The sequence below is a fragment of the Lactuca sativa genome, chromosome 5 (genome assembly GCF_002870075.4).
Source record: "Lactuca sativa cultivar Salinas chromosome 5, Lsat_Salinas_v11, whole genome shotgun sequence".
NCBI lineage: Eukaryota > Viridiplantae > Streptophyta > Magnoliopsida > Asterales > Asteraceae > Lactuca > Lactuca sativa.
Window position 1 is genome coordinate 32,270,780 of NC_056627.2, and position 72,089 is coordinate 32,342,868.

The 72,089-nt window shown below is 39.6% G+C and overlaps 2 protein-coding genes, 1 long non-coding RNA gene and 1 other non-coding gene across 4 annotated transcripts; 2 read left to right on the top strand and 2 right to left on the bottom strand.

Annotated features, from left to right (window-relative positions):
- The first annotated feature begins 9,459 nt into the window (after positions 1-9,459).
- Positions 9,460-9,566, top strand: LOC111904919 (small nucleolar RNA R71). The gene has a single exon (XR_002854675.1). It is a non-coding gene; the product is annotated as a small nucleolar RNA R71 (small nucleolar RNA).
- A 16,664-nt stretch (positions 9,567-26,230) lies between these two features.
- Positions 26,231-28,438, bottom strand: LOC111904830 (plant intracellular Ras-group-related LRR protein 1). The gene is made up of 3 exons (XM_023900545.2): positions 27,698-28,438; positions 27,212-27,378; positions 26,231-27,116 (listed from the first exon to the last, which is right to left on the bottom strand). Exons 1-3 carry the CDS (start codon positions 28,436-28,438, stop codon positions 26,474-26,476), a joined length of 1,551 nt encoding a protein of 516 aa, XP_023756313.1. The 3' UTR covers positions 26,231-26,473.
- On the top strand, positions 26,853-28,714 carry LOC111904839 (uncharacterized). The gene is made up of 2 exons (XR_002854651.3): positions 26,853-26,993; positions 27,218-28,714. It is a non-coding gene; the product is annotated as an uncharacterized LOC111904839 (long non-coding RNA).
- Positions 28,715-31,556: 2,842 nt separating this feature from the next.
- LOC111904821 (C2 and GRAM domain-containing protein At5g50170) lies at positions 31,557-37,184 on the bottom strand. Its single transcript, XM_023900538.3, has 9 exons — positions 36,623-37,184; positions 35,185-36,369; positions 34,926-35,108; positions 34,561-34,844; positions 33,163-33,279; positions 32,824-33,086; positions 32,536-32,737; positions 31,943-32,227; positions 31,557-31,806 (listed from the first exon to the last, which is right to left on the bottom strand). Exons 1-9 carry the CDS (start codon positions 36,978-36,980, stop codon positions 31,603-31,605), a joined length of 3,081 nt encoding a protein of 1,026 aa, XP_023756306.1. The 5' UTR covers positions 36,981-37,184; the 3' UTR covers positions 31,557-31,602.
- Positions 37,185-72,089: the final 34,905 nt, after the last annotated feature.

A 72,089-nucleotide genomic window follows, 5' to 3' on the forward strand; every position in this document is an offset into this window, starting at 1 on the left:
TGGCATAACTCTAAGGTATCCAATGAAGTTCTTCAACCATATGGCATCCTTTGATGCTTCACTCGCTGCAATGTACTCTGATTCACACGTTGAATCAGCTACGATCTCCTGCTTGGAACTTTTCCAAGTCACTGCTCCTCCATTTAGGGTAAAGACCCATCCCAACTGCGATTGGTAATTATCCCGATCCATCTGAAAACTGTCGTCACTATACCCTCGTACCCTTAAGTCATCACTCCCATCGAGGACTAGAAACCATTCCTTGGTCCTTCATAGGTACTTAAGAATATTCTTAACTGCAATCCAATGAGCTCTACTAGGGTTCCCTTGATATCTGCTAACCATGCTCAAAGTGAAGGCCACATCAGGGTGAGTACAAGTCATAGTGTACATGATAGAGCATACTGCGGAAGCGTACGATACTCGGCTCATATCAGCTATCTCTGCCTCTGTACTCGGGCTCTGAGTCTTACTCAACTTAGTATTGCTTTGTATTGACAACTCCCCTTTCTTAGAATTTTCCATACTAAAACGCTTTAGTACCTTCTCCAAGTATGTATCCTGGTTGAGTCCTATCAGTCTCTTTTCCCTATTTCTCACTATCCTTATTCCCAGAATATAAGCAGCCTCTCTGAGGTCCTTCATAGCGAAACATTTCCCAAGCCAGGACTTGACCTCCTGCAAGGTTGGGACGTCGTTTCCTATGAGCAGTATGTCATCGACATACAATACGAGGAAGCTCACTATACTCCCATTGGCTTTGACATATACACAAGATTCATCTTCGCTTCACAGAAAGCCAAACTCTTTAACTTTCTCGTCAAAACAAATATTCCATCTGCGAGACGCTTGTTTCAATCCATAAATGGATTTCTCAAGCTTGCACACTCTATTTGGATGCTTCGCATTGACAAAACCCTATGACTGATTCATGTAAACATCCTCAACCAACTTTCCATTAAGGAAAGCGGTTTTCATGTCCATCTGCCATATTCCATAATCATGAAGTGCAGCTATTGCGAGCATTACCCTAATAGACTTTATCTTCGCAACTAGTGAGAAGGTCTCATCATAGTCAACTCCGGGAGTTTGAGTAAAGCCCTTCGCAACCAATCGTGCTTTATAAGTATGCACTTTCCCATCCATGTCCGTCTTCTTCTTGAAGATCCACTTGCACCCGACTGTCTTACGACCCGGTACATTATCAACCAAATTCCAAACTTGGTTGTCGTACATGGATTGAATCTCACTGTCCATCGCCTCTTTCCATTTAGCAGACTCCGGGCATGCCATGGATTCCTTGTAGCTGCTAGGTTCGTCCAAATTCATTAGTGTTTCATCACTAATAAACGTATCCCCTTCACTAGTAATATGAAAACCATAAAACTGGGGTTTAACACTAACCCTACTAGAACATCTAAGAGGTAAGGACTCATCAACGGGCTCAACAGGAGTTTCCTCCTCGGTTTGAGTGCCAATGTTAGAGGTTATTTCATCTCTTTGCTCTTGAATCTCTTCAAGATCAATTTGCCTCCCACTGTCCTCTTGGCTTATCAATTCCCTTTCTCGGAAAACTCCTCTTCTAGCAACGAAGCCAACATTGTTACTCGGTCAATGGAAAAGATAGCCAAAAGACTTCTGTAGATAGCCGATGAAATAACACTTCTCACTACGAGGTTCGAGCTTGTCGTGAGTCTCACATCTTACGAAAGCCTCGCAACCCCAAACCTTAATATGTGCCAACGAGGGAGCTTTCCCTGTCCACATCTCGTGAGGAACCTTCTTGGTGAGAACTAAGTTAAGGATATGGGCGGTAGTCTCTAAGGCATACCCCCAGAAAGCTATTGGTAATGAAGTCCGACTCATCATAGAATGAACCATGTCTAACAAGGTCCGATTACGTCTCTCAGCCACACCATTCAATTGTGGCATTCTCGGATGCGTCAATTGCAAAATAATTTCGCATTCTTTCAGATAGTCGTGGAATTCAAGACTTAGGTACTCTCCTCCTCAGTCTCACCAAAGCATCTTGATTTTCCTGCTTAGATGATTCTCCACTTCATTCTTAAACTCTTTGAACTTTTCAAAGGTTTCCGACTTTTTCTTGATTAAGTAGATATATCCATATCTGCTATAATCATCCGTAAAAGTCACGTAGAAGCGGCAAGCATCCCTTGTGGTGGATCTAAAGGGCCCACACACATCGGTGTGTATGAGATCCAATAGACCCTCACCCCTTTCACAAGTGCCAGTAAATGGTTACTTGGTCATCTTCCCAAGTAAACAATATTCACACATGTCATCATCCCTAAGGTTGAATGACTCCAACACTCCATCCTTCTAGAGTTGGGCTATGCGTTTCTTGTTGACATGGTCAAGACGACAATGCCACAAGCATGCTTTGTCTAGGATAGTAGACGAATCAATATTCAAAACATCATTTCCTAAATTATCAACAACCATCACAGATTCATAGATCCCATTACAAAGTAATGCATTGAAATAAAAGACACCATTCAAATAAATAATAATAAAACCATTACTATTATCAAAAGAATATCTGAAACCTTGTCTAAACAATCCATGAAATGAAATAATGTTTCTTGCCATATCTGGCGAATAACACCAATTATCTAAATCTAATCCTAACCCATTACTCAGCACTAAAGAATAAACTCCAACTCTGTTCACAGGCGACAATCTTCTGTTTCCCATAATCAAGTTTATCTTCCCATGTTCCATCTCCCTACTTCTTCTTAGGCCCTGCAAATCAGAACAAATATGGTAACCACACCATGTATCAAGAAACCATGAAGTAGCAAATGATGAGTTGTTAGATTTAATAGAATACATACCTATGAAGGTAGGCTTAATCTTCCCATCCTTTATATCTTGCAGATACTCTGCTTCTTTGGGGTCAGAAGAGGGTTTGATCGAACCAGCTTTGGTTCCACTAGAAGAGGAACCATCTTGGGGCTTATCCTTATGATGGCTCTTACATGAAGCCTTCCTCTTCTTACCCTTTCCTTGGCCAATTGCCAACACGGGAGCAGCCACAACAGGGGATGGTGCAACATATTTGTCTTTGAGTTTGCTCTCAGCAGTCTTTGGAGCTTACTCAAGGAGACCTCTTCCTTATTCATGTGGTAGGTCATTCTGAACTGGTTGGAGCATGAAGGCAAGGAGTGGAGGATTATGTCGATAGCCAAATCCTCATCAAACTTAACATTAAGTTTGAGAAGAGGATCAACATACCTCTGCATTTTCTGTAAATGAGAGGTTAGGGATTCTCCACTCCCCATCTTAGCGGTGATCATGTTAGTAATGATCTCATAGGGGTCTTGCCTCGCGCTTTAGTGGTACCTGTCCAACAAATCCTGATGCATTTCATACGGATACATGTCCTCATAGGACTTTTGGAGATTGAGGTTCATGGTGGCCCGCATGATGCAATGAACTTTCGTAGCATCACGCTTGTGGGCCTCAAAGGCGGCCAACTCTTCAGGAGTAGCAACATCTGGGATGATCTTTTCAAGCTTTTCATCGAGGGCATATTCTTTGTCCTTGTAGCGAGTGATCATGAGAATATAGCACTTCCTCTCGTTGAAATTTGACCCATCAAATGTCACCTTTTGACATAGGTTCATCAGCGAGAATGACCCAGAAGCGTTGTTGTTGTTGTTAGCAGACATCTGATGAGAAATTAGGGCTAGGACCCAACAACATTATTTACAACTTAGAAAGGGATGTCATACTCTAAAAGTAAATAATTTGAAGGTAAGTGAATGACAATTCACTAATTCTCACCATGAAAAACGAAAAAGAGATTTAAGTTTTAAATGTATTTGAAAACTCCTAGATCTTTGAGATTCATTGAACTTTTCAATGGCATGTTTAAATCTCGATATGCACTTCAAATTTGCGACTAGGATGCCAAGGATCGCAAACAAGTTGTGAATAACCATGTGAATCAACATGGTGCACTCAAGGTCTCTATCACCTAATCAATGTGCCGGTTAACCATGCACGCTCCATTGATCTATGAAAAACATCGAACCACCCTTTGCCACCAATGTCAATCCCAAATTAGTGTGCCGGTTAACCACGCACGCTCCACTAACGTTTAACAAGGGTACAAAGTGTAATTCCATGGGCTAACATCATTTTCACATTTTGCCCTAAAGTAACTAAAATTGGGAATTTGTAAAAACATGTTAGTTACTTTGCAATATTCATTATACTTATAATGAGGTATTAAGTGCCCTATCCTATCCGTTCGGCTAATGACCCCCCACCAATCAAGCAAGCGGTGGGTGTGAGTGTACAATAAAATTCGGATTTTATCTTCAAAAAACGATTTGAAATTATCATATAAACAAACTATTATTCAAGAGATTTGAAATTATCTATTGTTTTGGAAGGGATAATCATTCAAATAAAATAAAATTCAGACTTTATCTTCAAAAAACGATTTAGGCATTAATCTCATGACAAAACAGCAACAAAATCCCGAAATATCCTCTGCCTGATGCACATACTCACCGAGTCAGTCCTGGACTCGCCGAGTTGCGCCAACTCGCCGAGTCCAGATACTGACTCGCCGAGTTGAGTCGGGCATAGGCAAGGAAAAACGATTTTCAACAATTAAACAGTTAAATCATCACACACAACAGAAACCAATCAAGGACTTGCAAACCCTAATGCACCTATAGGCAGTGTACCTAGTCAGATTATAGTATAGCTTGGGTAAGTCGGATGTCGATCACAAGGAACGATATTTAATTAATAAAATAATTACTAAAAGCGAAACTAAAAAAACAACTAAAGGTGGGGGTTTTATATGATTTTACAAGTTCAGAAAAACTTAAACACTCAACTTAAAATGATTATAATCAATATACTAAAACACTTTCGTTTAGTTTCGAATACACCTTTTTCCTATGGTTAGTTCTTATTTATGGATTAATGACATTGGTTACCAATTTATGGTAATTAGCAATTCAAGTCCAAATTTACTAATATTTTCACCAATTCATGAACTACCTTGTATGGTCATACATAAGAAAAACACAAAATTAGTTATTCGTTATAGAGGGGCTATGTAAGATTTATCTAAGCAAACACATCTATGGTCACAATTATGTTCTCCAACACTACTAAATTTGTTACTTTTATTACTTATCTAAGATTTGATTGATCCTAGCTCTAGTAATTTAATGGTCACTAAATCACTAGGTAATCAAGTTCATGTAATTTAATGGTCACTAAGATACACTACACTTGAAATTAAGCAACAAAGTTACAAACTTTAACATGCTAGGTAATGATAATCAAAAACATGTCCATAAAGTAAGAAAGTAACTCATAGTTTTAGGTTTCATCTAACTAAACGAAAGAAAAGGTTTTAGCCCATAATTATAGCTGGAAAACACATAAACATAAGGGGAAATAGACTAATCATGATTAAACTAGGCAAACCGAATGTGTAGATGTGAATCCTTGCTCCAATCTCTTTATCCTTTGATCTCTAGTTGAATTCTGCCCTCAAAGGGGTCTTAGAAGGGTATTTTTTCGTTAATAGTCGCAGCCTTAAACCCTCTCCCTTTTGGAATCGACTTAATGTCCGAGATATATATAGTTACCAAAAAACTCGACACCATGTTGTGGTAATGGCACCACGTCGTTGTCCTCAAGCTTATCCCGTATTCTCCAAGCCAGCGGCAAGAATCGCGAAGATTCCATTCACCACGTCGTGGTGGTTGGAAATCTGACTTTTCTCAAAACACGGAAGTCGTCCGAAATTGTGTCTAGTTTTCAGATCATTTTGAATCACCTTAATCGGAGTTATGAGTTAGGAGTTACGTTCAAAATACTGACGAGGGGTCAAGCTATCCAGTAACATCCTTTATGTATCTTCTTCTTGATTAAGCTCACATTTTCCTACTTCTAGCTTCCATATTGCTTCCGAGCAGGTCTTTGACTCTACATAAAAATATTAAACATAATAAGTACCTTTTGTTCTATAATGAGAATAATAATAGTTAAAAGTATGAAGATATGATGTAAAATATATATGTAGATATGCACATATCAAAATACCCCACAGTTATCTTTTGTTTGTCCTCAAGCAAAACTAATTAATTTTAATTCAAACCTTCATCACCACCATAACATGGAACAATCCATTTTAAACTCAACCATTATACCAAGTCCTCAATGCGCATATTTGTGTATAAGTCTCCTAATAACTTCCCAATCCTAAATACTCACAATCCTTATGAACCTTCACCCCTTAGCTTATACGACACTCATTTTTGCAACCATCCGAATCAATCCTCAGAAATCTTTCTTAACCTCAAGGTATTTTTGGTTAAGCTACCCAAGCATACATAATCTATAAATTACAACTTTTGATACCATAATGGAGCTCTTGGAATTCTTCACTTCTTTGAATAATTGATCTTTGATTTCTTTGAATTCACCACCTTTTGTTTGATTTTTGGTATCTTCAAAATTTTGAATTTCTTCAGAATTTTTCATACTTTGATAGCTCCTTAATTCTTCAACTTTTTGGTAATTTCTCTCTCTTTTTTTAATAATATCTCACTTTTTTCACTCAAATCCTACATGCTTAAGCAAGGGAGCTTAACTTCAACCCTTATTGGTTAAAGGTATTAGTCTAAGTGCAATGACTACATAAGCTCTCCTGGATAGATTTCAGGTACAAGCTACAAAACATATTATGCCATATAAACTACCAGATTATCTTTTTCATATCTCATGACTTTTCACTAGGAATGAGAAACCACAAATATACTATAACATATGTTGGCTCAGTTAAACATTTGAGCTCTCATCAGATCATCCCACTCAACACTAGCAACTTAAGTTTAAATGAATACTAGATTCGATTTTTAGATTATTATTTCAAATCTATTATAAAATTTGTAAATTTTCTAGCAATTTACTTTCTCATCCCCCTACCCCACACTTATTACATACAATGTCCTCATTGTATGCATAAAATAATTTAAAAGCAGTAAAAGGGAGAAAAAGGAACAGACTCCCCTGGGATAGAATATGCATCTCGAATCAAGTGAAGGATCCCTTGCTTGCTCTAAAGTGTGGAAACAGAATTGGAAAGTAGAATGGCAGCCTCCTGATATGATGAAAAACTCCCCCACGACATAGGAAAGTGTCAACCATGTTGTGGCAGCCGGGAGATTACTTCAGCATGGCATAAAAATAAAATCCGATGGTGTGGGAACAGCTCATCCATACAATGGAATTCAATATAGAATTGGAAACGACACTCTTGAACACTTAGACTACTGAAGGTACGGGATCAAACTCGAAAAACAGACTTGAAAAGCACCACCTCGTGGCGGAATTCACCACCTTGTGGTGGATTAAATAGATTATTTTTCTGGTATTCTGACTACGACAACACGATGTGGTGGGGATTACGACGACGTGTTGGTCTTAAAAGTGCTATAATCGGTGCTAGAATGAGCTGATTTCTGGAATATATATGGCACCAACGAATGTACGAAGCTGTTAGGCATGACTCCTCACTTATTGACGCAAACAAACACCCGAAAAATTGCTCAAATCTCGCTTCTCTCGTCGTTTTCTAATCTTTCTATATAAAGAACCTTCTTTTGTCAATAATACCCTCACTCGGACTCTAAATATAATACCTGGAAAGCTTATTCTTGTGAATGCAAATATGCCGGATCGAATGAAATTAAAGAACTATTCTTGAAAAGAATGTGTTGAACCACTGCCACGATGTGTTGATGATGTCCCCATCGTGTTGTCTTCTTTTTAGTAAATATGCTTCAAAATGCTTTTCTCTTCATTATGTGGGAACCCCACACTTATTCAAAAACTTGTTCTTCAATTACGATCTTCAAAAATCGCACGGCTTCTTCAAATTAAGCTCCTTCACTGCTTCACTTTCGTTCAATACTACAAAATAAGATCAAGAACTATAGAAACACATCATCATTCGGTTAAGGTAAGATAAAACTAAAACAAAAAAATAAAATTAAAACTAAATCAAAAAGAAAATACAAACTCTAAAAACATCGGGTTGCCTCCTGAGTAGCACTTCTTTTTTGAAGAATCGTGAGCCGGACTCCTTCCCACTTTATGTTGTTTCAGGTGGAAGTGTAAACCTCCCCGTTCTCCATCATTTTGAGCATTGTTCATTTGTAGGCATCCCATCTGTAGAATTCCTTTCTTGAGATTTCTTGCATAGTTGGGTTGACATTTTCTTTGTGCTTTCTCTTGGGTTCTTTCCTCACTCCCGCGTCTTTAGATTTTGTCTTGTCTCTTTCCGGGTTTTTCTTATCAAAATTGGACTCATCGTTCTCTTCTTCTTTTTCTTCAATCGGCTCTGTTACTGGATTTGGTGGTCTTGTAAAAGAAAACACCTCAAAAATCATAGGCATTGAAACTGGAGGTTTTGAATAATTCACTTCTTTTACCAATTGTTCTTCGGGTAAAGGCTCCTCCCATTCCTCCCACTCTTCTTCCTTCACGCATTCAAATTCATCATGCTTAAGGAACTTCGTGTTTTTTTGTTTCACCAAATTTGCATTGGCACAAGTTGGGAAAGGGAGAGATGATCGATACGGCTCAACAATTGAGGAATCATAATTTTCTTTTATCGCCCATGACGTGGCACTATTGCCTCCACGTCGTGGCGACTGAGAAGCGTCATGATACTCTTCTTCTTCTTTACTTTTTACTTCGAGTGACTGATTAGATTCCTCTTCAAGGTCCTTCATATGCACCAGTTCATCATCTTCTTCTGTATCAACGGTCACAACTTGAGCCATAGGGATTGACTCGACTTTACTTGAAGGTAGATCCGATAGCTTTTCTTGTACAAGTTTTGTTAATTGCCCAACTTGTGTGTGGATGCTCAAAATAGATGCTTGTTGAACATTAAGTGTTGCATCAGTTGTATCATGTCTTTTTTCACTAGCTTCCATGAATTTGAATAACATTGACTCGAGAGCATCTATCTTCTTGGATTGGACTTGCTCAATTTGATAAAGATCATGCTTAAGTTCTTGAATTTCTTTCACATCTCGTTCTCTATTGTACTCCGCATCACAATCCCTTGTAGAATGAGGTCCTCCACAATCTCTGCATCTATCATGTACCATATTAATGGATCTATCCACCTTTGTGAGCCTATTTTCCATGGCATCGAGCTTTACCATTACTGTTGTTAGGACTTCATAAGCTCCATCTCCATTCGCTCTTCTTCTCATGATATCCTCTCCCCTTAGGTTGTGATACTCCCTTGAATGCTTGGCGAATTCTTCAATTAAAGCTTTGTTAGTAGTCAGATCCTTCTTTGTCATGGGCCCTTGATAGTCTAGTAGTTGGCGAGTACACACATTGACTCCATCATAAAATATCGAAATTTCTTGATGCACATTGAAGTCATGTTGAGGGAAATGTCGTAACAATCTCTTGTAACATTCCCAAGCTTCATATAGCGACTCCCCTTCTAATTGTTAAAATTTTTGGATATTTCTCTTAAGCTTTGCCACTTTTGAAGGAGGGGTAAAATGGTTGATGAACTTGGTCTTAAAATCAGCCCATGTCGTGATTGCTCCAAAGGGAAGTGATTGTAACCATTCTTTTGCTTCACCCTTCAATGTGACCGGTAAAATTCAAAGCATCACCGCATCTTTACTCACGTTATGTGCATGAAAATAATGTGAAATCTCCACCACCTCTTCTATATGCTCATAAGCGTCCTCATGCTCCTCCCATAAAAAGGTAGATCTTTTAGCATATTAAGAATGTGCTCCGGAATTTCAAACTTTGTCGTGGTTAGGATTTTTGGTGGATCAAGACCCCATCTGTTTTCATTCCTCATATGTCGCTTGTACTCTTCCATTGTCATGGTCGTGATCTCCCCCATATTTCCTACTAAAAAACTAAAAAAAACGCGTAAAACGAACAAAAAAATAACTAAACTAAAAATATAATGTAAGGAAACCATGACGTGGCCAAGATGCCCACGACGTGGTGACAAATCAAAAAGAAAAAAAATGCAGAAAAATAACTTGTTGCGGTTTTTACCCTACAAAAAGGATCGATTAATCTAAAGCAATTAAATTAACAACTAAAATAGTCGTTCCCTGGCAACGACGCCAAAAACTTGATGTGCACAAAATATACCTATCAACTTTTAAATTTATAACCTAAAAAACTTATACTAACTATGCACATATAGGCAGTGTACCTAGTCAGATTATAGTATAGCTTGGTAAGTCGGGTGTCGATCACAGGGAACGATATTTAATTAATAAAATAATTACTAAAAGTTAAACTAAAAAAACATCTAAAAGTGGGGGTTTTATCTAATTTTACAAGTTCAGAAAAACTTAAACACTCAACTAAAAATGATTATAATCAATATACTAAAACACTTTCGTTTAGTTTCGAATACACATTTTTCCTATGGTTAGTTCTTATTTATGGATTAATGAAGTTGGTTACCAAGTTATTGAAATTAGCAATTCAAGTTCAAATTTACTAATATTTTCACCAATTAATGAACTACCTTGTATGGTAATACACAAGCAAAACACAAAATTAGTTATTCGTTATAGAGGGCTATGTAAGATTTATCTAAGCAAACACAACTATGGTCATAATTATGTTCTCCAACACTGCTAAATTTGTTATTTTTATTACTTACTTAAGATTTAATCGATCCTAGCTCTAGTAATTTTATGGTCACTAAATCACTAGGTAATCAAGTTCATGTAATTTAATGGTCACTAAGCTACACTACACTTGAAATTAAGCAACAATGTTACAAACTTTAACATGCTAGGTAATGATAATAAAAAACATGTATAAACCAAGTTCTTATAATCCATAAAGTAAGAAACTAACTCATAGTTTTAGGTTTCATCTAACTAAACGAAAGCAAAGGTTTTTAGCCCATAATTACAACTGGAAAACACATAAACATAAGGGAAAATAGACTAATCATGATTAAACTAGGCAAACCGAATATCATATAATCATCAAGGCCCAAACTATGGCCCATCTACGACCCAGTTTTCCAAATTGGGCCCAAACCCTCATATGGGCCTTACCCTAAATCCCCTTAAATTATTCTAGTCCATTTGCTTGTTCTTGGATGGCCCATTAATAACCTAATTACCAAAGCCCAAAAGAAAGGCCCGAGTGAGATTAGGATTTTCACATGAAATGATGATTAGGGTTAAGTGTTTCTTACTTAACCCATTAGGAACTTAATCCATTAAGTCCAATATGCCTTAGGTTAATTTTCCAATGATTATTAATTAATATTTTAACCCTACTAAATAATTCCTGTGCGTGTCCTGATCAATCCCTAAAATTAGGGGTTTAATCCATTAGGGTTTTCCAAACCCTAATTAGGGTTTCGTACCCAATAATAGCCCATTAGTCAATTGGTTGGGCTTTTAGGTCACTTTGGGCCTCATTGGGCCCATTAGGGTTTTATTAGGTCAATTAGGGTTCTCTTGGGCCCATTATGGCCTCATTGAGCGCACTAGGGTTTCATGCATCGCAAACAAATCAAACACAACAAGGAAAGGAACACTGCCACCTGACACGGCGGCCGGTGGCCGCCGGATGCGGCTGCCACCACCTATTCCAATTTCTAATTACAGCTTACAACGTAAAAATCCAAAAATAAACATACACTAGGCTAAACTAAACACACACACACACACATACTGTAACACTCGTGTTTCTAGCCTAGGCATTTATATTGAGTTGATAGTCTAGGTTAACCTTTGTAACTCATTTTGAAGAAATGAAAAGGAGTTATGTGAATATTATGTGAATTATGTGTTTTATGCTTAATTATTAGGGCTTAATTAATTAAGAATAAAAATAAGCGTCAAAATTAAAGTGTGAGATAAGCCCGATATCTTTACATAAAGTTTTAGTGGTCGAAACAAGGATTTCGGGGATATAAAGAATACCAAAATCCGAGTTATAACGAAAAAGTTATGACCTGTCGAAGTTTCGCGACAAAACCGGCACGGTGCTGAATGTCGTAAAAAGTGAGTTTTTGATAAACTACTTTTTAGCCTTATTAATCTAAACGAAAGTTGTAGTATTCGTTAAACCGAGAAGTTCGATAAAAAGAACGCCCAAATCTGACTTCGTATGAGGAAGTTATGATTTTTCGAAGTTTCAGCGTAGCAGTAGACAGCTAAAAAACTCGAATTTTAGATCGAGCGATTTTTAGCCGATACAACCTAAACGAGAATTCAAGGTCTCGTCATTAGGAGCACAACGGTAAAAAGTCTGACGAAAACGGACGTCGGATGAAGAAGTTATGAATTTTTAACGGATTTCCTGTCCCGGTCTGTTAAAAATAATAATATAAAATTTAAAGTCAAAATTAGCCGACAAAGTCTAAACGGAAGTTCTAGATCTTAATTTTAGCTACGCGTGCATATAAAGAACGTCAAAAACGGAGCTCGTATGCGAAAGTTATGAATTTTAGAAGATTTTGGCACAAAATTCGAGAAATTTCGCATAAATAGGCTTCACCCGGAAGTGCCACGTGTCCTCGCTTCGCATGTGCCACGTATCCGGAACCTGCTGAGTCACCGAAGCCACCTGGCGAGGCGTGTCATTTCCTTCCGAGTCCGAGCTGCGGTCCAATCCGCTGACTACACGTAGAAGCCTCGGTGGCGAGCCTCGCATCCGACGCGTGTGTAGTGACTCATGAGTCCGAACCCTCGCAGGCGCCACGAACCCCCTACTTCGGACCCTAGACCTCGGTCCAATCACAAGCCGCCAGAGAGCCCTTCGCACGCGCAACCCTCATGCGAGCCTCCCCCTCTGCGAGCCTTCTCAGCCGTCGGATCAGAAGACTTCTGACCGTCCGATCAGAAGCTTCCCCCTATAAATAGGAGGGTGCGAGACCTCCCGGGTATTTTTGGAATTTTGCCATATTTAGCCCCTAAACCCATATTTTCTTCATATTAACATCCCGCAAAGCCCCGGTATCAATTGTAAAGCCCGGAATACCCCACGAAGTGCCCGAGAAGCCCGGAAAATTTATCTTTTCGGTTTCGAAGCCCGACTTTTACAAAGCCCGGTTTCTCAACAAAACTCCCGGTTTTATTAGAAACGATCGTTTTAGGAAACGAATTGCTGCCCGATTATCATCAAATCATGTGAGTGTATAGTCACTTTCATTTTACACATAGATATGAAGTATTTACCTTATAATACGTGCTATGTGTAAATATATTAATTATTTATTTGAGGTGATTGTTGTGTTGATGTTTTATACAAGTTTTAAACTGTATAAGTATTTTTATCTACAAATATGTTGGGTAGAACATGGGTAGATTGTGATGTGTGATAAAATAAAATTGATGAGAGGCCTCGATGTGTTTTGAGATCCAGTCATCTAGCGGAGTTTGGATGACGACCACGGACTTTCTAGACAGTCCAGTGGGAAACATTAGCAGGTCCGCAACCTGTAGGTGTTAATGAACTAAGAGTGTTCATTCGATATACTCCATCCCCCTCATGGTTGCCTTTAGGACATGTATGGCTGAGGAAACCCCTTAGCAGTTGTGTCCATCCCGATGATATTCTTTAGGCTAGGTCCCTTGTGACAAGTGTTTAGGGACATAAAGTGAGGATAACGGGAATGGGTAATCAGGGTTATTGTTGATTGATGAACTTAGTAAGTTTATTATTATTGTGGGTTGAAAACCCTATATGCTCACCAGGCTCCCAAGCCTGACCCACTCAGCTTTTTATGTTACAGGTAGTGGACCCCGAGCATAGTCGGAGGACAACGAGAGATTTTTGGATTATAGGCCAGTAGTTGTAAATAACTGTTGAAAGGCTTATAATGTCTTGTTTATGTTTTTGGATCTGTATCGGAACATGACATCCCGAGGTTTTGATATATATATATGGAAAACATATACCTTCTTAATGAAGGGTTTTGATAAACTTTTATCATATTTTGTTTGGGGACCAATTCCGCAACATCTTTTAAAAAGATTTCTCTGATTTTATTTTAAAAAGAATAAATTAAATCGGTCTTTTCTGGCCGACAAATTAGGGGATGTCACAGTTGGTATCAGAGCATTAGTTTAAGCGAACTAAGAAATTGTAGAATTTCTAAGACTTGAACTTAGAATGCTAAGTGATGATTGTGAGATGAGTGTCTACCATATTTTAGACACGAGCACTAGTTTATTTTAGGGAAGATGCCTAAAATGCCCTTATGTGCTAAATGCTATGTGTTTGCCATGTGTGCCATTATTTGTTCGGATCTATGGTCTGTTGCCGGCCGGATCTGGAAACCTTATGTGTGTAGGATTCTAAGCGTATGATTACGAGATTAGAACTAACACGTAAACGTTTCGGAGTGATAAGGGAATTGACATGTCTAACAAGGATAAAGACCTAAATTCGCCTTATTCGTTATATAGATTGTAATGGCCATAACTCGTAGTGGAGCTGCAAATGCAAACGGAAACCGGGATCAACAGCCTCAACCTCAAGTAGTTGAGCAAGTACCTATTGTAGGAGCTGCACCTGAGCCAATGACGATGGCTGGGGTACAAGCAATGATGCAAATGATGTTAGATCGCCAAATGGAGGAGACAAGGCGATTACTACAACAACATAGGGAAGAGACTATGATGCCTGTTGAACAGCCCGTATTGAATGAAGGGCAATCAGTAGGAGGGAACTACAGTGGGACTCTTGGTCAAGCCAACCCACCGATAGTTAGACAAAACAACCAGGATGGAGGAGTTGATGGACGCGGATGCAAATACAAAGATTTCATGGCATCCAAACCGCTGTGTCTATCTGGGAGTCCGACACCGGTGGAAGTCATGAATTGGATCTCCGAAATGGAGACGATGTTTGAAAGTTGCGAGTGCAGCAACAAACAAAAGACCGCACTTGCAATTCCTCTGTTAAAGCCTGGTGTGTTGAGCTGGTGGAAGTTACTAGCTGATTCGATGCCCAAGGGTGAAGCTAGTAAGATGTCTTGGGAAGAATTTGTGGTCCAACTGAAATTGCAGTACTGCTCTGAGCAGGATCTTCTGGAAATCAACAATGAGTTTCAGAATTTAAAGAAAGGAAAGATGAGCGTTACTGAATACGCTGCTAGTTTTATGGAAAAGATGAAGCTAGTTCCTCATCTAGTTCCAACTGAACTCTCTAAGGTCAACAAGTTTTCCCTCGGATTACTAGCAGACTTTGGTCCGATGGTTAAGCAAGCAACCACTTTGAAAGCCGCCATATGGGCTGCTAAGAATGTCGAGGTTCAGATCAAGGAGAAGGGTCTGGAGAGGGCAGAAGTTGGTGAAAAGAGAAAATTTGAAGGAACTCCGGGTTCCAACAAGAAAAGCAAATTTTCTAAGTCCAAGAAGTTTGGAGGAGGAGGAGGTGAAGTGAAATGGTGTGAGAAGTTCAAGAGAAAGCACTCTGGGAGATGTAGTGAGGAGGTGACTTGCTTCAAATGTGGAAAGACTGGACATTATGCCAACGTGTGTCCGTCCGACAAGAGGGTATGTTTTGAGTGCCATGAAGTAGGGCATGTTTTTAAAGACTGTCCAAAGATGAAGGATGCCGCAAAGCCCAATCTACCACCAAAGCCGAAGGCGAGAGCCTTTCAGATGACACTTGAAGCTGCAAAAGAAGAAGTCGATGTCGCTTCAGGTACCTTTCTCGTAAACGAATTGCCTGCCCAAATTTTGTTTGATTCTGGAGCCAATTACTCCTTTATATCGCATGAATTTGATAGAAAGCTAGCTTTGCCTGTAGATAGGCTAGTTAATGCCTTATTAGTCGAGATTGCTAGTGGCAAGTTTGTACCTGTTAGCCATCGTATGAAAAACATCCTCATTGACTTGGATGGGAATAAGTTCCAAGAGGAATTATTGCCTATCGAGTTAAATGGATTCGACATAGTTTTAGGAATGGATTGGCTTAGCGCCAATGATGCAGAAATACTATGTAGAAAGAAGATAGTAAAAGTAAACCCGCCAGGGAAAGAGTCGTTTATGGTGTACGGAGACAAATGCAGAATAAACTCTGGAATCATTTCCCTAATGAAAGCCAGAAAGTGTTTGACCAAGGGATGTACATCATATCTAGCGTTCGTGATCGATGCCAAGATAGAAAAGAAGGAGGTGCAGAATATTCCGGTGGTGTGCGATTATCCGGAAGTCTTTCCCGAAGATCTTCCCGGATTGCCCCCTGATCGACAAGTAGAAATTTGTATCGACTTGTTACCAGGAACGACGCCGATAGCGAAAGCACCTTATCGATTAGCGCCAACCGAAATGAAAGAACTTATGACACAACTTCAGGAGTTATTGGACAAAGGTTTCATTCGACCTAGTTCATCACCCTGGGGAGCCCCTGTGTTATTTGTAAAGAAGAAAGACGGAAGCATGAGAATGTGCATCGATTACAGAGAGCTGAACAAAGTGACGATAAAGAACAAGTACCCATTGCCAAGGATCGATGACTTGTTCGACCAGTTGCAGGGTTTGAGCTATTTCTCGAAGATCGATCTTAGGTCAGGATACCATCAACTAAAGGTGAGAGAGCAGGATATCGAAAAGACTGCTTTTAGAACGAGATATGGACACTATGAATTTTTAGTTATGTCGTTCGGACTAACCAATGCCCCAGCAGCTTTCATGGATTTGATGAATAGGGTTTGTAAACCATTCTTAGATAAATCCGTGATAGTATTCATAGATGATATCTTGATTTATTCGAAAAGCAAGCAGGAGCATGAAAAGCATCTGCGTGAAGTGCTAGAAGTCCTGAAAAAGGAGAAGCTGTATGCAAAGTTCTCCAAGTGTGAATTTTGGATTCAAGAAGTCCAATTTTTAGGTCATGTGGTTAACCAAGAAGGAATAATGGTTGACCCAGCAAAGATTGAAGCTGTAATGAAGTGGGAACAACCAAAAAGTCCTACGGAGATTCGAAGCTTTTTAGGATTAGCTGGATATTACCGAAGGTTTATCCAAGGCTTTTCTTCGATTGCTACTCCATTAACAGCTTTGACCCACAAAGGAGCCACTTATGCTTGGAATGAGAAGCATAAGGAAGCCTTTGAGAAGTTGAAGAAGAGATTGTATGAAGCACCGATTCTTTCATTTCCTGAAGGAGTTGATGAATTTGCAGTTTATAGCGATGCATCCGGAGTTGGGTTAGGTTGTGTTCTGACCCAAAGGGATAAAGTGATCGCGTATGCATCGAGGCAATTGAAGGAACATGAAAAGAACTACCCCACTCATGATTTGGAGTTGGCAGCGGTAGTATTTGCCTTGAAGATATGGAGGCATTATCTTTATGGCACCAAGTGTAAACTTTTCACTGATCATAAGAGTCTCCAATATCTCTTTAATCAGAAGGAATTGAATATGAGGCAACGACGCTGGCTAGAGTTACTCAAGGACTACGACTGTGAGATACTTTACCACCCTGGTAAAGCAAATGTTGTTGCCGATGCTCTCAATCGGAAGGTAAACCTTGAAAAGAAAAGGCCAAGAGCGTTGAGAATTGAAGTTGTCTCGACAATTGTGGAAAGTATAAAGAAAGCTCAAGAGGAAGCTTTAGAGAAAAATGACCGAAAGGAAGAACGTTTAGGAAAAACGTTAGTGTTCGGTACAAACAACCAAGGGTTGAAGGTATTTCAAGATAGAATTTGGGTACCTAAGACAGGCGGAATAAGAGATCTTCTGATGGAAGAAGCTCACAAGACCATGTACTCGATTCATCCCGGCAGTACGAAAATGTATAGGGATCTAAAACCCTATTATTGGTGGCCGACGATGAAGCTCGATGTTGCTAAGTATGTGGCCGAGTGTGTAACTTGTGCTAGGGTTAAGGCACAACATCAGAAACCGTATGGGAGTTTAGAACCTTTACCCGTACCCATGGGTAAATGGGAAGACATCACCATGGATTTTGTGACTAAACTGCCCAGAACAAGGAACGGTCACGACATGATTTGGGTGGTCGTTGATCGCTTCACTAAGAGTGCGCATTTCATAGCAGCCAAAGAGAAGTGGTCTATGGATAAACTTGCGAATTCTTATGTGAAGGAAATTGTGAGGCTTCACGGTGTTCCGTTAACGATTGTGTCCGATCGTGACAGCCGTTTTACCTCAAGGTTTTGGAGGAGTCTACAAGAGGAATTGGGTACCAAGTTGTGTTTGAGTACAGCTTACCATCCGCAAACCGATGGTCAGAGCGAGCGAATGATTCAAACATTGGAGGATATGCTGAGAGCATGTACCCTAGAATTCCAAGGTAACTGGGATGAACACTTACCTTTAGTAGAATTCTCCTATAATAATAGTTTCCACTCAAGCATTAAGATGGCACCTTATCACGCTTTGTATGGGGAGAAGTGTCGAACGCCATCATGTTGGCTGGAATCTGGGGAAAAGCAGTTTATAGGACCTGAAATAGTCCATGAGACTGCTAAAAAGTTGAAAGTGATAAGGGAAAGGATGTTAGCTGCTCAAGATCGACAAAAGAGTTATGCTGACAAGAAAAGACAACCGATATCCTTCGATGTTGGAGATTCGGTTTTACTTAAAGTCTCGCCGTGGAAGGGACTTATAAGATTTGGTAAGAGAGGGAAGTTGAGTCCAAGGTTTATTGGACCATTTAAAGTTCTTCAGAGAATCGGGAATCAAGCTTACAAGCTAGAGTTACCGGAAGAACTAGAGGGTATTCATAACACCTTTCATGTGTGTTATTTGAGAAAGTTCACAGGAGATGTGCCCAACATAATTCCGATTTCTGAGTTAAGGTTGGATGAAAACAAGAGGTTGATCGAAGAACATGAGGCAATCGTTGACCGTAAGACTATGAAGTTACGACGCAAGATGGTCGACTTAGTGCTTGTGCGCTGGAAACATACGAATGGACCAAATCTCACTTGGGAAACGGAGAGTGACATGATGAGTCGCTAACCGCAGTTGTTTGGTGATATGTGATTCCGGGGACGGAATCATCCTAAGGGGAGAGAATTGTAACACTCGTGTTTCTAGCCTAGGCATTTATATTGAGTTGATAGTCTAGGTTAACCTTTGTAACTCATTTTGAAGAAATGAAAAGGAGTTATGTGAATATTATGTGAATTATGTGTTTTATGCTTAATTATTAGGGCTTAATTAATTAAGAATAAAAATAAGCGTCAAAATTAAAGTGTGAGATAAGCCTGATATCTTTACATAAAGTTGTAGTGGTCGAAACAAGGATTTCGGGGATATAAAGAATACCAAAATCCGAGTTATAACGAAGAAGTTATGACCTGTCGAAGTTTCGCGACAAAACCGGCACGGTGCTGAATGTCGTAAAAAGTGAGTTTTTGATAAACTACTTTTTAGCCTTAGTAATCTAAACGAAAGTTGTAGTATTCGTTAAACCGAGAAGTTCGATAAAAAGAACGCCCAAATCTGACTTCGTATGAGGAAGTTATGATTTTTCGAAGTTTCAGCGTAGCAGTAGACAGCTAAAAAACTCGAATTTTAGATCGAGCGATTTTTAGCCGATACAACCTAAACGAGAATTGAAGGTCTCGTCATTAGGAGCACAACGGTAAAAAGTCTGACGAAAACGGACGTCGGATGAAGAAGTTATGAATTTTTAACGGATTTCCTGTCCCGGTCTGTTAAAAATAATAATATAAAATTTAACGTCAAAATTAGCCGACGAAGTCTAAACGGAAGTTCTAGATCTTAATTTTAGCTACGCGTGCATATAAAGAACGTCAAAAATGGAGCTCGTATGCGAAAGTTATGAATTTTAGAAGATTTTGGCACAAAATTCGAGAAATTTCGCATAAATAGGCTTCACCCGGAAGTGCCACGTGTCCTCGCTTCGCATGTGCCACGTATCCGGAACCTGCTGAGTCACCGAAGCCACCTGGCGAGGCGTGTCATTTCCTTCCGAGTCCGAGCTGCGGTCCAATCCGCTGACTACATGTAGAAGCCTCGGTGGCGAGCCTCGCATCCGACGCGTGTGTAGTGACTCATGAGTCCGAACCCTCGCAGGCGCCACGAACCCCCTACTTCGGACCCTAGACCTCGGTCCAATCACAAGCCGCCAGAGAGCCCTTCGCACGCACAACCCTCATGCGAGCCTCCCCCTCTGCGAGCCTTCTCAGCCGTCGGATCAGAAGACTTCTGACCGTCCGATCAGAAGCTTCCCCCTATAAATAGGAGGGTGCGAGACCTCCCGGGTATTTTTGGAATTTTGCCATATTTAGCCCCTAAACCCATATTTTCTTCATATTAACATCCCGCAAAGCCCCGGTATCAATTGTAAAGCCCGGAATACCCCACGAAGTGCCCGAGAAGCCCGGAAAATTTATCTTTTCGGTTTCGAAGCCCGACTTTTACAAAGTCCGGTTTCTCAATAAAACTCCCGGTTTTATTAGAAACGATCGTTTTAGGAAACGAATTGCTGCCCGATTATCATCAAATCATGTGAGTGTATAGTCACTTTCATTTTACACATAGATATGAAGTATTTACCTTATAATACGTGCTATGTGTAAATATATTAATTATTTATTTGAGGTGATTGTTGTGTTGATGTTTTATACAAGTTTTAAACTGTATAAGTATTTTTATCTACAAATATGTTCAGTAGAACATGGGTAGATTGTGATGTGTGATAAAATAAAATTGATGAGAGGCCTCGATGTGTTTTGAGATCCAGTCATCTAGCGGAGTTTGGATGACGACCACGGACTTTCTAGACAGTCCAGTGGGAAACATTAACAGGTCCGCAACCTGTAGGTGTTAATGAACTAAGAGTGTTCATTCGCTGTACTCCATCCCCCTCATGGTTGCCTTTAGGACATGTATGGCTGAGGAAACCCCTTAGCAGTAGTGTCCATCCCGATGATATTCTTTAGGCTAGGTCCCTTGTGACAAGTGTTTAGGGACATAAAGTGAGGATAACGGAAATGGGTAATCAGGATTATTGTTGATTGATGAACTTAGTAAGTTTATTATTATTGTGGGTTGAAAACCCTATATGCTCACCAGGCTCCCAAGCCTGACCCACTCAGCTTTTTATGTTACAGGTAGTGGACCCCGAGCATAGTCGGAGGACAACGAGAGATTTTTGGATTATAGGCCAGTAGTTGTAAATAACTGTTGAAAGGCTTATAATGTCTTGTTTATGTTTTTGGATCTGTATCGGAACATGACATCCCGAGGTTTTGATATATATATATGGAAAACATATACCTTCTTAATGAAGGGTTTTGATAAACTTTTATCATATTTTGTTTGGGGACCAATTCCGCAACATCTTTTAAAAAGATTTCTCTGATTTTATTTTAAAAAGAATAAATTAAATCGGTCTTTTCTGGCCGAGAAATTAGGGGATGTCACACATACAGACACGCATACAGCCACCACCACACGACGGCTGGTGGTGGCAGAACAGAAACGTGGTGATAACCACCATGGTTTGCAGCCATGGTGGTTTTTCCATGGTTTGCGGCCAAAAGGGCACAACCAACCTCGTGAAGCAACACCCAAAATGCATATAACAAGATCTGGCCACACAAACACACCCATCAGCAACCTGGAGGCGACAAGCGGTGGTAGATGGTGGCAGGAAAGCGGCAACAACAGCGTCATCTGCGACAGCCACCATGGCCGGCAGCCATGGTGGTTTTTCCTTGGATTTTTCTGGCCAGACGAACACATATACACGCCTCAGCTGACAAACTCGAACCCAACTGTTCTTCACGGTGGCTTGCAGCGGTAGCTAACGGGGAGAAGCGAAGGAGGTGGCGGCGTAGCAGCAGCGAACGACTGCAGCAAATTTATGGCGACATAATGGATACTACGGTGCTCGTACGGTCGTTTGTGACCCCGATAGCGGGGTGGTGGGTGGCAAGGACGGTGACCGACTCGTGGCGATGTAATGGTGGCTGAAGGAGCTCTCGCATGGTGGTGGCGGCTGGGGAAAAATGGGAGGTATAAGGTGGGTTGCGGTTGATGTAAAGGAATTAGGTTTAGGGCTACGAGGCAATGCAACAGTTTATACCACTCCCTTCAAAACTCTTATCCATATTGACAAAACCCGCCCCTCCTTCTCCTTTCCTTTCATATTAAACCCTAAAATTACAATTTAACCCCTGACTCCTTAAAATCCTTTCAACTTTGATCCAATATTTACCAAATAACCCCCATCTCTCATAATTCATGACAATTTAGGTACAATATTTTCCAAATACACCCTAACCTCTGAAATCCTTTTCAAACAAATCCCGAAATTACATTTTAACCCCCGAGACTCTAAATCATGACATTTGGCTTCCTGAAACCAACACCCCGTTAATTATTATTTGATTTTGTCTATAACAACATAAAATAATAATAATAAAATTACTTCTCGGGGCTCCGGGTTTATTATTTAATTATTATATTTTAAATGGGATGTTACAAATATCTTCATCACCATTTATGTCACTGTTCTTATTGACCAGGTAATAAGATTCTTATATCTTTTTTATTGGTAAACCATGAGACGATCTTCCTCTTTATTTCTAATCACGGATAATCATATTCTTATATCCTTTTTGGCAAAATTTTGGTATGCGATTTGGTAATGGTGTTAAGGGCGTTTTTTTATTTTAATCCATTTGATGTTGGTCAATTTAATTTTTAATTTCATTAGTGATGTTCTATAAGGCATGATGATTTAGGGTGTGCCCTAAAGGCGTTCGATGAAATGTGTTGGAGAAAAGTTAAATGGTAAAAGTTGCAGTATTACAAGTTCACAACTTTACATTTTATTGCTAAGTATTTGGGCCTATTCCATGTAACATTCATGTTTGTGGAATCAGTGTGAATGCATTTTATCTAATTTTTTGTATGAAGACAAAAATGCTATCATAGAACCTTTTATCATCTTATAGTTTATGTAAATCAAATTTAAAGTCAGTTATGATACAATGTTTTATGAGTTTGTGGTAAGGTTTTTTTAGACCATGGATTTTAGCCCTTCTTATTTTAGTTTTGTTAAAATTGGAACGGTTTTGTGTGTTTCAATTGGCAATCATCCTAATATATAATATGGTATAATAGCAAAAAGAAAAAATGAAATAAGTATTAAGGAATAAATTTTTCTTTTTAAATCGTCATATATGTAATTATGATTTACCTCATTTAATAAATTTATCATGCGGTGGCTACCTCCTGTTTTGAGTGATTTAATTTAAAAGTTTTCTTATTCAATATGCAAATGCGAAGTTGGTTAGTGTGTGCATAGGACCTCTTGGTTCTTCATTTACTGTAAGACCTGTGTACCCTTTCGGTTAAATGTTAAAAATTAGAACCTACTTTCATTTATTTGTCTATTATAACAAATAAATTTACATTGTTATTGTACTCTTGTTTCAGTTTATCACATCATCATTTGGGCACCCACAAAATGCAATGAATGTGTCTTCTCAGTTACAAATGTGTACACCTGTTGCCTCCATGGGAGGACAACATATGTTGACACCTGCAACCTGTGACTATTGCTTCTTAAAATTAGGTATATATTATATACAAATAAATATTTCTGTAACATTCGGAATTCCAGGTATCATATTTTTATTATTTATTTTTTTCAAGAAGAGGGACTCGACGAGTTGACGCCTAGACTCGTCGAGTAGGATCACGATTTGCTGACTGGATTTAATGAAGGGACTCGACGAGTCGGGGAGTCGACTCGACGAGTCCACGCTGTGGCCAGAAACCTTAAATCCTCGGGCCTGTGCCCTATTTAAAGGGTCTTATGGCCCTTATTTGCGACCACTTTCACCCTTGAGAGCACCAGAGAACCAGAGAGCATAGTGAGAGAGAGAGAGAGAGAGAGAGAGAGAGGAAGCCATTTTCATCATCCTTAGTGTAATTTTGCAAGAAAGAAGGAAGGAGGGCAAGCTAGACGGGTTAAGGAGCTCAGATCTGCTACCATTTTATCAGAAGAGGCTACTAGAGGTATAGATCTATGCTCAAATCTCGTGTTTATGGTGATCTACTTGAATCTAGGGTTTTCTTACTCCTTCTTTAGATTGGATTCGAAGCTTATGAGGTCCCAAGGTGGAATAACTCTTAGATCTGGATCTTAAGGGGTTCAGAAAGTCCCAACCATCCTGCTTTATGTTGTTCCATTGTAGATATAGACCTAGGTAGCCATTTTAGAAGCTATTTCACAAAAGGAAGCATTATGGACATTGCATGAGTGTAAAGATCAGACCTTTCGTTTCTTGAAATTATCTTTTGAGAATCTGGGCAAGGCGAAGACATGCTTGTACACATCGTCCAGTGGTCCTTATGTTTTGAGAGGTACTATGATTTTGACACTCTAATTTTTTGATATGATTGTGATAAACAATGTTTTTGTGTCTTATGTTTTATGGAAAAATTGTTTAATTTTTTTTTAAAACGGAAAAATTTTACTATGTTTTTGGGACGTTACACGATCGAAGTTTCACGTTTTGGTCTACATGGTCCCTAAACTTTTTTTAGGCTTTATGGAGGTATAACGTTGATGTCTACCTTCTTTTTTGGTTAATGCTACCTAATAGTATAACATGATTCATAAGCCATATAAACACTTTCAGCTGATGTGACTTCATTCATATCCAATTGAAAGTCAAAGAAATAATTTTGACCAAGTGTTTGAATGATTGACTAAATACAGATTAACCCACCATCAATATCATTTAATTGGATCAAAGCACCACTAATTCAAACAGTGAGGTTTGTTTGTTATCGACACTTTTAATTTGACGATGGTTGATGAATTCGTTATCAGAATTGTGAGAATTGAAGTTGGTGCATCTCAAAATAAATCGAATCAGTGAAATTTCATTCAATCTTAATGATGTAAAGTAATTGTAATGTACATATGCTCCTACTAATACCAAATACCTCTTGATGCTTTGTAAATGTTGTCAAGGAAGATTGATTGATTCTTTTGAATGGTCAAATGAAAAAGTCAAAATTGACATTCCAAGTTTATAAATTCATATTCTTTTTACTTGCCAGATCAATTCAAGTGTCGGTCAAAATTGTTAAGTAATGTTAGTTCGAAGTTGATAAAACATGTGAGATTTATATTTGATAAACATGTTAGATTCAGATGTGATAAAATACCTTCTTGTTTGGAAATTCTTTCGGGTGATGAATCGGAATGATTGGGAATAACTAGCAGAAGCCCCAAAAATCATGAATTTGGGGGAATAACTAGGAGAAGCCCCAAAAATCAAGATTTTAAGTGTACATAGGGAGATTGATATGATAAAACCGGATTTGATGCTCCGATTGTTTTAGTCACCAGATCAGTAGTTGATGCTCCGGACGGCAAACTTGTCGGAGGTGGAGATGTTGATAAGCATCGTACTGGGTCTTACACACCAGAGATCGAAGCCCAGAAAGTCGCAAGTTTGGTATTGTTGACCGATTAACCTGAAAGGGAATCAAACATTATTTAGGTTTTGACCACAATATGAAAGTTGGCAATTTGGTTGTGCATTCATGTCTTGATTGATGCTTTCGTCTCCATTTGTTGGAGCCTATACCCACCACAAACACAAAATACATACACTTGCCCCATCTGATGTATTTAGTTAATGGAGAAAAGAAAAGGGGAAGAGGAAGATGAGAAATTAACGTAGATGGAAGGAGAAGAGGGTGAAATGAAGTGTTGTCTATATGACATATTAATTTAGTAATATGACTGGGGGTAACCGGTTTACTCATTCATTTGGTCCAAAGTGACTATTTAGAATCGGCAAAATCAATCTTATACTCCCTTAAAGCAAGAAAAATAGTTTAAATACTAATTATATCAATTCCGAAAATATTGTAAGACTACAGTTCCATTTTCCTATATAACAAATATATATATATATATATATATATATATATATATATATATATATATATATATATATATATATATATATATATATATATATATATATATATATATATATATATATATATATATACCCAATTATTCAGCGTAATCTTATTCAAACACAAATCCAAACACCCAACGACAATAAAACCACCCTAAACATATGATCACAAACGTATAAATAGTTATCCTACTCAAATAGAACAAAAAAAAAAAACTTACAAAATTAAAATAATTCATTAACAAAAATAAAATTGAAAGAACTTATTGTGATGGAATCAAGTTCAGCACATTACATGCCAATCCAATTATTCTGCTAACCCAACAAAACAAGCCCAAAACGAGGCTACATGAACCCATTATTTGTAGTTTATTTTCTCGCCTTCAAAAAAACTTTATCCACGTATTAATTTTGACCCAAAATAAGAACCAAACCTGGATTATTTGATTAGCAAATAAACGACACTCATCATCGTGCCTCTTCAAGATAAGGATCTTCGCTATCTCCGGCTCCCAGATACAAAGAAACCGTCCCAGCAGCACCAACGACGGCACCTGTCAAATACGACTTACTACGAGACAACCAACTCGCCTGAGCCAACGCCTCCGCTTCCCGTCGATTCTTCTCCTCCTCCTCCACCAACACATCGAACCACCTCTGAGCCATGTACACCTTCACAGCTTGGATCCCCTTCTGCACGACTTCTTTCGGAGGAACCACCAGCGGATTCTGTTCGACGTTGAGTTTGATCAGCTTGTCAAGGCGGCCGAAGGTCAACGGAAGCTCCTGGAGTTGATTGTTGCTGACGTCGAGTTCTCTCAGACTGGTTAGATCGCCGATTGTGTCCGGGAGTTCTTGTAGGTCGCTGAAATTGCTTCCTAGGTTAAGTACCTCCAGATTTGATAACTTTCCGATGGAATCTGGGAGGCCTCGGAGCTCGTTGAAGTGGGCGTCGAGGTACCGAAGAGATTTCATGTCGCCGATAGAGGTAGGGAAGTTTCGTACCTTGTTAAGAGCGATTGCGAGCTTCTTTAGCTTTAAGAGTTCATACCCCATCTTTGTGGGTAGATATGTTAGCTTGTTGAAACTGCCATCAAATTCTTCCAGTGACCTAATTAGAACATGCAATGCAAGAGAGATTTTCGTTATCACTTGATTCTTCTTTCTGCTAAGAAAAAGAAAAAGAATTAAGCAGAAAATGTATACCTGCAGTGACAAATGCTATCTGGTAAGGAATCAAGTTTGTTGCTAGAGACATCAAGGATCTTCAACTTGTGCAAACAGCCGATGGAATCTGGTAGAGACGTCAAAATATTGGAAGAAACATTAAGCTCCTCAAGGTTCTCAAGTCCAGCAACGGAATCGGGAATCACCTGTTCCAATGCATCAAGGTTCATCAATGGCAGAAAGAAACAGCAGGATAAGGTTCATCGATTTGTTAGATTTCTCAAAATCAATACATGTGTTGCAGTTAGGGGAGGGCTAAATATTTAGAAATCTTGTTATCAAACCATAAGTTAAGAGAGTTATTGTGCAAATTCCAAAATTTTGGTCCTAGATTTCTGTTCTTCTACAGGCTGTGGTCATACATGGAATTAAGATCTGAAAATGATCGAATGAAGAAGATTAAATTAACCAATATATTTGGATAATAAGAATATCAGAGGATAAATATAATCATAGACGGCAAACCTCAAGCTGATTGGAGGATAGGTTAAGGTGAACCAATGTATGAATCTTTCCAAAGGCTTCAGGCAGAAACGGCAATCGTCTCTCTGATAAATCAATCCTTTGAGCACCGTTGGACAATGCATCTGTCAGAATTGCAACCACTTCCTCCGTCAACTCCTCGGCGACGGCGGAGCTCCCTTCATCACCACCCGGAAGCGGGTTGTTTCCCTCCTTAACCGACTCATAAATTTTCTCAAGTCTCTTCTCCGCCTCGCTCAACATTTTATCATACGATTCATGCATTTGATCCAGCGAGATCAGAGTTTTGTGCATCTGTCTCTCCCTCTCGATTGCCTTCTTCCGTTTGTCCTCCTCCGGGTCGACCTTATCTGATAAAGTGATCTCGTCGAGGTCGTTCGACAACGTCGAATCAATCTCTGCAAGCCTGGCCTTCGCCATGTCCACAGCTTCATGATCAGGACGCTCACCAAGGGTCTTGAGTAGCGATCGTGTCTGAGAAACATCGGCCACGGCTGCACGCATGGAAGTCAGGAGCCGAGGATCTGTTAGGTGAGGCATCCGTTCAGTGAGTTCGAAATATGGTGGCGGATTGAAGGACGAACGATCTGTCAATTTGGAAGTAAAATGAGGCATCGACGGCGGTTGTTCGATGTCTCCCTCCTGCATGTTAGATCGTTTCATGGTGGGCAGCCTGTTCATGACGTAGGAGAGAATTGGGAAATTTTTGGGGTTCGGATCCATTGGAGTACGTGTTGTTTCATGTGTGATGATCGATCAAATTGAAGCAGATTTTCAGAGATTGATGAATCTGAGCTTTAGATTCGGATGCATTTCTATCCACGGAGAGAGGGCGATCATCAACAAGACCGAACGAGAACCGCAACGGTATTCCAGTCATGTGATGCAAAATCTCGGACAAATTCTTGGAGGGCAATATTTTGTAAATTGTAATTATATATTAAATATAAAACAATTTTTATATATATTTTTAATTTTAATAATTATATTTTTAAATAATCACAGATCCAAGCACATCACGTTTATATAGTACTCTATTTCATTTTCATCACTCATTTTACGACCATTAACAAAATTCTCTTCTTTAAGTAGTTCTTATATGTCCCAATTGAATTATTTATATAATGTTAATGTTACAGAATTATATAACTGATTAATTATTGATGATTTAAAGCCAATCCACACTAACAAAAAAGCTAAAAAGGCAAAAACAGTTGATGTTTGTTTTTCCAAGAGTAACTCCAAAAAAGTACGACACATTTTTTAGAACATTTAACAACTCCAAACAATGAAACAAACATGTATCAAATTTAAATAAAAGTAAGGAAAAATCAAATACCTAGTTGTCAATCGGGTAAGACACTCACCTCTAAATATAGGAGGTACAGTGTTCAAGCCATGGGGTTCAACTATGAGTTGGTCAGGAGATGATATGTGACCACTTTAGTGTCTTGGCGATATGTGACCACTTTAGTGTCTTGGCATTTCGTCCAAATGATTGAGCCCTATCACCTTATCATTGCAAAAAGCAGAGAGTTGTAGTGGGGGCCACGAATCCATATTAAAAACTCATGAATCCTAAACACTAAACACTTAAATATTATTTAGAGCTCCAATGGTTTAGTTATGTTATAATTTAAATATATATATATATATATATATATATATATATATATATATATATATATATATATATATATATATATATATATATATATATATATCAATTTATCATTTCACTAATTTTAATTTCTAAATAAATGACATCTTCAATGATTAATATTTTTCAATAGTTGTTTTTTTACGAAAATTTAAATAATCTATTTGTTTCTAATCTAAAATATTCTATAAAACTCATATATTTAATTGGCTTGGTATTCTTTAAATATACATTATATCTAAAATGTTACAAAAAAAATATGAAAAAAATTACTAGGTCATATTTATAAAAATAAAAAAAAAACAAATAAAATTTTTAGACAATCGATATAAAATTTATATTTGAAAAATGAACTATATTAAATATTTAACATAAAAAGGGTGAGGGTTTGCTCTGTAAAGGAGCTCGAACCCGGGTTTCCACTATAAAAGGCGGAAGGGCTTCCACTTGGTATTTGTCGTTCCAAAAAAATTAAAGTAAATTACTAAAATCGTCCTTATGGTTTGGTTAAAATTTCATGTTTGGTCCCTAACTTTTATTTTACGCTCGGGTCGTCCCTATGGTTTGATTTTGTTGCGTTTTTGTCCCTTACATACATAAAATTAAGGACCAAACGTGCAATTTTGACCAAATAATAGGGACGAAAAACACAACGAAATCAAATCATATGGACGGTCCAAGTGCAAAGAAAAAGATAGAGACCAAACGTGAAATTTTGACAAAACCATAGGGACGATTTTAGTAATTTACTCAAAAAAATTAAGAATAAGGGATTATTTATATAAAAACATAAATGTATATAGATCATTCAATATATATTAAATGATAAAAAAAATAAATAGATAAACAATATGTTATAATCATGGTTCTAAAAAACGCACCATGACGCGCCTTAAGGCGTGTCATGGCGTGAGGCGTGGTGTAGCCATTACGAAAACGTTCAAGGGGGGTTTGTTAAGGTGTCGCCCAAATAATGTGTCAAAGCGCGCCTTATCGCGACATGGCACGAGTTTTTTTCAAGGCGTGGATTTTTTTTTTGTTTTTTTTTATCGGGATTAAAATAATTGAGTTTTTGTTAACTTTTTATATTAAATACTAATATAACACTTCTAAAAACTTGATATACTTGATAAAAATCAATAATTATATGATTTATCTCTTGTAATATATAGAAAACAGTCACGCCTCGAAAAACGTCATGACTCGCCAAGACTTGTCATAGCTTAACTTTTACCTTGACGCCAAGCCACGCCTCACGTTATTTAGAACAATGGTTGTAATTGTTTCAAGTAATTAATAAAGAAAAAGTTAATATAAAAAAGGTAAATATTAATTAGCAATAAAAGAAGCTTGCATAAGAAGATGCTCTTAGAGCATCTTCAATATACCTTAAAATTATTGTCACTTCATCATTCTATTAAATTTAATTTTTAATTAACTTGTTTAATCTTTTCTAATAGTTTTTTTTAATAAAAATTTAATTAATTTATTTATATCTATTTAAAATGTCTTAAAAACCCCTTATCTAAATAATTATTTTTTAAACACATCATATTTTAATTTATTATTAACATTACTCATTTCAAAAGTAATAACAACACATCCTTCAAAAAAATAAATACGAAAAAGTATTACATCGTAATCATAAAAAGGATTGAAAAAAGTATATAATTATAATGAAATATCATTAAATATTTAATACAAAGAATTAATTAATCATTAAATAAAAAGTATTTAAAGTTAAGATACATTCAAAGGCTAAAATGAAATATAAATGAAGTAAAAAAGATTAAATATACAAAACGTACAACTATATTGGCGGCTCAATGTGAAGTTAATTAAAAAAAAAAAAAAGATATACAGTATCACTATATACTCCAATAAAAAAAATAAAAAAAAAAAAGTAGTAAAATATAATATAAATTCTCTTTTTATAATGGTCTTAGTCCACTTAATGTATAGGCCCATTTTGTAGTTTACTTTTTTATGTATATCGGCCCATGGCCTCCATGATTGTACGATACCTATGTATTTGATTAACCGAGAGGATACACTAACGTAGGAAAACATAGAAATTGACAAAACACTTTTCACACTTTGTATCAATTTTTGATAAAATGATAAAAACTTAAGTTGTTTACATTAAACAATAAAAAAAATTACTGAAACACCTTTTATTTAAAAAAAAAAAAAAAAACATCATTTATGCATCTTTATAAAAACAACATTATAAACCAAAGCCATCAATTGCCAACAACATTTCTCTTTCAACCAATTCGAACATCTCAAGTACCCGATCACCAAACTTGACAATTATATTCCGAGTTATTCGCTCCTCAAATTTGCAACTTTTGAGCCACACAACCCCAACATAAACATCACATGTGCACCATCCCGGTCTACCATCCCTAACCTCGTACTTAACCTGAACCTGCATTTTCATATCCTTTATATAAATAATCTTTACACGCATATTTATTTACATTTAAAATACTTTTATACAATATATATAAACCAACAAAACATAAGTAATTACTAGGTAGGGTCTCGTGTTAATTGATACTTACATAAAAGTGGTCGCCAAATGGCACATCATGTAGAGACATCGCCTCGGCTACAATCCACCCTTTCCCATGATCAGTGGTAATGGGTGACTTTTGTTGCGTGCACGTGACATCACCTCCAAAACTCGACACCCTTCTATTGAACTTGTAGCATAAACGTCGCTCAAAAACATTGGAATCAGTGGTTACAGGTTCCCAATTCGTTGTATTGTAATTCAAACACGACAATTTTTCCATCACTTTGTGCTCCAAGTTTCCCCCTTTAAAAAACTCCATCACTGACTCCACCTATAAGTCAAAGTCAAAATCGGATAATGTATGTTTGTAAGCCTTATTTTATTACACCGGACTAAAAACAAGTGGCCATTTTGTGATAAAAAGTTGAAAATAAAAGGTAGTCATTTTGTGATATTACCTTCCCTTTTGGGTTGTTTTTGTGATTAGCCCAACAAATTAAATATCAATTTTTGTATGACGACACTAGTCTTAATCTTAGTCCTAGTCCTAGTCCAGTGTACATCAAACTCAGTATAACCTGTTCTGTCATGTCCTTTGTAATTTAACAAACAATGACTAAATGTTTTTAGAGTACTCACACTAAAAGGAAGTTCTTTTGAGTAAATCTTGGTCATTTTTTCATCTTCAACCACCAAATGGGAAGTAACATCTTCATATAAACACTTCTCGTCTTGTTCATGTTGTTCCCAACCAGTTTTCTCATGTCCATCTTGATCCTCAAAGGTATCCGCTTTCTGATCCGAATTCATAGATCTTGTTTTCCACAATGCCATAATTGTCCTGAATTTTACACATAATCACATCCAAATATTCATTCACACAACGCAAATTTCAAGAAAACATAATATTTCCATCACTATCTTTACCTGTTTGCAGAATGAAACGACACGAAAGAATGGAAGCAAAAATGGAGCCTGCCCTCTTCATCTTGAGACTTTGCACCATGTCTAGCATCTACACCTCGACCTTTATGCAGAACCATAACAAGTATTGGGCTCCCAACTGATGCCAATGATGGTGGAAGCACATGAATGTCTTCAACATCTTCCCAAAGGAATGAAAACCTTGTTTTGTGTCCGAATAAATTGGCATAAAACCCGATAATTCTTGAAGATACAAAGAGTCGACCCTGAAAAAAATGAGATTAGAAAAATTATAATAAGTAATGTGTTTGATTCAGTTTTTTTTGGTGGGTCCCGGTGTACCTGAAGGGGTAATTTTCTTTTCAGAGAGCATGAGAAATCACTAATAAGAAATTCCTCTGGTGGCAAGCTAAAAAGCTTCTGGAATGTCGAATTCCTATGAGGTGACTTCACGTTTATCTGTTAAGTAGTAAACATAATTAGTAGTGATGTGCATAAAATCAATACCGAACTATTTGGTTTTTCAATTTAGAAAAAACAGAAATTCGAGGTCAATTTAGTCATTTGCTTTGAGATAAACTCCTTTGCTATTATTTAGAGTAAATTACACGAATGGTCTCTACGGTTTGGGGTAATTTGTGCGCTTGGTCCCTAACTTATTTTTTTAAGTCAGAAGGTCCCTACTGTTTGTTTTTATTACACGCTTGGTCCCTGTCTTACCTAAAAATACTATTATTTAAATAGGGAAAAAATGTGGTGAATGCAAGGTAAGTTGAGTTGGGTGGGGTTGGGGCAAGGGCAGAGCTACCTATAGGCAAGGATAGGCCCAGGCCCACCCTCAAAAATCTCAAAAAATCTTTTTTTTTTTGCTTATATATATATATATATATATATATATATATATATATATATATATATATATATATATATATATATATATATATATATATATATATATACTAGTTTATAACATGTGGAAACCATAGTTATAAAATTAATTAAACTTTAATAGTGAGAAATTCAAAATTATTAATCAATTATTCTAAATAAATTATTAATTAAGAGATATTTTGTTAGTTATATAAAATTATAATCATTAATTTAAATAAATATATGAAATTATATCACTTTATAATTTGTATTAATTTTATTTTAATTTTTATTCTAGTGTTATTAAACTAATGTAATCAGAATGAGAAATTTAAAATTTAAAATTTAAAATTAATAGGTTGACAAGTGGCATGCATTAATTAGGAGGCCTAATAGGATAACACATGATAAAAAAAAGAATAAAATATACATTAATTAGGATGCCTAATAGGATGACACATGTCAAAAGAAGATTAAAACTATTCTTTTATTAGAATAGGGATATATATATATATATATATATATATATATATATATATATATATATATATATATATATATATATATATATATATATATATTCCAATTAATTTATAAGGACCTTCCTGAAAAAAATTTCTGGCTTCGCCCCTGGGTTGGGGGTGTGTTTATTTAAATAAATTAAAAAATCAATGGCAAAATAGTCTTTTTAGGTAAGACAAGGACCAAGCACGTAACAAAAACAAACAGGACCTTCTGAGTTGAAAAAATAAATTAGAGATCTAACGCATAAATTACCCTAAACCATAGGACCATTCGTGTAATTTACTCTACTATTTATTGCCAAAATGAATCATCAGGGGCGACAAATACTTGAAACTTAGAAAAAACCTTTTTCCCTGCTTCTTTCTCGACTTTGGTCAAATACTCCTTGATTGTTTCAACTCCATTATTATTATCCAAAAAAATCCTTAAATGCAACTTCGACTGAAAAGACTGAGCAAGTTTTCCCTCGAGTGGGACCCACATGTCCGCCAATTCTTCAGACGTATGTCTCAAGAATCTAATCTCCGCATGCCCAAGTGAAGTCGGTTGACCAAAAGGACCATCGAAGTCAAAAACTTCAACATCCAATAACGACGGGGGTTCTTCAGCAGCATCAAACTCGAGTATTTCTGCAAGAATTTTAGCAACTAATCGTCATCAATTTTCAAGAATCTTGATAAAACCAGTTAAAATTCTGACATCGAACAAACCATTCCATTGTGGATCGAGAGTTTGAAGCTTGACAGAACTTGTTCTTGTCTTCCCATTGCATGTCAACACTACAAAAGGATCCGAAAAACCCGAACAATCCAATGGAGCCAACTTGTTTCCCTCGATGAGTGCTACTGTAAGCACCCATCCTTCACCTTGAGCTTTGACGCCATGATCGTTTCCTGTCAACAATCAATTAGAGCATAAACATGTGCATAATCAATAAATTTTTGACGAGTGATAAAGTGAAAAGTTTACCTCTACTCAGTCTAGCTTGAACAAATCGGGAAACCATGATATAAACGCGCTCCAAGTTGAAGAAAATTACTCCACACGTAACAAATTCACCAAAACTATCAGGCAATTGAAGCCCATTAAACTCTAAACCTTGAATCCGATTCGGCTCACATAGTACAATATGCATAAAAGCATAAATAACCATGAAAACAGTAGAAAACACGGTGAAATTACAAAAATACCCCACCGCCAATTCCCAATCGGATTGGTGATCATTCCGCAAAGCCTCCAGCGTTTGATCTTTGTCTAATACAGTCAACTGATTCACGGGTTTGACTCTTTGACCAAGCAATCCTGCAAATTGGTCAAAACTCTCCTTCAATCCTTGCTTAGCACCACCTTCAATCATACCTTTCATCATTGTGCTTTGATGAAAAGTAATCCCCCAAGAAATTATAATCCTTGAGGTTTCATCTCCTTCGAGGTGGGGCCCTTGTGTTATTTTATACAGTAATTCAATTCGAAAGGTACTCCCGTATGGAACATCAGGTGTATTTACTTTTACAAGAACGCAAAATTCTTTCCCATTTGCTTTAATGTAATTTTGTTCTTCTGTAACTCTGTTAGCTTTGACCAATCTTGTTGCAGCTTTTGTGTAAGTAACTGTTCGGGTCAAAGACGACATTTTATCGGATTCCCATGTCCATGGGGACTCGTGAACATCTGTTGTACCCTGTGACGTTGCTAAATCTTTCCGGAATTGTGAATCGGGAGCAAAGAGTAGATGGTTTAGATCTTTTGGAGGTATGACGTATGTTTCATCGATTAGAACACCTCCATGTAGATTTTCAGGAGTTTCCCTTCCTTCGTCTGCTGATTCCATGGTTTCCATTGATTCTTCGAAGGTTGTAGTGAAGGTGGATTCTTCTGTTGACTCACCGTTGTCGGATGAAGTTGTGGGTAAATCTGATGAATCGTATTTAATGGAGGATTCGTCATGTTTACTGAAAAGCTTCTCGAATCGGCCTGCAATGGCTTTCATCATCTTTTTTGGTGATTTTGAGGTGTTGGATTCGTGTGTCGGGGTTTGTCTGCCATCGTGTTCGTCGCCACTGCCATTGGTGATGATCGGTTGTAAGGAGAATTGATGAACGTTTGATATGTCGTGGCCTCTCCCATGAAGTGAAAGTGCAAGAAGAATCTTCCCTGAAATTAATTTCAAAATTCAACACTTCGATTGTAGACGAAAAATGATTACTACATCGCATATAACAAATTAACAACATATAAAGATCATAAAATGATTTAAAGCTGGAAATCTAAGACACCCATCTTAATTTCAAAATTAAATTGTCGAAAGCTTGAGTCTTTAAGATAGAAGCTGAGTATCTCTATACATGGAGGATAGATTCTTAAGTCCTGATGTAGGAAAACAGAGAGATGAGTATAAAATACGAACCACATTCTTTCTTGATTGATTTACGGGATTTGTGAGTTTCAATAGAAAACCAAGTCGGTGGCAAATGATGACTCTCTTCAGCAGCAACGGACCACAAAGGGATCCGAACCCGACCCACCAAATCCCTAGAACCATTGTGAAAGAAACCAATAGATTCATCATCGCGATGATAAACAGATACAATGAGTTCATCATCGTCTAAAGAATGAACTCTGAATGCAAACTCTTCGTTCCAAATAGGGTTTTTTGTGTTCTTTAAAACCCTTGTTCTTGATTTGAATTTTCCAACTCTGAGTTTTACAAAAGAGTCTTGAACGACCCAATCCCTACCCTCTAATACGTACACGTAGAGCCTCATTGTGTGGCAGAAAGATTGAACTTTTTTTGGAAAATGAGATGGGTTTTGTTTGTATGAAATGGGTTTTTGATTTCTTGAAATAGGAATGAAGGATATTGACTGTGTAGTTGAGGTGGATGACGATGGAGGTGGAGGTGGAGATGGAGATGAAGACGGCCATTGAAAGGGGAAACGTGGAGCGAGGTAAGTAGCGACACGAGGGATGTCGAGTTTGAAGAAAGAGAAAAGAAGGAAGAGTATGGCGGTTATGTCAGGGTATCATTTGACTTGATTATCCGTTTTTTATGTCATTTTTTGCTTTTTACACTTTGTTGAACAAAACATTAGGAAAAAATAAGTAATAAAGAAAGTATTAGAATCATATAAAAACGGAGTTCAAACCCATAAAAATCCTCAAAAAATCGTAAATTTGTCTCATCAAATGTGTGTTCATATCAAATGTGTGTTCATGTGAAAGCTTGAAATTGAAGAGCTCAATACACTCTTTTGGAACCAAAAAAAGGATATCTAGAACAAAGAACCACTAGATTTTGGAATAAAAAGGGAAGATCTTGTTAGAAATATGGTTTAGTGGCACTTGAAAATCTGAGATTCGTTATAATCACTTTCAAATCGAAATATTTGGGTGGTACTCCCAAATCCTCAAATTGGATAAAGACTCAGAGAAAATCAGAAAGAAAGAAAGAGAAAATAAGATGGTGTAATTTCGTAAGTATCAGAAAAATGACTAAAATTGGTTATAAACATTCCTTGTCTGAAAAACTGTCAAAACTGTCATATAACAGTTTTTCTCAACAGCCAAAACTTTTATAAATCCGGGTTTTGTATATGGATTAATGCAAAGTCAAAACCGGGTCAAATATTCAAAATTTGGATTTTTTGATGCAAAGTCAAAACCGGGTCAAACCAGCTCGACCCCAGCCAGGGGCTCTGCCCCTTGGACCCCGCTCCCAGGGGCGCTGCCCCCGGACCCCCATTCGATCAGGGGTTTCGCCTCTAAATGACAGTATACTTTGATACTTGATCAAACTTAGGTCCCGTTTGTTTACCTCTTAATTGAAAAATTAAGAGGTAACCTCATAAAAATTCAGATTTGGAATGTTTGGTACCCTCTTATTTTTTACATCTGAAATTAATAATTGGCTCTTAAACTTTCAGATTTGGAGGCGCATCTGAAAAATAAAAAAGACCCATATGCCCTAGATGTGTTGCTCTTTCTTTCTTCTCAAAATCACGCCTCCCCTGATCCTTTCTTTCTCATCGATGCATAACAACGCCTCCACTCCATCTGCGTGTTCCCTCCCCGACATCACAGTCGCTGCCGTCTTCTCCGCCAAGAGCTTCGTCGTTGACAGCTCCGATAGTTGTGCCACAGCATCTCCGGCTCCACCTCCAACGATTCTGCAATGATTTATGCAGGTAAGATCACCCTTCCAATATTTTTCTTTTGAAATTGATGTTGAATCAATACATGTTCCGAAATATGATGTTTTTTGCAACTTTTGAAATCTGATTTTCTTCTCAAACAACCTCTAAAATCAGATTTCATAGAAAACTTGTGAAATCTGAAATTAAACGGTTGCGGTTGCTGAAATATGATGTTATGAAATCTTATGTTAATTGTTGAATATATGCTTTTCTTTAGCTATGAAATCTGATGCTATGAAATTTGTTGTTAAATGAAATGTCGGTGAAAATATGGTTTTCTTTTGCTTAAATGTTGTTGAAATATGCCTTTGTTTTGCTGAATTGTGTATTTTTTGCTGGATTGTTGCTGAAAATGTGTATTTTTTTTTGCTTAAATATGCATTTGTTTTGCCAAATTTTGCATTTGTTTAGCTGAATTGTTGTTGAAATGTGTATTTTTTGCTTAAATGTTGCTAAAATATGCAGTAGTTGGTTGAATTGGTAAAAGACATGAGAGAAAAGAAGGATATGATTAGTGGGAAGGTTGAAGGTGTAGAGAAAACTTTTCTATAGGCTCGTTTATGTGAAGTTACGGTTAATGGAGCTCAAAGGGCAACGATTTTGTAGAGAAAACTTTTCTTCAAATTAAATTTGTAGGATTTTATTTGGATTTTTAGTATTGATTTTGTGGATTTAAAAATATTTATGTTTGATTTGTATTTGTGTCTGATTTTGATTTATGCTCAATTTGAATTTTATGTGGTGTTTATATTTTTTTATAACTATAACAATTTATGAAATTGATTCGGTTATTTTGTAAACATGCGTTCGAATTCACTAAAAAATAAGACAGAAGGGTAAAATGCTCATTTTTATAATTTAGCACATCAATTCAGAGTTTCCAACCAAACAGCATGTTAAACATTCAGATCTTAAAATTTTAGACCCTCTTAGAAATTCAGATCTCTTAAAAATTCAGCTCTTAAAAATTCAGATATTGCCAAACAGTCCCTTAAACAAGTATGTACTCCACACCTTGCTTACTTGTTTAATATTTATCAACATCATTTTTAGTCACCAAAGTAATCTCGTTACACTTAAATAACATTGATGATAAAAAAATTACCAACATTAATACGATATTTTTTTAAGAACTGAAACATGGATCTGTAAGAAAAAAAATGAACAGGAACACGATTTCAAAATCGTTTTATGATTTGGTTTTGAAGATTCATCTTGTTTTGTGGGTTTGTGTTTTATTATTTCATCTTCATTCACGAAACTCTTCCTAATTGTTCTTCATCTTTCGGTATATTCTTCATCTAAAAACCCTAGAACTCGAAATGTTGTGTTCAATAAACCTAAAAACCAATTTTTAGTTGATGAAACCACCATAACATGATTAGAACATGATTTTCAGTTGATAAAACGATTTCCAGATGAACTCTATTCAAGGCTAAGAATATGGGGTTCAACACATGATAAACACAAATATACAAACAAGAGCAACAAATTAGAATCGGAAAACCCTAGGCTTTTTGTGTGTTCATCTTCGTCTTCATCAGCTTTAAGTTCATTTTTCATCTATGTTTGTGCGTTTAGCTTCATGTCCCACCTTCAATTAGAAATCTGTCTTCCATTTCCCGATTTTCCCTGCCATGATCCACGACTTCAGTGACAATAACTTCACAGGTTTAATCTCATTGCTTCCTATGATATCAAGAACATAGAAGAAGATTGATTATTCATTTCTAACAGGTGGAAACAAGCTCTCGATTTTCCATCCTATGTAAGGAACATCAAAAATGCAATTGGAGGTGGAACTAAAACCCCTCAAAACAGGTTTTACCTGCTATTTCAGTTGATAATGGTATGATTTAAAAAAAAATACAATTTAAGCGTTAAGGATGCACCAATAAAGGTTAAATGATCAAATATATACAAAGTGTATAGTTTGTTGCCCTTTCAAGTCGTTATCTCATGTGTAAAATTCACTTTTCTAGTTTTCTTGTGTTCAATATTTTAAGATTCACTTTTCTAGTTTTCTCGTAGGATGATTATTCCATATGATGAAAATTAAAATTTTACTTTGAATTGATTTAGATTTCATATTGAACCCTAAATTCTTATGGTTAATATGAATAATATCTAAGCTAAATATTATATGCGGACTTGTAAAAATAGATTTGTATTTTGAACTATTTAAATTTGACATTAAACTCTAAAGATAATTAACTAATATATATTAAATCTAAGGTGAATTTGGTATACTAGATCGTCTAAATATTTAACCAGGTGTTGATTTTGATTAAGCTAACATCCTACGAATAACAATGGTGAAGCCAGAAACAACGTCAAAATTCATCAAATCAGTCTCACTCATGGACCTTATGAAAGATTTAAGGGAAATGATTTATAACTCCAACGAAGTTTTCAAACCTTTCAAAAAAACCTCAATTATGTTTTGTCTGTTTAAGAAAACCCAACGAACTTAGCATTTGTCTAAAAAAGCTGTAACGCCCGTAGATCCGGGCTAGTCAATTTAGAGGTAATAGGGGTCGAAAACAACTTTCCAACAAAATATTATTTAGAATAAATAATATTAATCAAGTTCTATAATATGTCACAAGGTTTCCGTACATATAAAGAGCGTCGAAATCCGAGTTATAACGAAGAAGTTATGACCCGTCGAAGTTTCGCGACGGAACCGGCACGGCACCGGGAAGCGTAAATAGTGAATTTACGATAGAGCGAGATTTAGCCTTAGTGATCTAAGCGAAAGTCGTAGAATACGTTAAACCAAGAGCGTCCATAAAAAGAACGCCCAAATCTGACTTCGTATGAGGAAGTTATGAATTTTCTAAGATTTGGCTTAGCAGTGCACGGCCCGAAACTCGACTTTTACTTTGATCGGTTTTTGGCTTACGCGACCTAGATGAGAGTTGAAGATCTCATTAATAGGAACTCAACGGTAAAAAGATAGACGAAAACGGATTCCGTATGAAGGAGTTACGAATTCTTCACGGTCATTTAGCAGTCTAAACTCCTCCTACTGTTAAATTTGAGATCGGTCGATAATTATCCAATAAAGTCTAAATGAAAGTTGTAGATTTTGTTTTTACCTACGCGTGGATATAAATAACGTCGAAAACGGAGCTCGTATGCGAGAGTTATGATTTTTCTAAGTTTGAAGGCTGATACGCGATATGGGTGACGTGGCACCACCAGAATTGGACACGTGGCACCACCAGAAGGCCACCACATGCACCAACTCGACGAGTCTGAGTCATGACTCGGCGATTCCATCAGAATTTTGCACTATAAATAGAGGTGTCGGGCATTCCAACTTCCTCACACCTTCAAACCCTTCTTTCTCTCTCTAGAACTTCTCTCTAAGCCTCCCTAACCCCCAAAAAGCCTAGGGAACCTCCCTAGCACCCGAAGGAAGCCCAGAGACTCCCAGAATCCCGAGAAAAGAGCCTTTCAGCTCAGGAACGCTGCTCCAGCGAATCCCGGTTTTTGACAAAAACCCGTTGTAAGTGAGATACGCCTAACCTATATTTAGTATAGCTTATGTTTTATTTTAGTAATGTTATTAGGTCCTTAAAATAATGATTTGGGCTATTATTATGAGTTATATAAGTATCTTTTAACGCTTATATAACAGTAATAGTCAGACTATTAATTTGTCACGGTTATCGTTAGACTAAACCCTAGTGGTATTGATACTAGGTTTTATCAAAGGAAAAAAAATTGAGAGTATCGAAGCGATGTCCGAGTGCTGAGCCACCACCTTTCAAGTGAGTGCATAGTCCCTTTCATGAACATGATTTTAATACAAGTATTGATTGAAGTATTAATTATATGTTTATGTGCGAGTTAAATGATGTTGCTTGAAATATGTGTTAAAGAACATACCTGATTATATATGATAATTTAGGATAAAGAGTAGACCTAAATTAATTATCAGGAATATTGGGTAATATTTTCTTACGAGTACAAGTTTGTTATTGTAACATCCAAAATTTTCAAACAATTTTAAACTTTTAAAAACATCTCAAGTTCATCAAATATTACAGCTTTGTTTTCAAAACATTGATTATTAGAGTCTTTTCCTAGAAACATAATATAATAGGAAGAGTTGTACGATCACACCTTGGCCTTGCCGCGATCCCCTGAGGTACCTGAAACAACAAACTGAAACTGTAAGCCCGAAAGCTTAGTGAGTCACCCCAAAATACCGATACACATACAGTCCACATAACAATATCAACATTAGCATATCATGTTAATAAAATAAGAGCAACATACACTGGGTCCTCAGCTTTACAAGCTGGACTACCCCCGGGCCCTCAATACGAGTCTGGAATGCCTACCGGGCCCTCAGCTTGTATTTGGAATGCCATCGAGCCCTCAGTACGAGTCTGGAATGCCTACCGGGCCCTCATCTCGTATCTGGAATGCTCTCAAGTCCTTAGTATGAGTCTGGAATGCCTATCGGGCCCTCAGCTCATATATGGAATACTCTCGGGTTTGTTGGCTACCGCACGGAGCAGTACAACCTCAACCCACCCCACATAACATGTCGACATGTAACAGATAAATGCACATACAGGTAATCAATCAGTATCACAGGCAGTCCTACAAATCTACCCGACTAGCACATCAACTAACATACATCACTAACTCAAACTCAACATAACAATAACTACTAGGATATCAGATCCAATGGGCCAGCCTTGGTGCCTTAGACCCCTTAGTATAGTGAGGATAACTCACCTCGAAACGTCGACTCACAGAACTCAGCTCCAACCTTCGGGTTACTATCACGAATCCCACCACCTATATTTATCACGAATTGTATACATAAGTTTCTGAGCCTTCTAGAACTATCCTCAAAAGTCAACAGATCAACTTGGGTCAATGGTCAAAGTCAACAGTCAAGGTCAACAGTCCATGTTGACCTGACTCGCCGAGTTCCCTCGGCTACTCGCCGAGTTTCCTTGGCTTCCGGTGCACTCACCGAGTCATCGAGTGACTCGTCGAATTTCCCTCGTTTTTCGACTGAAATCTAAAGCTACTCTTCGGGTTTCCTAAGCGAAACTCGACGGGTACATACGTGCGCATAACTTCGGGGGAAATTCATCCGACTCGACGAGTTGTTCATCAACTCGCCGAGTTTGATGACAATCTTCATCGGACTCGCCGAGTTGTTCATCCAACTCGGTGAGTTCACGGCTTTCTTCATCAAACTCGACGAGTCATCCTTGTGACTCGCCGAGTCCATTTGGTCCTTTTTCCATACAGGCTTATTCTAAGCCATGCAGTGGTTCCAATTCATAGATCTAGGCTTTTATGGCATACTTATCACGTAAAGTCACAAACTTTATGTACATGCATTGCCTTTAAGGCTCCAAATGCCAAGTCTAAGCTCTTAATGGGGCTTCATTCCCAAGAAGGACCTCATACATGATAAATTCCGAGACTTTATGTTGCTAGAGCTTGGAGAGGGTTCAGATCTGAAGTTACAACTTCAAATCCAACTCATTGTTCAACTTATCAACCCTTAAGGTCCATAGAAAACCCTAGAACTTCATAAAAAGGAAAACTCACAGAAGAGATGGTGATTTAGGATACCTCTGGAAGATGACAACTGAAAATAGTGCTGATTTCCCCACTTTACTTGCTCCACCCTCCTCTTCCTTCAAGCTTTCTCCTTCAAAATCTTCAAATCAAGCTTCACACACTCACCAAAGTTCACACACTCGAATTAGGGACTCTCTAAGACTATAAAGAGGCCCAAGGGAGGCCAAGGCTCCTTTAAATAGGGACTCAAACACCGAAATTTAGGGTTTCACTTGCCAGCTCCTACTCGCCGACTCCAAATAGTGGACTCGCCGATTCAGTCACTTAAGTTGCGATCCAATCCCGCTGCTACTCGACGAGTAGGGCCAAAACCAAGAAACTATAATTGGACAATACCTGAGAACCGGGGCGTTACAACTCTCCCCCACTTGAACTAGACTCCGTCCTCGAAGTCCGCTGATATAAACAATGTCGGGTAGTGCTCGCGCATCTCCGCCTCCGGCTCCCATGTCCACTCGGATCCCCTCCGATGTTCCCACTATACCTTTACTAAAGGTATCTTCTTATTCCACAGAATCTTCGTATTTCTTTCCAAAATGGCCACAGGTCTTTCCATATAGTTCAGGCGCTCATCGATCTAAACATCATCCAATGATAACACAGCCTCTTGGTTCGTAATGCACTTTCGCAATTGCGATACGAGAAAAGTATTGTGGATCCGACTAAGCTCTTCCGGAAGCTCTAGTCTATAAGCCACCTTGCCAACCCTTGCAATGATCTTGAATGGACCAATGTATCAAGGGCCCAAATTTCCCCTTTTCCTGAAATGGATCACACCCTTCCAGGGCGAGACCTTCAGAAGTACCATGTTGCCTGTCTGAAATTCCAATTCAGATCGGCGTCTGTCGGCGTAACTTTTCTGTCGACTCTGAGCTGTTTGCAACCTCTGTCTGATCTGTTGAATCTTCTCGGTCATCTGCAAAACCACCTCCGTCCGGCCCATTACCCTGTGACCCACCTCGCCCCAACAAATCGGGGTGCGACATCTTCGCCCGTACAACAGCTCGAATGGCAGGGCACCAAGGCTAGAATGATAGTTGTTGTTGTAGGCGAACTCTGCAAGCGGTAGGTGAGAATCTCAACTCCCACCAAAGTTGATGGCACACGCCCTCAACATGTACTCGAGGGTCTGAATAGTCCGCTCGCTCTGGCCGTCTGTCTGAGGGTGGAATGTTATGCTGAAGTGCAACCGCGTGCCCAGTTCCTTGTGAGACTTCTTCCAGAAACACGAGGTAAACCTGACATCCTGATCCAAGACAATGGAAACGGGAATCCCATGGTGAGACACGATCTCGTGAACGTAGACCTCGGCCAACTTTTCTGTGACATCCCCAAAATCTCGGCCAGAAAAGACCGGTTTCATTTATGCTTTTTAAACATTTTCAGAGTAAATCCTTTTGATTTTAAAAGAGATGCGGAATTTGTTCCCAAAAACAAAACATGATAAAATAATTATCAAGCATTTCATCAAGAGATGCATTTTTCATTATATAACAATATTCGGGATGTCATGTTCCGATAAACATATCATAAAGCATAAACGATAACATTACAAGTCATTCAACAAATATATACATATACAGACTTGTAAACAAAACAAGTTGATGATTCATCCATCTTTATGCTCTTGCGCCACTTCCTGTAATACAGATAAACTGAGTGGGTCAGGCTTGGGAGCCTGGTGAGCATATAGGGTTTTCAACGCACAATAAATATTTATATTTAGTTCAACAACCAACAATAACCCGATTACCCATTCCCGTTATCCTCACTTTATGTCACACCCCCGAACCAGACGGCGGAAACGTCCGGGGGCTGTCGTGACTCAATTGAATACCATAACATTGAATATATATGAAACAAAACAACATTCGTCACCATTCATCAACATAATACAACCAGTAGTGTTTACATGTCATACATTGTTGAGATATTACAATTCCAAAAATTAATATTGTTTGATTCATTCAAAAATGAACTGCAACCGTCACTGAGCATGATTTCCCTTGACTCACTGGTTTCCTGAGAATACAAGTATTTTGAAAAACGTCAACATATGAAATGTTGGTGAGTTCATAAGTAGTGTTTGAAATCGAATGTTTATATTGTTTGAAAAACCACCAGAAAATCCGATATTTTCTGAAAAGAAAAGCTTTCAAAAACGTTTGTGAAGATCCATAGGTATGCTTGTTTGTTTCTATACTTGCAAAAATTGTTCATTTAAGTTGTATGCGTTTAAAATCTGTATGTGATAAAAAAAAAAAAAAACCCTAGGGAAACCCGATGTTCCCCTAGTTCTTTTGAAATCCGTTGAGTTGCGTAGAAACCATTACAAAAATAGTAGTATCGGTCCCAAGCGACGTTGGAAGGTTCTCGAGCATTGATTATTTACTACAAACCCGCATTACACAAATGCCCGGTTTATAGATATACCAACGATTCCCGAAGGCGTCGTCAGTACTAATCACGTTATCCAATCGCCCGGACTATGAGTGGTCCCACATCCGAAGAGAAAGAGGTCACGAAGACCCCGGTAACTCTATTATCCGGCTGGGGACAAATGTGTGCGAGGGGTCCCCGACCCGCCTCGTAAAATGTGTAGACTTTTCTAGCAATACCATGGCCCTTGGGGTCCAATGATACAAGCCATTGAAAGTCACCCTACGTTGTGCCAAGTCGGTAAAACTCAACACTTCGTAGAAAAAAAATGTCTTCGGGCCTTAAGATCAGGTCATTGGGCTAGCTAGGCCCAACAAACAAGATTTTACACTTTTGGGGCCCAAAGATGGTGCGTAGACGTCTGTGCACACTCGTATGTATGTGTATTACCAATCGTTATTTGTATGTATCAAGAGTTAGTAGTTGTGGATTTTCATTGGCTCGAGACCGAGCCAATTCGTTTAACAACGACTTTTGGTATTGTAATGAGTTGTATTTCGTTGGTAGTTGAGGTGTCATTATTTGATCACATTGTACATAATGAATCAGCCTTGAAATATTTCTGTTTTCAGCCCCTCATTATTTGTAAAATTTACATTTTCAACCCTTTTATTTGAATATTTCCCGGTTTGGTCCTTAAACTATTTTTCTTGACATTTTAACACCAAAAATTATTGAAATTAATATTTTCCAGCATATTTTTCACAGAAAACAGTTTAAGTCCCTGAAAATGCAGTTTTTCTCGGTTTTAGCCCATCTTTTCGCAATTTTGACAATTTTGGTCCAAAATGGAAAATTTTTGCAACTTTGGTCCTTTTTAAATTTAAAAAGCATTTTAAACCTTTGAAAAGGGTTTGGGACACTTATAGTCCACTGTTTTACAGAATTTCACAGTTTTGGCCCTTCAAAACAGAAAAATTCGCATAATGGGCCTTATTGGGCCGAAATTTACAATTTTAGCCCAATAGGCTTGAAATTTATGTTTTTAATCCTCAAAATGAATAAAATTCCAGAAATAGCTTTATTGAAACTGTTTTGACACATTTCAACTATCAGAATCTGTAAAATGTCATTTTGGGCCCTTAATTTTGTATTTTTCACATTTTTGGCCCAAGATGTGTGTTTTTAGCTTAAAGAAAATTGTTGCTAACCACTTGGCTATTTATCTAGTATCACTTATTATGTAGTAACATATTTGAAGCTAATATCATAAAACATGAGTTATATCTCGGTTTTGAGGGGTTTAATGGCTAGATCCAACATTAAAACACATATAAGCATACATATAAGCATGGAAATCATACAAGGCATACAAATACATATAGATCTACACTTTCACTTGTATTCCCCCCCACAAAAACTCTTAAAAACAGAAAATAGGGGTATGAATCTCACCTTGAGTGGGTAGTTTCGGTTCTTGAAGAAAAATTGGAAGAAATGAAGTGATTTTTGGCCCTTGCACTCCTTGATGAACTTTTCGAGATTATGGGGTTTCTAGAGTGCAAGATCACGGTTTTTACATGGATTAGGAAGAGATTTTGATAATAAAAGAAGTTAAACCATAGATCTATGCATAATCTTACCTTAGATGATGATTTACTTGCAAAATCCTCTTGGAAAGTCCCTAAATTTCGAGATTTTTGGAGAGGGGAGGGAAGGAGAGTTCTTTGAGTGTTCTAGAGAGAAAGTTGAGATATTTTGGTGTGTGTGATGATGCTTGGCCGAGAGTGAGAGAGGAGAGAAGAAGAAATGACTTTTGAAGTGATTTGCATGGAGATATGGACTAAGATGCATGGAGACATGTTGGGTAATAATGAGGTGGCAAGCAAATAGTCAACCCTTCTTCTTGGGCTTTTCTTTTGGGCCGAAAATGGGAAGGAAAAAAAAAGTTTTTGGGCTTTTTGCTCCTAAGCCCAACATTAGTGTTAATTAGGGTATTTATTGGACTTATAAAATAAAATTGTGATTTTTGTGCTTTATTAAGCTAGGTTAGGTTTAATTATGGATCAAAACTTGTGTTTTATTTCCTTCTAGGTTCTACCTAGCCCAAAATATTGAAATAGACGAATGTGGGTCCAATTAGAGCCCAATTAGGGTCCTAAGCCCATGATAGTCTAATTGGGAGCTTATTGGTTCATTTGGATCCAATAAGGAAGTCCTAGTCCAAAATGGACTTAACCAAAACTTCTAGGGTCTCCAATTGTTTGATGACTATTTATAGTACTTGTATCTTGTATTTGATTAAAGTTTTTGATTCACATTAACTTGAATGCATAGATTACATAGCTTAAAATTCACAGTTGTGACACTTTACGTCCCTAAAACAACTTCTACTATAAGGGACCTAATCTAAGATTTTCATCGAGACGGACATTACTGCAAAAGGACTTCCTTAGCAATAAATATCCTAAAGGCAACCATGAGGGGGATAGAGTACACCGGTGAACACATCGTTCACAACACCTACAGGTTATGAGCCTGCTAGTGTTCCACAGGACCGTCTAAAAAGAGTCCGTGGTCATCATCCATACTCTGCTGAATGACTAGATCAACGACAACAACATCGAGGCCTCTCATCTGTTTATTACACACCAACTATCTACCCATGTTCTACCCAACATATTAGTAGATAAAAATATACATTTTTATACATAGCTTAAAACCTATATAGCATGCTCAATCAATACATTTTTCCACATAACAAATGAGGCACACACACATAACACGTATTTCATAGAGAATAAATCAGATCTATAAGATAGAAGAAAGTGAATATACATTCACACATATAATCAACAAAGTATACACGTAACACGTATTTCGTATAAAATACTTCATAATAATGTGTTAGAAGAAAATGACTACACACTCACTTGATCAGAAGATGATCGGACAGCACTACGGCTTGCAGAAGTAGTGTTTCTCCGTAGATCTGGAAGATCTTCACAAAAACCGGGCTCCTCGCGGGCAGGGCTTCGGCTTGGAAATCTCACTTCTCGGGATCATCGGGGCTTCGGATCTTGCTTCGGGGCTCGGGAATGATACCGGGGCTTCGGGATATGATTGGAACGCAAATCGAGGCAAAAACTAGAGAGAAGAAAGAGTTTGAACAAGAGAAAATGGCTGATCTCGGTTTCTATTTATAGGCTGTTGGGTCTGGGATTACGCTGGGCGTAATTTCCAGGTACGCTGGGCATAATTAGGTTATGCTGGGCGTACTTTGACGTCACTGCATGCATCAATTGGTGGCACTCGAGTATTGGTCAGGCAACTTGCACCCCTCTGAGTACGCTGGGCGTACTCAAATTACGCTCGGCGTAATTTGACTCGTCAAACTTCTAAATTGCGTAACTTTCGCATACGAGCTCCGTTTTCGACGTTCTTTATATCCACGCGTAGGTGAGACCATACTATACAACTTTCATTTAGACTCCATCGGCTAATTTTGAATTTTATTTTTATTATTTATTTTTAGTAGGCCGGGACAGGAAAACTTCGTTATAAATTCATAACTTCTTCGTCTGACGTCCGTTCTCGCCTAACTTTTTATCGTTTCGCTACTAACAACGAGATCTTCGATTCTTGTTTAGATTGTTTCGGCTAAAAACCGCTCGATCTCAGATCGAGTATTCGGGCTGCATACTGCCAAGTCGAAACTTCAGAAAATCATAACTTCCTCATACGAAGTCAGATTTGGGCGTTCTATATATATTCGGAAACCTCGTTTCTGCCACTACAACTTTATGCAAAGATATCGAGTTTATTTTACACTTAAATTTTGACTCTCCTTCACCGTCTTTGGCAGCTTTGTGATAAAGTCCATCGTGATCTGCTCCCACTTCCACATGGGAATCTCCAGGGGCTGCAGCTTGCCATGCGGCCTCTGATGTTCGGCCTTGACCATCCTGCAGGTCAAGCACCTCTCGACGTACCAAGCGATCTCGCGCTTCATAGGCGGCCACCAATAGCTCAAACTCAAATCCCGGTACATCTTGGTAGCCCCCGGGTGGATGGAGAAGTGAGACTTATATGCCTCTTCCATAACCATCTGTCTGATCCCGCCAGACATCAGAACCCAAACCCGACCATATCTGGTCAGTAATCCCCGACTATCTTGCACAAACCTGGTGTTTTCACCCTTGATCCTTTCCCTCTTCAAATTTTCCGGTCGCATGCCCTCTATCTGGGCATCCTTGATCGAGCTCACAAGCGGGGAGTCCACAACTATTTTCTTACATATTGCGGGAGTGGAAGACCCCGTCGACTTGCGGCTCAAAGCATCCGCCACCACATTCGATTTACCAGGGTGGTAAAGGATCTCGCAATCGTAGTCCTTGACTACATCGAGCCATCTGCACTGCCTCATGTTTAGGTTCGACTGATCCATAATGTGTCTCAAGCTCTTGTGATCCGTGTAAATGGTACAGTGGACCCCATAAAGGTAATGTCTCCATATCTTGAGGGCGAACACCACCGCCCCCAGCTCCAAATCGTGCGTTGGGTATCGAGTCTCATGCGGTTTCAGTTGCTGCGACGCGTAAGCTATCACTCATCCTCTCTGCATGAGGACCGCCCCTAACCCTGTGATGGATGCATCACAGAATACCACAAAATCCTCAACTCCCTTTGGGAGTGTCAGGACTGGCCCTTCACACAAACGCTAATGGAGGGTCTCGAACGCTCCTTGCTGTTCGAGACCCCACTGAAAATCCACCCCTTTTCTCGTGAGACGAGTGAGGGGTACTGCAATCTTAGAGAAATCTCGTATAAACCTCCGGTAGTATCCTGCCAATCCCAAAAAGCTCCTAATATCTGAGGGGGATTTCGGAACCTCCCACTGCATAACCGCCTCGATCTTGGCCAGATCAACCAAAATCCCTTCTTGGTTAACGAGATGTCCAAGGAACTGGACCTCTCGTAACCAAAACTCACACTTCGAGAACTGTGCGTACAGTCGTTCCCATCTCAGGACCCCCAACAGCTGTCGCAGATGCTTCTCATGCTGCTCTCGGGTCTTGGAATACACCAAGATATCATCTATAAACACTATGACCGAGCCGTTAAGCATCGGTCTGTAGACCCGATTCATCAGGTCCATAAATACTGTTGGCGCGTTAGTGAGCCCAAACGGCATCACCACGAACTCGTAATGTCCATAACGAGTTCGGAATGTGGTCTTCTCCACGTCCTCCTCCCTGACCCTGACCTGGTGGTACCCGGACCTCAAATCAATCTTGGAAAACCACGATGCACCCTGCAGCTGATCAAAGAGGTCGTCTATCCTCGGGAGTGGATAACGGTTCTTCATCGTTAGCTTGTTTAACTCCCAATAATCAATGCACATCCGATGTGATCCGTCCTTCTTCCAGACGAAAAGAATCGGCGCTCCCCATGGAGAACTGCTAGGTTGAATGAACTGCTTGCCCAGCAGTTCCTGCAGCTGCGACGACAGTTCCTGCATCTCAGGCAAAGCCAATCGGTACGGCGCCTTAGTGATAGGGGCCGCACCTGGCACCAGGTCGTGATGGGTTTTATACAAACAATCCTATGTGTGCATTCAACCCTAGAGTTGGATCTATGTTTTCACTATTTGTTATACAACTTTATGAACACAAAAAGAAACCTAACATGCTTCAACTATTTTCGAAATTCATATATAAAAATAGGATACATACCTTTTGTTGTTATATAGCAATAACAACTCAAATCCTCCTTGTAATGGCTTTAGAAAGCTTAGAGTCACAAGTGTCACTCCTCTAATGGCTCACAAACACCAAGAGCAAGAGGATGAAGAATGATAAGAGAGGAGGCACCCAAAAACGTGTGGAAACCCTAAGAAAAATCTTAGCCACGTTTTTGGTGCTCTAGGGATCCTTAAATAGTGAGGCTATTAGGGTTATCTAACATGGAAACCCTAATTTGACTGCCTAAGCCCTAAGCAACCCATGGACTCCCTCCTTAGAGGCCTAGGACGATTTCTAATGGGTTTCCCCATAGAATTCGTCCACCCCTCTAATATGGAGTCCATTAGCCCAATATTCAACTATCATATAATTGACAGTTCTAGTCCCTTAAGTTTAATTAATGTCTTTTAGCCACAAAATTAATTCTTAATTAATTATTGACTAATATTAATTAAACAATATGATTTCTTCTTTAATATATTATTCTCATAATATATTAATAAATCATAATTAATCCTCTCTCTCTCCATAATTCATCCTATCAAGTTGCTTTGGTGAAGGCAACCCAAAAGGACCATGCACCATCGGGTCAAGTACATACCAAAATAGTTATGGACTTAGACACTAATCCAACAGGTCAATCCTGAACTCGACCTGCCTCTTCGGAGGTATCCCTGGCAACTCCTCCGGAAACACATCTGCGAACTCCCTGACCACTGGTACATCGGAGACAGAAATCTGGTCCCTGACTCGCGTATCTACCACATACGCTAGATAACTCATACACCCATGCTGAATGTATTGCCGAGCCCTGACAGCTGAGCAAAAACCTGAGCCTACTCTGGTGCCCTCACCGTATATAACCAGTTCTCCCCCACTTGGGGTTCGAACTACCACTCGTTGACCCTCGCAATCAATCATAGCACCGAACCTACTGAGCCAATCCATGCCCACAATCATGCACACCTCCCCCATGGGAATCGGAATCAAGTCTATCGGAAAAGACACCCCAAAAATCTCCAAGTCACATCCTCTATAAACTGAAGAAGCAGAAACCTCGTGTTCGTTAGCGATGGACAGTCGCAACCGACACTCTAACTCGCCCATAGGCATACTGAACTCCCCACTAAAAGACTGAGATATGAAAGACCGACTCGCCCCCGAGTTAAATAAGACCAAAGCAGGCAAAGAATTCACCAAAAATGTACCAGCAACCACATCTGGTGCTGCTCTGGCCTCCTCCGCTATGAGCTGGAAAGCACGACCCTGAGCCTTCGCAGGCTCTGTCCTGTCTGGTCTCCCGTCTGTGATCCTCAAAGTAGCCAGTGTTGCAGCCTGCACCGGCTTGGCGGTAAGTAGTGGACAGTTGGCCCTCATGTGTCCGACCTGGTTGCAGTGGTAACATAACCTCATACCCTGAACTGTGGCAGTTGGGCGACAATCCTTCGTGTAACGCCCCTCCTTGCCACATTTGTGGCACCCGCTACCAGCCTGACATACCCCAGAATGACCCTTGACACACTTCCCACAAGTGCGACCCTGTTGACCCCCGGTCCTAGCATCTGTGGTCTTAGGCTGCTTCAACGCCGGCTATGACAGTACCGGGGCCGACCGTTGCTCCCTCAGCTGCAGCTCAATCTCCAACTCCCGCCGCCTGGCGGCCTCCTATAACTCTAGAAGAGTATCACATCGTTGGGTGGATACGAACTGTCGGATATCAGTCTTGAGCATACTCATATAACGGGTCATCTGAGACTGCTCAGAAGCAAACTCTGGGCAGAACATCGCCCTCTCGGTGAACATACAGGTGATCTCCATCACCGACTCTCCATCCTGTCTCAGACTCAGAAACTCCTGTGTCAAACGTTCCCGCTCAACCCTCGGAATGTAACGAGCGCAGAACATATCCCTGAACTGCTCCCAAGTAACAACAGCTCTCTGATCATCAGTATAAGCCCCATTCGCAAGTCTCCACCATCCTTGGCTCCGGACCTAAGCAGGTTAAGAGCACACCTGACCTTTTGGTCAGTAGGACACGAGTAGGTGAAGAAACACCCTCCACATCTGAAATCCATCACATAGCCTTGATGGGATCCTGTGTTCCATCAAAAGTAGGGGGCTTCGTGTTGTCGAAGTCCCGGTACTGAAAACCCCTACCTACTCCTCCCCCTTCCGTAGTTACAGCTGATGCAGCTGTTGCGGCGGCTGTCTCTGCGAGGGCTACGTAACGCTCATCGAAATACTCCACCATGGCAGTCTTAATTGACCCAAAAATTTTCGGCAATTCGGCCCGGAACAATGCAGCAACCTCGTCATGCAGGATTGCTCGAATCCTGCCGTCCATCTCCTCCGGCCTCATTTGGCCGATCGTCTCGGGTGCTGTCAGCTCCCCCTATCCACCCTCTCCTGATCCCGACCTTGATCCTGACCCGGATACAGTCACAAAGCACCTAGTCATCACCATTCTGAAACACAACACAAGGTATTAGATAATTTTATACACAACAACTAGGGACCAGCCCCCAATAAACCCTGGGAGTTGTGACTTCCTTGTCACGCGTATGGGTCCTGTGCTTTCAGTAGTACGGGCACATACTACCTTCCACACCTACCCATATTCGTTCCAAGTATCACCACAACGCCCTAACAATAAAGATAATCATATCGAGCACTCAAGTCTGATTCCTAAAGGAATGCTAGACGACTTGAAATCGGCGGACTTATCCCAACAACCTACCCACTCACGAAACTTCCACCAACCCTGCAGCACTAGTGCATGCTAGCCATACATAATGCTGGGCCCGATAGACTTTTGAATATTCAATTCTACCCTAAGCTCCCAATCAAACAAGAACATAACATAAGGCTAAATCAGACATTCTCAGGCTATAAGGTCTTAATTATGTACAACTGTGATGCATACACTAAATCACTACAGTAATGACGTCTATTTCATGTAAAGGAAACCCTAGGCTAGCAGGCACCACGTAATCAGGCAATTCTTTCATGAAATTCTTGAAGATCCCTAGTCTAGTACTAGCATGTTGTTCTAACATGTCACATAATCAAATAACTATATGGTATTTTAGGGTTTGCTTACTGGCTCCGGCTGATCATACATCCTGCGTCCTCCTGATTTATTTTGAAAACCGATTTATTAAAAAAAAATTTGAAAACCGTTCCTTGATTTGAGACTAGATTCACATGAATGTTCCTCCAATTCACTCAAACCAAGGCTCTGATACCAACTTCTAACATCCAAAATTTTCAAACAATTTTAAACTTTTAAAAACATGTCAAGTTCATCAAAATATTACAGCTTTGTTTTCAAAACATTGATTATCAGAGTCTTTTCCCAGAAACATAACATAATAGGAGGAGTTGTACGATCACGCCTTAGCCTTGCCGCGATCCCCTGAGGTATCTAAAACAATAAACTGAAACTGTAAGCCCGAAAGCTTAGTGAGTCACCCCAAAATACCGATACACATACAATCCACATAACAATATCAACATTAGCATATCATGTTAATCAAATAAGAACAACATACACTGGGTCCCCAGCTTTACAAGCTGGACTACCCCCGGGCCCTCAGTACGAGTCTGGAATGCCTACCGGGCCCTCAGCTCATATCTGGAATGCCATCGAGCCCTCCAACGAGTCTGGAATGCCTACCGTGCCCTCATCTCGTATCTGGAATGCTCTCAAGTCCTCAGTATGAGTCTGGAATGCCTATCGGGCCTTCAGCTCATATATGGAATACTCTCGGGTTTTTTGGCTACCGCACGGAGCAGTACAACCTCAACCCACCCCACATAACATGTCGACATGTAACAGATAAATGCATATACAGGTAATCAATCAGTATCACAGGCAGTCCTACAAATCTACCCGACTAGCACATCAACTAACATACATCACTAACTCAAACTCAACATAACAATAACTACTAGGATATCAGATCCAATGGACCAGCCTTGGTGCCTTAGACCCTTTAGTATAGTGAGGATAACTCACCTCGAAACATCGACTCACAGAACTCAGCTCCAACCTTCGGGTTATTGTCACGAATCCCACTACCTATATTTATCATGAATTGTATACGTAAGTTTCTAAGCCTTCTATAACTGTACTCAAAAGTCAACAGATCAACTTAGGTCAATGGTCAAAGTCAACAGTCAAGGTTAACAGTCCATGTTGACCTGACTCGCCGAGTTTCCTTGGCTTCCGGTGCACTTGCCGAGTCATCGAGTGACTCGTCGAGTTTCCCTTGTTTTTTGACTGAACTCTAAAGCCACTTGTCGGGTTTCCTAAGCAAAGCTCGACGGGTACATACGAGCGCATAACTTCAGGGGAAATTCATCCGACTCGCCGAGTTGTTCATCAACTCGCTGAGTTTCATGACGATCTTCATCGGACTCGCCAAGTTGTTCATCCAACTCGGTGGGTTCACGGATTTCTTCATCGGACTCGCCGAGTCCGTTCGGTCCTTTTTCCATACAGACTTATTCTAAGCCATGCAATGGTTCCAATTCATAGATCTAGGCTTCTATGGCATACTTATCACGTAAAGTCACAAACTTTATGTACATCCATTGCCTTTAAGGCTCCAAATGCCAAGTCTAAGCTCTTAATGGGGATTCATACCCAAGAGGGACCTCATACATGATAAATTTTGAGACTTTATGTTGCTAGAGCTTGGAGAGGGTTCAGATCTGAAGTTACAACTTCAAATCCAACTCATTGTTCAACTTATCAACCCTTAAGGTCCATAGAAAACCCTAGAACTTCATAAAAAGGAAAACTGTGACAACCTGAAATTTCCAATTGTTTTGTCTCCGCAATTAAGCAATCCAAAAATTAGCCAAATTTATTTCAAAATATTCTTGGTCGGATTTAAGCCCATTGGAATATTTTAAATAATATTCGTCAAGCGAACCAAAAATAAGGAGGTATAATTTAAAATTTTGCCGTGTTTAACGGATGTCGCGAAAAACCCCGTTTGCGGTTAGTGTTGGGTGGACCCCCACCCAGGCCGTAAACTCAACCCTATAGAAGGGTTGAGTGGCTTTCATTCCAACCTTTCTCGCACTTTAGGAACCTCTTCTCTCTACTTTCTCTCTCTACAAATTGGGTTTTGATCAAAAATCGCCCCTTCAAGCTTCAAAACGGTAAGTTAACCTCCCTAGCTTGTTGTTTAACTTATCACACTTGCAAATTCGTGGCTTAATCATCCAAAAACCCCAAGAACAAGAGTTTACGGTTTGGGAACATCCCAAAACTGTAAACACCTTAAAAGGGGGTTTTGATGCCCCAAAACCCTTCCAAAACCTTTCCAATGCTTAGCTAATGGCCTAGGGACTTGCATGAATGAGCTAAGAACCCCAAAACACGAATTGAAGGGGGTAAACATGAGTTTACAGTTTGGGGATCTCCCAAAACCGTAAACACCTCCAAAGGGTGTTTAAGTGCCCTTAACACCTTGTATGGCTTGTATTTGGGTGTAGAACTTTGCATGCTTAACCTACAACCACCAAAACACTTGAAAAATGGACAAACATGATTTTACGGCCGTAAACTCATGTGTTTAAGACCGTAAACTCCCCAAGGAGTTATTCAGAAACCGTAAACTCCATAAAGTGTCCATCTTGAGCCCTAATCACTTCCATAGCCTTTGAATCACCCCTAGAACCCTTCCTTGAGAAGCAAGAAGCCTTAAAACACACAAATACACCATTCCCATGATTTTATGGCTGTAAACTCATGGGGGATATGGTACCAAAACCGTAAACACCCCTAGGTATTTCCATTTGAGGAGTAAACTCCAAAGTGAGGCTATACTCTCCTTAGATGCAACCCTTAACACTCCTAGCACTTGAAACAAGGTGTTTTCATGCAATAGAGGGTCTTTACTTGCTTAATTATTTATTTAATGACTAATTAGATACTTAATTGTATCATTACTTGCTAAATAGGATCTGAGTGTGTGTGCAAGACCTCAATTGACACATAGCATCCTATATCGTCCGACCATCAGAGTCACCCACGACAGGTGAGTTCATACCCCTAAATTAACCTTTTAAATGTTTTTAAATGCTTTTATGGGGAGGAATACAAGTTGAACCATGTCAGTTATCATATCAATCATATGTGATTAATAACCCGCACGCAAATGGATTTACTACACTTTCCTTTGTTTTTACCAAGTATATCACTTCATATGGTTTTCCGAAACGTTTTTACTTGTTTAGATCTTTTCACAAACGGTCTTTCATACTATATGTTTTGCCTTCAAAACCTGTTACAACGGTGTTTCAAATAGAGGTTTTCTTCACTTAAACTGTTTTATCAAATCATTTTAAAAGCTTGTTTTATAAACTGACATCAAGTCATAAATTCTCCTTTATAAAGTTTTCCAAAAGTCTTACCAAAGTCGCTGTTATGCTTTTATTTTGTTAAATGCATGCCCGTATATGTATAGTTATATAAGTAATGTTTAAAGGACTTAGGAAGGCTAACTCGTTTTGATTCCTTTTCCTTGTTTGGATGTGGCTTCGGGGTATCGGTTATCCGTCCGAAGGTCGTTTAAATATTAGTTATATATCATGTATACAAATATGGACATAAAATCTCTCTCAACCAGTTCATCGCCTTGAGTAGTAAAGGCATCCTTCCATTATTCATGTTTCTAGAACACTATCTCACACACACTCTCTCTCTCTCTCTCACCGTCTCTCACTAGTACGAAGAATTACTCAGGTCGTCAGGAAATCAATAGTCAATTAGTAGGGTTTCTGATTATCTCTGGAGTTACCTTATAATTCATATCTTTAAGGAAATAAGTATAATCATGGTATACCTCTCTCTCTCTCTCTCTCTCTCTCTCTCTCTCTCTTTATATATATATATATATATATATATATATATATATAAATACCTTCCTAGTTACACACTAGGTCACGTTTTAAATCATTAAATAAACCTAGTTAGGATTAAAGACACTCTCTTAGACTTTGCGAGGCGTATTGATTCATTCAATACCACCTGGAGTCTGTATCTCACTCTCTTAGACTTTGTAAGGCATATTGATTCATTCAATACCACCTGGAGTCTGTATCTCACTCTCTTAGACTTTGGGAGGTGTATTGATTCATTCAATACCACATGGAGTCTGTATCTCACTCTCTTAGACTTTGCGAGGTGTATTGATTCATTCAATACCACCTGGAGTCTGTATCTCACTCTCTTAGACTTTGCGAGGCGTATTGATTTATTCAATACCACCTGGAGTCTGTATTTCACTCTATTAGACTTTATGAGGCGTATTGATACATTCAATACCACCTGGAGTCTGTATCTCACTCTCTTAGACTTTGCGAGGCGTATTGGTTCATTCAATACCACCTGGAGTCTATGTTATATTTACTTTTAGCCAGCAATGTTACTGCTTAAGTAAAATATTATTTCCCTATCACTTTTGATTGTGATCTTTTCATATATTATTTAAATGAAGAAACTATATTTCGATAATGATAGTACTTTTGGGGGAAGATACTCCTTAAACATAAAAACGGTTAGGTCTTGGTAGAGGACTACTTTTTATTAGAAAATATGGGATTTTCTGGAAAGGATTCTAAAACTCTGTAAATTCTAAACCACTATTTTTATGTGACTATTTTGAAAGATAACATGTATTTATACCAATGTCATTAAATGCTTATGAACACACCGGCATTATAAAAATGCTGATACTCGCTTTCAAAATAACTTGTATTCTCAGGTCATCGATAGACAGGTGGACCCCGGGAGCGTTTGCGAAGACAACCTTATACCGAGCTGCACATTATGTTATGTACTGTATTTACTTTGATGTTTCTATGTAATGTAACCTATGTAAAATTATTACTATTAATGCAATGGTTGTTGTATTTTGATTACTATACCGCATATGTTGTGATACTTGACATGACGTCCTCCACCCCAAAACGTATTCCACCGTCCTCGGTTTTGGGGTGTGACAAAAACTCACAGAAGAGATGGTGATTTAGGATACCTCTGGAAGATGACAACTGAAAATAGTTCTGATTTCCCCACTTTACTTGCTCCACCCTCCTCTTCCTTCAAGCTTTCTCCTTCAAAATCTTCAAATCAAGCTTCACACACTCACCAAAGTTCACACACTTGAATTAGGGACTCTCTAAGACTGTAAAGAGGCCCAAGGGAGGCCAAGGGTCCTTTAAATAGGGACTCAAACCCCAAAATTTAGAGTTTCACTTGCCAGCTCCTACTCGCCGAGTCCCACTAGTGGGTTTAGCTTTCCTCGTTTTCCGAAACGTATAACCCCTTTCCAAGGTGAGACCTTCAACAATACTCGATCACCGACCTGGAACTCTAAGGGCTTTCGCCGTTTATCAGCGTAGCTCTTTTGCCGGTCGCGCGATGCCTGTAATCGAGCTTTGATCTGGACAATCTTTTCTGTGGTCTCGCGAATGATTTCCGGTCCTGTCATTGCCCTATCCGACGTATGTGCTCTTGCTAGCTGGGTGTCACCTACTTCAGCCCAACATAACGGTGATCTGCATTTACGCCCGTACAGTGCTTCGAAAGGGGCCACCTTAATGCTCGAATGATAACTATTGTTATATGAAAACTCGATCAACGGTAGGTGGGTATCCCAAGACTTTCCGAAGTCTATCACACATGCACGAAGCATATCTTCAAGCGTCTGAATGGTTCGTTCGCTTTGACCGTCCGTTTGTAGGTGATACGCGGTGCTCATGTCAAGATGAGTTCCCATTGCCTTGTGGAGCGACTGCCAAAAGCGTGACGTGAATCTACTGTCCCTATCTGAGATGATAGATTTTGGCACTCCATGAAGTCTTACAATCTCTCGTAGGTACAAACGCGTCAGCCTCTCCATCTTGTAGGACTCTTTGATGGGCAGGAAATGGGCAGATTTCGTCAGTCGGTCGATTATTACCCATATGGTGTCCAATCCGTCCGACGTCTTGGGCAGCTTGGTCACGAAATCCATAGAAATCCCCTCCCATTTCCACTCAGGGATTGCCGGTTGCTGTAGCAATCCGGAAGGTTTCTGGTATTCTACTTTCACTTTGGCACACGTAAGGCACTTACTAACATAAGTTGCGATTTCCGCCTTCATGTTAGGCCACCAATAGTGCTGTTTAATGTCCAAATACATCTTGTCCGAACCAGGATGAATGGAGTATCGTGTCTTGTGGGCTTCCTTCATAACGATCTCCCTGAATCCTCCGATTTTTGGAACCCAAATACGGTTCATGAAGTAGTATACCCCATTCTCTTTGACTTCCAGGTTCTTCTCCATTCCGCGTAATGCCTCGCTAGTTCTGTTTTCCGTTTTCATAGCCTCTGCCTGGGCTGATGCAATTTGAGTGGTCAAATGAGACTGAATGGTTATCGAGTGCGTTTTCGTACGTCGATTTGTGTATTCCTTTCGACTTAATGCGTCAGCTACCACGTTGGCCTTGCCTGGATGGTACTTGATCTCGCATTCGTAGTCGTTTAACAATTCCACCCATCTTCGTTGTCTCATGTTCAGCTCCTTCTGATTCAAAATGTGCTGGAGGCTCTTGTGGTCCGTAAAGATGGTGCACTTTGTACCGTACAGGTAGTGCCTCCAAATTTTTAGGGCGAAGACCACAGCTCCCAGTTCTAGGTCATGGGTTGTGTAATTTACTTCGTGCGCCTTTAGTTGACGGGACGCATATGCTATCACTCTTCCACGTTGCATGAGAACGCAACCTAAGCCTTGATTTGACGCGTCACAGTATACCACAAAATCTTCCGTTCCTTCAGGTAGAGATAGTACAGGAGCGCTGCAAAGAGCTTGCTTCAAGGTTCGAAACGCAATCTCTTGTCGGTCTGTCCACTTGAATGGCACACTCTTTTGCGTGAGCAAGGTAAGTGGCTTGGCGATTTTTGAGAAGTTTTGGATGAATCTTCTATAGTAGCCTGCTAGGCCTAAGAACTGACGAATTTCTGTGGGAGTAGTCGGAGTTGCCCATCCTTCCACAGCTTTGACCTTAGAGGGATCCACATGAATTCCATCTTGGCTAACTACGTGACCTAAGAAATTCACACTCCGAAGCCAGAACTCGCACTTGGAGAGTTTGGCGTAAAGCTTTTCCGATCGCAGCGTTTCTAGGACTTGTCGGAGATGTTGGCCATGCTCCTCTTTGCTTCGAGAATAGACGAGGATGTCATCGATAAACACAATGACGAAGTTGTCCAAGAACGGTCGACAGATTCGATTCATTAGGTCCATAAATGCGGCAGGTGCATTTGTTAGACCGAAGGGCATCACGACGAATTCGTAATGTCCATAGCGGGTTCGGAAAGCGGTTTTAGGAATATCTTCTTCTCGGACCTTGAGTTGATGGTATCCGGACCGTAGATCTATTTTAGAAAAATAGCTAGCTCCTTGGAGCTGGTCAAATAAATCATCGATTCGCGGGAGTGGGTAGCGGTTTTTGACAGTGAGTTTATTCAACTCTCTGTAATCGATGCACATTCTGAAGGATCCGTCCTTCTTTTTGACAAAGAGCACCGGAGCTCCCCATGGCGAGTAGCTAGGTCGGATAAATCCCTTGTCCAGAAGCTCACTGAGTTGGCTGGATAATTCCTGCATTTCAGCAGGAGCCAGTCGATATGGTGATTTAGCGAGGGGAGTTGCTCCTGGAACGAGGTCGATTCGGAATTCAACCTGTCTCTCTGGGGGTACTCCTGGAAGATCTTCGGGAAACACGTCCGGATATTCACACGCTACCGGAATGTCTTGGATGTTAGTTTCTTCTTTGGTCTTGTCCACTATGTGGGCCAAGAACGCTAAGTTGTTCTTTCGCAGATGTTTTTGTGCTTTGATGCACGAGATGAGGCGGAGATTCGTACTGGGTTTGTCTCCGTAAATTACTAGGGTTTCGTGATTCGGGAGACGAAGGCGAACGGCCTTCTCGTGGCACATAATCTCAGCATGGTGGGGGCTTAACCAATCCATGCCGATAATCACATCGAAACTCCTAATTGACACTGGCATCAGATCTATTTGAAAGACGTGCTGGTTAAGGGTTAGGGTACATCCGATGTAGATCTCCCTAGTGGATTCGGTTTTCCCATTGGCCATTTCCACCGTATAGGTTTCATTTAGCTTCTGGGGTTGTTGTTTTAGTAAATGTTTAAACTTCTCGCTTACGAAACTTCGCTCCGCTCCGGTATCAAATAAGATGCACGCATAAGTGTGGTTTAGGAGGAACGTACCGGTCACAACTGCGGGATCTTGAACTGCATCACTCTGACCCATAGTCAGCATCCTTCCTGCTCCTCTGTTTCCTGAGTTGTTGTTGTTGTTAGGGCAATCTCGACGGAAATGTCCCGTCCTTCCACACCCGAAACAGGTGTGGCTAGGCCCTGCGTTGTTGCCGCCGGCATTGGTGTTGTTGGTGTTGCGGTGATTGTTGTTGTTGTTCTGGTTGTTTCCCTGACTCTGGTTCTGAGAAGGGTAAGTCCTGCAGAACTTTGCAGTGTGTCCCCTTCGATTGCAACTGGTGCAATGGAACTCCCTACATTCTCCTTGGTGATGGAAACCGCACTTGTTGCATTTGGGATGAGTGCCGGAATAGGGTCTTGAAGTATTTGAAGTAGCTGAGGCTGGAGCATGTGATGTGACTGGTACCGGCGCAGTGACAGCGTGAACTGCCACCGTTTGCTGCTTTTTAGAGGTCTCGGGACCTTGACGCCCCTTCCTCTTGTTGTTCCATCCTTTCTTACCATCGCTCTCCTTCTTCTTCTCAGTCTCTACCGGTTTCTCGCCCTTTTTGTGGGTATGATCATATAGTCTCTTTGCTAATCTCTTCGCGCTGTCAAACGTTTCAGGGTTCGCAGCTATCACGTTCCCTTGAATGGGGGATGTCAATCCCCAAATGAATCGTTCAATCTTCTTCCCCTCTGATGTGATCATACCCGGGCACAACAGAGATAGTTCGCTGAATCTCGATATGTAAGCATCGATGTTCCCATTCTGCACCGTGAGATTCCATAGTTCCTGCTCCATCTTCTGTATTTCGCCTCGGGGGCAGTACTCAGCCGTTAACATCTCTTTCATCTCTGCCCAGGGAATAGAATTGGCGACAGGGAGTGTCATAGCTTCCACATGACCATTCCACCAAGTGAGTGCTTGGTCCACAAAAGTGCAGGCCGCGAACTTCACTTTCATCTGCTCGGGGCATTCGCATATTTCGAATACCGACTCTACCTTCTCGATCCATCGCTTTAAGGCGATCACTCCTCCGGTACCATTGAAAGTTCGGGGTTTAGCGTTCGCAAAATCCTTGTAGGTGCATGTTTTAGTGAGTCCTTGGTTCGTCCCGTTGTTCGAACTTCCGGATCCTTGCCCGTTACCTCCTCCGTTGTTCCCTCGGTGAAGTTGTGCCATAGCTGCCGTGACCGCAGCAGACACGGCTGCCTGAAAAGCAGTGGAGTCAACTTCCGGCGGGGTTGGTTCGGGATTTCCGCGAGTAGCTGGGCGAGGCATCTTTCTGTCATGAAACGGAAAGATGTTGAGTGTTCGTGGTTTCTGTGAGGTGGCGACTCTACTAACTAGGCGTATGGTGCGAACCTAAACATTACTATCATCAAGCGTGCAATCATAATGTCTCAACACATAGCAACTGAGAATAATTTAGCAAAACACACAAAAGTTTATTAATATTATCCGCATTTAGTACAAGAAAATTTTGCTCGTAGGAGCATACATAAGTAACGCTAATCCGACAGCATAACGGCTCCATGAGTAGTGTAGTCACTTAAACATAGAGCCGGAGTACATAACATAGTTACTAATATCCTACTACGATAGGTCTATCCCTAACCGCAATGAGCTGCGTCAGGAGGTGGTGCCGAAGTCATATGCCGAAATGTTGTGCTAGTAGCTGCGCCATCTCTGCCATGTCTCCTATAACTTCATCCCTCTCGTGCTCTGCTCTCACTGCCCGAGCTTCCATAGCATACAGCTGTTGTCGCAGTGTGGCGATCTCAGCTTCGAGGGAACGATTCTCCCTCGGGGGGTTCACTGGTGGAGCGGGGGGATCTGGTTGGGCCTCGTCCTCGCATGGTGGGATGGGGTCCTGGCCCCCGACCTGACCCTCCTCGTCGTCATCGTCGACTTCTCCAAATTCGTAGTCAGTGTCTATATATTCGTCGGGTTCAACGTCGTGTGCTTCTCCTGGATGCTCTTCCGGCTCATCCACCAGCATCCCGTGAGCTACTAAGGCCTGATGAAACTGGATGCCCTGCTGCTCCTCCTCGGGCTCCTCCTCCTCCTCTAGCCACCCGTTGTTTCCCTGATTAGGGAAGTAGGGGTCTCCAGGGTGATGAAAACCAGCCATGCTGTCTGCGCGAGTACGTAATTATGCTACATTATTCCTAGGGTACTATGACTATTACACAGACTAAGCAAATATTCTCTTTTTGGGTGATATAGGGTAAAATTTTTAGGTTCCCTGGCTATTCCGATCTCATCAAGACATGTGTTAGTTTTACCTTGGAGAGAATGTAGTTGATCAGGCTACATTCACTCCTTGGTATTACTAAGAACAGTCCCGAATTAACCGAGATACCAGTATTATGGTGTTTGATTCAGCGTTAGGTCCTTACTCCTAATGCAAGCAAGTGTATTTTATTCATTTGTTTTGTTCAGAGTTATGTTAGTCCCTCTTATTGGTTTATAGTTGCATATCAATGTATGGCTCGACATGCTGGTTCACTATAAACAAAGCTCTGATACCAACCTGTCACACCCCCGAACCAGACGGCGGAAACGTCCGGGGGCTGTCGTGACTCAATTGAATACCATAACATTGAATATATATGAAACAAAACAACATTCGTCACCATTCATCAACATAATACAACCAGTAGTGTTTACATGTCATACATTGTTGAGATATTACAATTCCAAAAATTAATATTGTTTGATTCATTCAAAAATGAACTGCAACCGTCACTGAGCATGATTTCCCTTGACTCACTGGTTTCCTGAGAATACAAGTATTTTGAAAAACGTCAACATATGAAATGTTGGTGAGTTCATAAGTAGTGTTTGAAATCGAATGTTTATATTGTTTGAAAAACCACCAGAAAATCCGATATTTTCTGAAAAGAAAAGCTTTCAAAAACGTTTGTGAAGATCCATAGGTATGCTTGTTTGTTTCTATACTTGCAAAAATTGTTCATTTAAGTTGTATGCGTTTAAAATCTGTATGTGATAAAAAAAAAAAAAAACCCTAGGGAAACCCGATGTTCCCCTAGTTCTTTTGAAATCCGTTGAGTTGCGTAGAAACCATTACAAAAATAGTAGTATCGGTCCCAAGCGACGTTGGAAGGTTCTCGAGCATTGATTATTTACTACAAACCCGCATTACACAAATGCCCGGTTTATAGATATACCAACGATTCCCGAAGGCGTCGTCAGTACTAATCACGTTATCCAATCGCCCGGACTATGAGTGGTCCCACATCCGAAGAGAAAGAGGTCACGAAGACCCCGGTAACTCTATTATCCGGCTGGGGACAAATGTGTGCGAGGGGTCCCCGACCCGCCTCGTAAAATGTGTAGACTTTTCTAGCAATACCATGGCCCTTGGGGTCCAATGATACAAGCCATTGAAAGTCACCCTACGTTGTGCCAAGTCGGTAAAACTCAACACTTCGTAGAAAAAAAATGTCTTCGGGCCTTAAGATCAGGTCATTGGGCTAGCTAGGCCCAACAAACAAGATTTTACACTTTTGGGGCCCAAAGATGGTGCGTAGACGTCTGTGCACACTCGTATGTATGTGTATTACCAATCGTTATTTGTATGTATCAAGAGTTAGTAGTTGTGGATTTTCATTGGCTCGAGACCGAGCCAATTCGTTTAACAACGACTTTTGGTATTGTAATGAGTTGTATTTCGTTGGTAGTTGAGGTGTCATTATTTGATCACATTGTACATAATGAATCAGCCTTGAAATATTTCTGTTTTCAGCCCCTCATTATTTGTAAAATTTACATTTTCAACCCTTTTATTTGAATATTTCCCGGTTTGGTCCTTAAACTATTTTTCTTGACATTTTAACACCAAAAATTATTGAAATTAATATTTTCCAGCATATTTTTCACAGAAAACAGTTTAAGTCCCTGAAAATGCAGTTTTTCTCGGTTTTAGCCCATCTTTTCGCAATTTTGACAATTTTGGTCCAAAATGGAAAATTTTTGCAACTTTGGTCCTTTTTAAATTTAAAAAGCATTTTAAACCTTTGAAAAGGGTTTGGGACACTTATAGTCCACTGTTTTACAGAATTTCACAGTTTTGGCCCTTCAAAACAGAAAAATTCGCATAATGGGCCTTATTGGGCCGAAATTTACAATTTTAGCCCAATAGGCTTGAAATTTATGTTTTTAATCCTCAAAATGAATAAAATTCCAGAAATAGCTTTATTGAAACTGTTTTGACACATTTCAACTATCAGAATCTGTAAAATGTCATTTTGGGCCCTTAATTTTGTATTTTTCACATTTTTGGCCCAAGATGTGTGTTTTTAGCTTAAAGAAAATTGTTGCTAACCACTTGGCTATTTATCTAGTATCACTTATTATGTAGTAACATATTTGAAGCTAATATCATAAAACATGAGTTATATCTCGGTTTTGAGGGGTTTAATGGCTAGATCCAACATTAAAACACATATAAGCATACATATAAGCATGGAAATCATACAAGGCATACAAATACATATAGATCTACACTTTCACTTGTATTCCCCCCCACAAAAACTCTTAAAAACAGAAAATAGGGGTATGAATCTCACCTTGAGTGGGTAGTTTCGGTTCTTGAAGAAAAATTGGAAGAAATGAAGTGATTTTTGGCCCTTGCACTCCTTGATGAACTTTTCGAGATTATGGGGTTTCTAGAGTGCAAGATCACGGTTTTTACATGGATTAGGAAGAGATTTTGATAATAAAAGAAGTTAAACCATAGATCTATGCATAATCTTACCTTAGATGATGATTTACTTGCAAAATCCTCTTGGAAAGTCCCTAAATTTCGAGATTTTTGGAGAGGGGAGGGAAGGAGAGTTCTTTGAGTGTTCTAGAGAGAAAGTTGAGATATTTTGGTGTGTGTGATGATGCTTGGCCGAGAGTGAGAGAGGAGAGAAGAAGAAATGACTTTTGAAGTGATTTGCATGGAGATATGGACTAAGATGCATGGAGACATGTTGGGTAATAATGAGGTGGCAAGCAAATAGTCAACCCTTCTTCTTGGGCTTTTCTTTTGGGCCGAAAATGGGAAGGAAAAAAAAAGTTTTTGGGCTTTTTGCTCCTAAGCCCAACATTAGTGTTAATTAGGGTATTTATTGGACTTATAAAATAAAATTGTGATTTTTGTGCTTTATTAAGCTAGGTTAGGTTTAATTATGGATCAAAACTTGTGTTTTATTTCCTTCTAGGTTCTACCTAGCCCAAAATATTGAAATAGACGAATGTGGGTCCAATTAGAGCCCAATTAGGGTCCTAAGCCCATGATAGTCTAATTGGGAGCTTATTGGTTCATTTGGATCCAATAAGGAAGTCCTAGTCCAAAATGGACTTAACCAAAACTTCTAGGGTCTCCAATTGTTTGATGACTATTTATAGTACTTGTATCTTGTATTTGATTAAAGTTTTTGATTCACATTAACTTGAATGCATAGATTACATAGCTTAAAATTCACAGTTGTGACACTTTACGTCCCTAAAACAACTTCTACTATAAGGGACCTAATCTAAGATTTTCATCGAGACGGACATTACTGCAAAAGGACTTCCTTAGCAATAAATATCCTAAAGGCAACCATGAGGGGGATAGAGTACACCGGTGAACACATCGTTCACAACACCTACAGGTTATGAGCCTGCTAGTGTTCCACAGGACCGTCTAAAAAGAGTCCGTGGTCATCATCCATACTCTGCTGAATGACTAGATCAACGACAACAACATCGAGGCCTCTCATCTGTTTATTACACACCAACTATCTACCCATGTTCTACCCAACATATTAGTAGATAAAAATATACATTTTTATACATAGCTTAAAACCTATATAGCATGCTCAATCAATACATTTTTCCACATAACAAATGAGGCACACACACATAACACGTATTTCATAGAGAATAAATCAGATCTATAAGATAGAAGAAAGTGAATATACATTCACACATATAATCAACAAAGTATACACGTAACACGTATTTCGTATAAAATACTTCATAATAATGTGTTAAAAGAAAATGACTACACACTCACTTGATCAGAAGATGATCGGACAGCACTACGGCTTGCAGAAGTAGTGTTTCTCCGTAGATCTGGAAGATCTTCACAAAAACCGGGCTCCTCGCGGGCAGGGCTTCGGCTTGGAAATCTCACTTCTCGGGATCATCGGGGCTTCGGATCTTGCTTCGGGGCTCGGGAATGATACCGGGGCTTCGGGATATGATTGGAACGCAAATCGAGGCAAAAACTAGAGAGAAGAAAGAGTTTGAACAAGAGAAAATGGCTGATCTCGGTTTCTATTTATAGGCTGTTGGGTCTGGGATTACGCTGGGCGTAATTTCCAGGTACGCTGGGCATAATTAGGTTATGCTGGGCGTACTTTGACGTCACTGCATGCATCAATTGGTGGCACTCGAGTATTGGTCAGGCAACTTGCACCCCTCTGAGTACGCTGGGCGTACTCAAATTACGCTCGGCGTAATTTGACTCGTCAAACTTCTAAATTGCGTAACTTTCGCATACGAGCTCCGTTTTCGACGTTCTTTATATCCACGCGTAGGTGAGACCATACTATACAACTTTCATTTAGACTCCATCGGCTAATTTTGAATTTTATTTTTATTATTTATTTTTAGTAGGCCGGGACAGGAAAACTTCGTTATAAATTCATAACTTCTTCGTCTGACGTCCGTTCTCGCCTAACTTTTTATCGTTTCGCTACTAACAACGAGATCTTCGATTCTTGTTTAGATTGTTTCGGCTAAAAACCGCTCGATCTCAGATCGAGTATTCGGGCTGCATACTGCCAAGTCGAAACTTCAGAAAATCATAACTTCCTCATACGAAGTCAGATTTGGGCGTTCTATATATATTCGGAAACCTCGTTTCTGCCACTACAACTTTATGCAAAGATATCGAGTTTATTTTACACTTAAATTTTGACTCTCCTTCACCGTCTTTGGCAGCTTTGTGATAAAGTCCATCGTGATCTGCTCCCACTTCCACATGGGAATCTCCAGGGGCTGCAGCTTGCCATGCGGCCTCTGATGTTCGGCCTTGACCATCCTGCAGGTCAAGCACCTCTCGACGTACCAAGCGATCTCGCGCTTCATAGGCGGCCACCAATAGCTCAAACTCAAATCCCGGTACATCTTGGTAGCCCCCGGGTGGATGGAGAAGTGAGACTTATATGCCTCTTCCATAACCATCTGTCTGATCCCGCCAGACATCAGAACCCAAACCCGACCATATCTGGTCAGTAATCCCCGACTATCTTGCACAAACCTGGTGTTTTCACCCTTGATCCTTTCCCTCTTCAAATTTTCCGGTCGCATGCCCTCTATCTGGGCATCCTTGATCGAGCTCACAAGCGGGGAGTCCACAACTATTTTCTTACATATTGCGGGAGTGGAAGACCCCGTCGACTTGCGGCTCAAAGCATCCGCCACCACATTCGATTTACCAGGGTGGTAAAGGATCTCGCAATCGTAGTCCTTGACTACATCGAGCCATCTGCACTGCCTCATGTTTAGGTTCGACTGATCCATAATGTGTCTCAAGCTCTTGTGATCCGTGTAAATGGTACAGTGGACCCCATAAAGGTAATGTCTCCATATCTTGAGGGCGAACACCACCGCCCCCAGCTCCAAATCGTGCGTTGGGTATCGAGTCTCATGCGGTTTCAGTTGCTGCGACGCGTAAGCTATCACTCATCCTCTCTGCATGAGGACCGCCCCTAACCCTGTGATGGATGCATCACAGAATACCACAAAATCCTCAACTCCCTTTGGGAGTGTCAGGACTGGCCCTTCACACAAACGCTAATGGAGGGTCTCGAACGCTCCTTGCTGTTCGAGACCCCACTGAAAATCCACCCCTTTTCTCGTGAGACGAGTGAGGGGTACTGCAATCTTAGAGAAATCTCGTATAAACCTCTGGTAGTATCCTGCCAATCCCAAAAAGCTCCTAATATCTGAGGGGGATTTCGGAACCTCCCACTGCATAACCGCCTCGATCTTGGCCAGATCAACCAAAATCCCTTCTTGGTTAACGAGATGTCCAAGGAACTGGACCTCTCGTAACCAAAACTCACACTTCGAGAACTGTGCGTACAGTCGTTCCCATCTCAGGACCCCCAACAGCTGTCGCAGATGCTTCTCATGCTGCTCTCGGGTCTTGGAATACACCAAGATATCATCTATAAACACTATGACCGAGCCGTTAAGCATCGGTCTGTAGACCCGATTCATCAGGTCCATAAATACTGTTGGCGCGTTAGTGAGCCCAAACGGCATCACCACGAACTCGTAATGTCCATAACGAGTTCGGAATGTGGTCTTCTCCACGTCCTCCTCCCTGACCCTGACCTGGTGGTACCCGGACCTCAAATCAATCTTGGAAAACCACGATGCACCCTGCAGCTGATCAAAGAGGTCGTCTATCCTCGGGAGTGGATAACGGTTCTTCATCGTTAGCTTGTTTAACTCCCAATAATCAATGCACATCCGATGTGATCCGTCCTTCTTCCAGACGAAAAGAATCGGCGCTCCCCATGGAGAACTGCTAGGTTGAATGAACTGCTTGCCCAGCAGTTCCTGCAGCTGCG

Excerpts from the sequence above, each read along its gene's own strand:
- LOC111904830 (XM_023900545.2), bottom strand. The coding sequence starts at position 28,438 with ATGGATCCGAACCCCAAAAATTTCCCAATTCTCTCCTACGTCATGAAC. Across the intron at positions 27,379-27,697 it reads TATCCTCCAATCAGCTTGAG|GTGATTCCCGATTCCGTTGC; the intron begins GTTTGCCGTCTA and ends GCATTGGAACAG. Across the intron at positions 27,117-27,211 it reads GATAGCATTTGTCACTGCAG|GTCACTGGAAGAATTTGATG; the intron begins GTATACATTTTC and ends TGTTCTAATTAG.
- LOC111904821 (XM_023900538.3), bottom strand. The coding sequence starts at position 36,980 with ATGAGGCTCTACGTGTACGTATTAGAGGGTAGGGATTGGGTCGTTCAA. Across the intron at positions 32,738-32,823 it reads TCGTTTCATTCTGCAAACAG|GACAATTATGGCATTGTGGA; the intron begins GTAAAGATAGTG and ends TGTAAAATTCAG. Across the intron at positions 32,228-32,535 it reads CAAAAGAACTTCCTTTTAGT|GTGGAGTCAGTGATGGAGTT; the intron begins GTGAGTACTCTA and ends TTTGACTTATAG.